Source organism: Thalia democratica, chromosome 2 (genome assembly GCF_965202585.1).
Source record: "Thalia democratica chromosome 2, ktThaDemo2.hap1.1, whole genome shotgun sequence".
Taxonomy (NCBI): domain Eukaryota; kingdom Metazoa; phylum Chordata; class Thaliacea; order Salpida; family Salpidae; genus Thalia; species Thalia democratica.
The window spans coordinates 45151805-45209812 of NC_139166.1; the positions used below are offsets into that span (position 1 = coordinate 45151805).

At 25.1% G+C, this 58008-nt stretch overlaps 1 protein-coding gene across 1 annotated transcript; it reads left to right on the forward strand.

Moving 5' to 3' along the window:
* The first annotated feature begins 14535 nt into the window (after positions 1–14535).
* Positions 14536–53982, forward strand: LOC145830279 (uncharacterized). Its single transcript, XM_082938233.1, has 43 exons — positions 14536–14751; positions 14945–15042; positions 15247–15374; positions 15777–15907; positions 17040–17181; positions 18039–18225; positions 20351–20544; positions 21034–21138; positions 21686–21799; positions 21997–22072; positions 24405–24580; positions 24925–25053; positions 29211–29364; positions 30558–30781; positions 32561–32694; positions 32753–32906; positions 33428–33641; positions 33930–34018; positions 34974–35105; positions 35396–35502; positions 36045–36189; positions 38017–38148; positions 38620–38736; positions 38962–39163; positions 39473–39615; positions 39994–40241; positions 40802–40994; positions 41250–41456; positions 41612–41758; positions 41827–41949; positions 42094–42329; positions 44701–44899; positions 45213–45359; positions 45710–45838; positions 46180–46281; positions 46526–46714; positions 47470–47639; positions 48802–49003; positions 50367–50518; positions 50680–50875; positions 52816–52932; positions 53273–53368; positions 53642–53982. Exons 1-43 carry the CDS (start codon positions 14588–14590, stop codon positions 53690–53692), a joined length of 6495 nt encoding a protein of 2164 aa, XP_082794359.1. The 5' UTR covers positions 14536–14587; the 3' UTR covers positions 53693–53982.
* The last annotated feature ends 4026 nt before the right edge of the window (positions 53983–58008 follow it).

Below are 58008 nucleotides of genomic sequence, written 5' to 3' on the forward strand. Positions count from 1 at the left end.
GTTAAAACTAACAAAGTAATAAACGCAATAAATAATCAGTGTTAAGAAATAAATATTTAAATTTAAATAGTACTAACGGATAAAAAATGGATAATATAACTAAATAAAGACTACTTAATAGTGCAGTCAAATTCCTTTTGTTTGCACAGTTCTGGTTTCTCCAAAAATATGGAGTTAGTCTCCAACTTCACGAGATCAAATACACTATTGCAATGATGGATTATTTTAAATCTGGATATGTCGTATTTCCTAGCACAATCTCTATTATTTATTAGATTTTCTGTAACTGAAGATCTTTTTGCTGCGTTTTTTGTTGCCGTTATCTTAATTTCAGGTTTTTTTTTCAATGAATTTCAAAACACAAGCAGGTAGATTTTCTTTTATCCTGGTCTTTAAGTGCCTTGAAGTCTGACCGATATAGCTCTTTTCGCAAAAGCAATTAAACTTGTACACTATACAACTTTTGTCTCGGTCTGGTATCGGGTCCTTCAACTGCACTTTTAACAAAGGTTTTGAAAGAAATATAACTCTTGGACACACTTGATTGTAAGACGTTTTTGTTAAGTCTTTTACTTTGCTCTCAAATACACGTGATATTTCTCCAATATAAGGTAGTTTTAAAATTGCTTGGTACTTCTCCGGTCCGTATATCCTAGGTTGATTTATTTTATTGTGGTGTGATTTTATCTTCCTCTTAATCAGATCTGTTGGGTAGCCATTTTTTTTTTTAATTTCTTTTATTTTCTCAACCTCTAAAGTCTAAACGAAGTAATTCTTTCGTACAGATTTTGTATGCTCTATAGTAAAGTGTTTTGATGAGCTTTTCTTCTGTTTCTTACTAGAAAAAGATTGGTAGTGCAAGTATTGCCCAGTGAAAGTTGTTTTTCTATAGACATTCATAAAGAACTTATTTTGTCTCTTATTATCAATATATCTAAAAATGGCAGCTGGTTGTTCTCTTCTACTTCTCTAGTGAATGACTAAAAAAGACTATTTTTGTGAAAAAAATTTCTTCTTTAACTATTCGCTTAATTTCTATGTCTTTTAAGACTTAGCTAAATTGTATGAATGCTAAACAAACTATTCGTATAATTGTTTATAAAACGCAAAAAAAAACCCTCAAATGTTTGGTCATAGGACCTAGTGAACGAAGAATCTTTTGGTTATCAATTTGCACACCACGGATACCTTTTTACGTCTAGTCCAGGACAATTTGTTAGTGATATGATTATTTTGCAGTAAGATATTTTGTATAAGTGTTTAGTTATAAATAAAGATTCTTCAACAACAATACTTTAAAAAACCAATGGTCGGCACGCTATTTCGAATCCGTGAACCCTAAATTACAAAATTAAAATTCTGTGCACCCCAGTTTGCATTCTTTAGCGTCACTAGTTTTTAAGTATATGAAAAGACTTTTAATCGATTTTTTTTACTAATAATTCGGTAACACCTAGTTAATTTTTGCACACTAACTTTAAATTTACCAGTTTACCCTATCCATTTCAATAAACTTTTAATATCGATGATCTAATTTTTACAACAACCAGAGTTTTAGTATTTAAAATTTAACAAGTAAGTTTGACACCATTACATCTTAACCACTTTTTGAGTCAGAAAATAAGCCTGAGTGACTAAAGACTAGACTTAGTACACAAGCTAATCTTAAAAAGTGATATATATATATATATATTAGCAAAAAAATAATTAAGATTACAAAGAAAATTAGACATCTATAGATCTTGAATTATTTAATTATTATAAACTGATTACAAATTAAAAAATTTCAAGTAATGCAACATTTGAAGATTTTTAAAAGATATCAAAATAAACCCAATATTTTTTTTTAATTTTAACTAGTCTCAGTCAAGCTGAGTTTTTGTAAATATATTAAACATAGCCTCAGTTGGTCTAGGTTTTTCATGATTTAAAACTAGACTTAATTATTCTTAGAGAGCTAAGTATGTGACAGCCATAGTTGCCAGAATTTTTCTGCTATTTTTGCCCTCATTCAACTTCTATAGGAAAATTGACATATATAAATTTTAAACCGTTAAGTATCGCCCAAGAGCTAAGTTTGGTTTTCTTTGAATTTTAGTAAATGAATTAGTCTACAAATAAAACACTATACTATAGTGCTATTCTTATTAACTTTCAGTTTACTGAAATTAACTTCTTTATACTAAAATACTAAAAGAATAATTCTTGCCAACTAAAAGTACAAGTTCCGGTATCATTTTTTTCCTGATTTAAAAGTTGCTTGCAGTTTTTTGTTCATACTTAAAATTTTCAAATGCAGAAGTCTATCAATTAGGATTGCGTTTTTTGAGTTCGCACAGTCGGTTTAATTTGCAAATATTGAGTTCGCACTGCTGTTTAAGTTTGGATTTAAAATAAAAAAAATTGCTTAGTATTTAACTTTCCAATTTTAAGTTAAGTGAATTTAAGTTTAATATTTGCTTCAAAATTTTATTATTAAATTAGTATTTTTTATAATTTATTTAAATAAATATATAAAAACATTAGAAAATTAAAGAAAAACGAAACTTAAAACTTTTAAATGTACTAAATGTTCTAATCAAAGATATCATTTCTTAATTGAGAACTTTAATTTTATATTTCTGTAAATTCAGTCTCAAAATAGCAGTAATAAACACTTTTTTTTTGAAAAAAAAGTAAATTATAAGATTTTTTTTCTATTTTTATTAAAAAACGATTCTTTTAAAAATCTGTAAATGAAATTCTACCTAATGTTTAGACTATGATTTTTTTTATAATTTACAGTAACTTCAAAGTATGTAACCTTTTTGTAATAAAAGTTGGTTTGAATTTAAATGATAATATTGGATAACAGCTTTTTTTTTATTAATAGAGTAATTTATAAAATACATTAATTTAGTATTGAACTGTAATATTCATATAGTTTTAGACTTTTATTTTGAATACAAAGTGAAGTTTAGTAAGTGTATTTAATGAATAGGTTATTTATCAGTTTTTTAATAAATTTTATAAACAAAAAACTCTTTAGTTTATTTAGTTTGTACATATTTCTACAGTGAATATAATTTTTAAATAAACTTAAAAAAAAAAGTTATTTTTTCCAATAATTGGACGTATACAAATTCAGTACATTTACCTTTAGGATACAGAAAACTTTTAAATGTAAAAAATTCATTAGCTCAAAGTTTAATTTTTGTAGCTAATTTAAGTATTTTTTCCAATACTTAAAATATATTAAGTAACTTGTTGAAAAGATTTGCGATAAATTAACTAAAAAGAATATATTAAAAACTAAAGCTTTATCATAGTCAACATATAAAAAATACAAATAATAAAAACAACTCAAAGTAATTGCAGAAATATTAATTGCATAAATTGTAATAATTCACTGTCTAAAAGCCTGCAAAACTATTTACATAACTAAAAAACACATCTTATAAACAGTAAAACTTATTTTACAATATAAAACACCTAGAAGAATTTATTTTAAATTTTAAGCTGGTCTTTTAATCTTTTTTGTTCATCATAATAATGAAAAACAAATGGATTAAAGCTATTAGAATTAAATTGCTTCTATTGGTACTCCTTAAAACTAAACCATAAAAATAATAGGTAATACTATTTAAGCTTCATAACTAAATGTTTTATGTCATTATTTTAGGTATTAATTTGAAAAATTAATAAGAAAAAGGTCAAAAAACATCAAAAAATCTACTGTGAAATTAAAAAGACTAATCAAATAGATTTTAAAAAATTTCTACACTATTTTTTTCTAAAAGGTAGTTTTCACATAAAAAGTAGAGCTTACATTTGTAGTTTCAAATTTCATTTCTATAAAAGCTTTTGTGGTAAAAAAATTATGAAAAACTTTAAATTAAGTATCAAGAAAATTGATAGAAAGATACAGCTTAAAGTGCATTTTAAGATAAAAACTACTAAATATCAAAATGTTCTATTAAAAACAAAACTTCCAAGGTACGAGGTAAAAATTTAACTTAGTTTTAAGCATACAATTATTTTTAAACATCTGAACGAAAATAGAGGTTTAATAAAAATAAAATATGATTTTTTAAAATATTTTAAAATGTTACATAAGTTTGGTTTATACAACTGATTTGTTTAAGCATTTCTAAAAAACTAGTAAATCAGAAATCAACAAGAAAAATAAGTTTTAACAAAACCAACAATTCATAAGTTGAAACACTGAATAAAAAACTGTTTACTATTTCTAAAATTTAAAAAAAAGTTTGTATACTAAGTTAGTAAAATTTTACATTTAATGTAAACAATAGTTAAAATAGAGTAAAACTAAATAAACTCTTAACTAATAAAAATAAGTAGAAAAAACATCAGTAATAACATTGTAGATTTTAAAGTTGGCTTAAAACATAAAGAAACTCCAAAGCAATTAAAACAAATTGCTTTAAACAGTAACTGTTTTTTATTTTTAAGCCACTTAATTAATTTTTCTGTTTAAAAAATAACACCAAAATTAAAAAAAAAACATACAAGGAGGAATTTTTTATTGAAACTATAAATCTTTGAACATACATCACTTTAAAAAGTTAACTGCTACAGTATATAATTTTATTTTATTTATAATGTTTGATCTTTTAATAAACATGACTATAAATAATAACCAGAAATTTATTTTTTGTTCAAAACTAAATAAATCTAAAAGATCTAACAAAACAAAAAAGGATTTTTTTGAATAAACTTTAATTAAAAAAGAAGTAGTTTATATAACTACTTAAGTTGTTTTACAAAACAGTTAGTGATAAAACTATTAGTTCTATAACTTCAAAAAACACAAGAACAACATTTTAAAAACAACTAAATTTACTTAAGTGCAAAATTTGTTACACAAAACTGTTAGTAATAAAATAATAAATATGTACTGAACTAATTAAAAATTAAAAAGGTTAAAAATTTTTTTTTTAAGTTTATCAGAAAAAACATTTAGAACAAATTACTTCAAGTAACCCTAGCAGTGAAGTATGTTATTTTTAGTGTAATATAATTAAAATTGCAAACAATTAGGAAATGAAATACTTGGTATATAACAAATATTCATTTATTTATTATTACGAAACATAATAAAACCAATTTAAATTTTTTATTTATAGTTCAAAAAATTATCTAAATCATCTTATTGTCTATAATTGTAAATTTAAAATTTGTTAAATATTTTAAAAATTAAATGTGCTCTCAACTTTAAACAACTATATTTCAAAATTTGTTAAACAATCATGAAGTGGAAAAATTGGAATCGTACTTTTATTTAAGTTGTAAAATTAAAAAAAACGTTTTGAAAGGTAAAAAACTTTTTTTTAACTAACTTAAAAACCAAAGTATCTATTTATTTAGGAAAGATGGTCTAAAAATAAATAAATAGATAACTTACAAACATTGCTGAATTACTTAGAATAACTGAAATATTAAAACAAAAACTAACTAGAAGAGATGAGTGCTCCTGGGACAATAAAATCCTATTTGTTTTGCAACTTTGACAGGCACTATCAAATTGGAACATTATCTCGAAATCTTAACTAACTTTTTGCGGTTGGCTTAACTGAAATCAGAGCTTTAAGTGATATGAACTCCTGTTAATTCAAAAAGGTTTTTAAAATAGATTAAGTTGAACTAGAACAAATAAATTTTGTGAAAAAACATTTGTGGTCAAAATGATTTTAAAAGTGAAAATAATTGACAACTTTTTAGGGATTTAAAAAAAATTAATCTTTTCTGTTTCACTGTTTACTTACAGGTTAATTTATTTAAACTTAGTTAACTGATTTTAATAAATTTTTACATATAATTTTTCTTTAATATATATATTTCTTTAACTTAAATTTTTCTGGTAATGCCAATCTTATTAGAAAACATCAACTCTTCATATTTATGTCTTTTTTTATGTTGTAAAATCATTACAATTTTAATACTATTTTTAGAATTATAAAGAAATTCAGCCCATGGGCTGGCAAATGGCTATTGAACATTTTAGTAACTTTAAAATTAAACCCAGAAATTTAGTTAGTTATTTATAGCTAGGCTTCCTTTTTTTAAATTGGCTTTGATTTTATTCTGCTTGAAGTTTAATAAAAGTTTTGTAAGCTTAAATGTAGCAAATTTTTACTTTTTTGAAATAGAAAATAAGTTTAAAAAACCTCAAATTTATGTCAAAATTAAGGCCAACGGCAACTACTAAAAAATACTTTAGAAGCTTTTATAAAGAATTTTTTTTTTAGACTTTTTGTTTTCTTCCGTTTAGTGTTAAAAAATGCCTGAATTCTTTGAAAATTTGAAAAAAAAGGTATATTTTCTCATTAGAAAATTGATACTCTTTTGAAAATTTCATTGATGTATTTATGGTAATAAACTACAAAGTATTTCTAAAAGAGAATATTTTGACTGCTTGGTGCTGAAATATCTTCATTTTTTTTATGTTTTAGCATATATGATAAGAATTCTATATACAATTTTACAAAATAAAACAATCAATAGGAAATTAACTAATTTTAGGTTTATACAAGCAACATCCTGATGCCTATTTGCACTTTTTCTTTCTAAATATCAAATAAAAAAATTAAATAAAAAATTTTAAGTTTTTAAATAACTTATTGTATTTACCAATACCATTTCAACAAAGTTTAAGAAAAATGCTAAAAAAGTTTCTCTAAATTAGTCTTACAGAAACTTTTCTCTAACATTCTGCAAGAAAATTTTGTCAAAACTATGAAGAATTTGGAGTGGTTTTCAAACTGTATAGGCAAAAACTAGTTGGATTTAAACTTACGTAATTTCTTAAATACTTAGAGCAGAAAAACAACAAAACTAATTTTAAAACAAAGAAATCAAACTTTGTTAAACTATGTTTAACTCTTTGTACAAATTTTTTTCAGCGAGACTATTTTATCATACTTAATGGACGACTGTGTTCAGGTAAAGTTTATACAAAATGATAATATTTTAGAAAACAAGCATGCTTAATTAAGCCCATTTATGAAAAAAATTAATGAATTAACCTGTTACTGAAGTTTTAATCATGAATATCTATAAAAACTACATGCAAATAGAGCAGTATGAAAATTAACTTAGTTATCTTTAAAACCAAGAAATGCTAACAAATTTTAATAAAAGTATCAAAGGCATGGGGGGGTTAAACACTTTTTTCACATTTTGATCTTATCTTATTGAGTTTTTAAGCTACAAGATGGTTTTTACTGATTATAATAATAGAAAACAATTTTTGAGATATATCAGGTCAAAGTGGGAGGCAACAATAGGTTCCTTTTGGAAGGGGCAAACTAAAACAGCAAAAAAAGACTACTTCACTAAAAATCTATATTCTCTTACGTTTTTTGAGATAAATACCTCAAACTTTCAGGATATGTTGTCTAAAGTACTTTAAAACTTTGTCAGAAAGAATGTTTTTAAAATTAAAAAAATAAAATTATAAAAAATAAACAAAAAACTAACAGTTTTTTTTTTGTTTTTTTGTCACAAATTATTTACTTTTATTTGTTTAAAATCTCTTTCAACACAATTTTTTAAAAATTGCAAGGAGCATATTCTGAAAGTTTGTGGCATTTATCTCGAAAAACGTAGAAGAAGATAGATTTTTAGTGAAGTAGTCTTTTTTTGCTGTTTTAGTTTGCCCCTCCCCAAAGGAACCTATTGTTGTCGTCCAATTTGACCTGCTATATCTCAAAAAGTATTTTGTTTTTTTTTATTTGTAAAAAGCAACTTGTAGCTTACTTAAAATTCAATATTATAAGACTAAATTGTAAAAATGGTGATCTACATCCCTATGCCCTTAACATGTTTTTAATTGTTATTCAAACTTTTTGGTAGGATGATTAGTTAAAAGTAAGTTTTTAATTGTTATTCAAAATTTTTGGTAGGATGATTAGTTAAAAGTAACTTTTTTCAAATGTTGGCTAGTATTAGCTTGGTATTTAAGACTTGAGCATTTCGCTTGTAATCTCTTCTTACAATGTTTACATATTACGTGGTATGAACTAGATACATCAGGCATAATCCAGTCTATTAGTAAAATCATATTCTGTATATAATAGATAAGTCTTATTTATGTAAAGCAATAATCAACTACTTTACCTTTAAACTCAGGAACAGATTTCCATTTAGAAGTGTATTTTTGTTTATTCTTCCTAGTAGATGCTTTAACTTTGACTGTTATCATTTTTAACCAGCTGTTACAAATAAATGTTTTAATGCTTTATATTAAATATGCTGTTATAAAGTTAACTATCATAAAATAACAAATAATATTTTCTTAGTATTTTGGATTAAATAAATCTTGGGAATTATAATTGTACATATTTTTTACTAGTATTGTTACTTTTTTTAAATTAATCAATTTACAGTTCTTGAATTAAATGCCTATTTCAATATTTTGTTTTTAATTTCATTTTACTTCCATTTATTTGTTCAAATTTTTTTCAGATTTGTTAACAACAACTGAGCATCTCCTATATGCAAATATAGGAGTAAAACATTGTTTTGTTAGTAATAAGGTATTAAAATAAATATTAAATTGTTTTTTTACTTAATACTTAATAAAAATTCATTAGTTAGTTAGATAGATGTTTTTCCTACTTTTTAAACAACTTACAAATGTATACTTTGATTTTAACTATTCTAACTACTAAGTTGAAATAATCATAATTTAGCTGAGTTAATAATAATCAGAATTGCCACTCTTTGAGGCAAAATAGTCAGCTAGTCAGCCTGTGTTACCTGAGACTAGTTAGAGTTTATAATGAAATAGAAACAAAACGTTTTTGTTAGCAAATTTTTGAATAAAAATAATACTAATAAAGTATAAATACTAAAAGATACCTAAATAATTACAGAAGAACTTTAAAAATCAATATTTGTAAGAAATAAAAAATAATTAAAGCATAAAAACTAGTATGAGATACTTAAAAATCAACACTAGCATGAGATTTCAAAAAAAGTTCATACTAGCCTAAGAGTGCCACACACAGTATGTATCTGAAACTTTTTTTAACTGAATATATCTTAAAAGTTAATTGAAACTGTTTTTGGTTGTATAAAAAATCTTACTATAGACGTTATAGATGATACTATAAAAAAACTTGTCTAATGAGGTTAAATTTCTACATTATACAAACAAATTTTAAAACTGAAACATTAATTTTTAGCACAATCATTTTATCTAACGTCCACCACAAAAATTAATGTACATTTTCATTGACTACTTGAATGCTTTAAAAGACAAAATTTTATTTTTTGCTCATATATTGTAGGATATGGGAAATGTGAGCTGAAAACTTTTTTAATGAAGCAAATCCATCAAGTTTTTTTAATGAATATTTTATTAAAACTGTTTTTAATGATTCCTTTTTGTAACAATTAGATGATTAAGATCAATTATTTAACTACCATTTTAATATACTTAATACACAAAACTTATTTTTAAATTTTTTAGGATTGCTTTACATAAAACTTTGTTAAATTTTTTTAGTGAATAAAAGACATTGTTTAGATTTTGATTTAAACACAGCTGTTTTTAGAAAAATTTGTACACTTCTAAACTTAAGCTATAAAATCATAACTTCTAGAATTCTTGAAAAACATGATTTATCAAAACCAAAATTGAAACAAAAATATTTATTAAATAACAGAAGAACTTATTTAAGAAATCAAAGAAGAGCTAAATAGAGTAAATAAAGTGTTGAATATTAAAAAGAAATCATTATATAACTGTTAAGTTCTAAAATATTTTGAAAATTTTTTTTACTAGTCTAAAGTCATTTAGCTAATTCTTGAATAATTAATAAGTATACAGTTAAAATATTTAGTTGTTACAGAAGGAGAGTCTTTAAAGATATTTTTAATAAGAGTTAGCTTATAAAACTGGACTAACTTAATAACACATGTTAATCAACTTTATTATTTTAATGGTTAACACAGTTATGCACATTTGTAGGCTACTTTGTATATGGCTACTATACAAACAGTCCTAGACTTTAAAAATGTGTGGCATAATTGAATTAAATTTTGCAGATAGGATGTTTCAAGAAATCTTATTTACCCATTTAATTAAGACTCAATCTATTGTTTTTTTTTTTAGGTAAATAGTGACCAGCAAAAATGTGCAAAAATTAAGTCCAAGAGACATTTCTAATAATTAAAAAAAAATTTAAACAATATTTTTGTTTTTGAAAAAATGATAAACTTATGTTTGAATAAATAGTAACTTGAAATTTAATCAAGTCATTTAGAAATTCATTATAACATTCATATACATAAAATAGAATACAAAAATTAAACTAAAAAGAAAAATTTTTGATAAAAATCTTTAAGTATTTTAAGACTTTAATCACAATTTATTATTTTATTTCTAAGATTTTTTAGTTTTTTATGGTAGAAAACCATCAGATTTACTTCACCCTCTATTTTGCTTCTTAACATTAAATTGAACACTTTGTAAATTAAAAAATTTGTATTTTCAGTGTAATTAAGGATTTGTCAATGTTTCATAAATAACTTACTAAGCTTAATATTTTGCTGAATATATTTCGTCTTATTTTTGTTAAACAATATAAAAAAGTTTAAATAAGTATAAATTAACATTTAAATACATTATTTAATTTTCTACCTGAAAAAATGAAAAATATATATAACTAATTGAAATTTTAAAACATACTAAAAATTGGCTTTTTAATACTGATGATTTTTTTATTAAAGTTATGAGCATGAGCATTTTTTAAATATTTCCAAACTTAATTTATTTTAAGAGCAGTGTTCCTTTAGAAACTTTTATAATGTTTTAACTTGTCACAGTTTAAATTTATTATTTTAAACCTTACAATACAACTTGTAGTTACAAGCATTGTTACTACAGTTTATAAAATTTGATAAATTATTTTTCAAAATGTTTTTTTTACAAGGGGACTCCCCTTTACGTTTATGTGACGCCCCTTGAGGCCGTTCTGCTATAAAAGTCAAAATTTAGGTTAAAAGAGGTTTATGCTAAGCTAACAGCTATTGTGGAAAATAGCTCATTTTTTATCAAATTTTCCGCGTTTCAGCTACATTTGGCTTCTCTGGTGACAGCCCTAATATTATTGACCCTTCCTATACTTTAATTTTATCATAAGTAAAACATAATTGAATTTTTTTTGGCCTAACTAATTTTTTGTCAAATATCAGTTGATTAAGCTGATTAATATAGTAATTTTTAATGTAGCAAAATGCTTTTAAACAGTAACGGTCAATAAAATTAAACATTAATAGAATAAATATGTTTTATTTTGTTTTAATAGTCTATGATATTTGCTCACTTCGGTTTTTCTTTGGGCGGCTAAGGGTGGAAGAATTTTAATATAAGGTAACAGAATAGAACTAGGAGAGTACAAAAATGGTCGTTTTATTAACAACAAAATGGTCAATTAGATTTCAAGGTTGAATATGTCTTACGTGTAGAAAGATTAAAAAAAATACTTTAGTTTAGTTTCTGCGCGAAAAAAAAATCATGTTCCCCAAAATAAGTTTCATGTACCCCAAAAGTCTCGTGCACCTTAAAATAAATTTCATGTACACTAGTGTGCACCAGTGTACACCGTGCCGACCACTGCTTTAAAAAACGAAATATCATAATATAGTATTTAAGGTATTAAAAAAAACCTTTCAAAGATTTTAAAAACAATGCATTGTAAAGGTTAACTTTTTTTTTAAACACATAGGTATACAACTAAATAATTTATTTTTTTATTGTCTTTATTTTTATTAATAATCTTTTATCTTTGTAAAAAAATATAAAATTATAATATTTTTTTATGTAAATTGTCTTTTAACTAATTTTGTTATTTAAAAAGACATTTTTGTAGTAAAAATATTAATGTATTTAAATTAATGTTTGAAAAAAGAAAAAAAAGAATGACCTGAACTGAATAATAAAAAATCTTAAAAATATTTATTTACTCAATATTCAATAAAAAACTGTTAAAAAATGACACAAAACTAATAATCAGTTGTTGAGAAAAACAACTCTTGTTTATTTCTATTAGATAATATTCTACTCAAAGACCTCAAAAAAAAGGTTGTTGAAAAAAAAATTATAACTTGATAAATGATTAAAATAATAGTTAAAATTTTAACTTTAACAATGAAGTTTAGATAAAAATATTTATAGCAAAAACATACACTTTTTTGACTAAGTGTATTGTTTTGTTATAGAATTCGATTAAATAATTTGGACTAAACTTTTTGAAATAAAAAAACGTTTATGATGTTTAATTTAAGGTAATTTTAACACCTAGATATACCTATCTGAAACTTAAGCCTAGAACAACTAAATTAGATACTATTTAAATATTTAAAATTAAAAAAAAAGAGAAGTTATGTATTGAACAATGAACATACTACGAGTACTACGCGAATATTTCTTGAATACTTGGCGAGCACTGAACAAAATGCTGCATCGTTATAATTCTAAACCATTTTATTCAAACGATAGAGACGGTTAGGACGCTAAACTACTCGAGCGTATCGTATACAAGCTATCCCGCTAGGTTTAAAAGCACAGAAGTTTATACACAATCTAATTATGTTTATTAATATATAGCGGTATAAAAAAGACATAACAAAACTTTAAATTTACTCAAGGAAAGTCTTAATGAAAGCAATTTTATAAATAAAAGCTGAAAAATTTCATTAAACTTTAAATATTTTTTGTTTTAATACATAAGTATAATAGAAGATTAGTAGATTATTAATTAAAAATTTGATGAAAAAATATTTAAGATAAAATTTATATTTTATTGAAGTACATTTACTAAATTCTAGATTTTATTTTGTTCCAAAGAAAGTGAAATAGTTATACTGCTTAAAGTTACTTGTTTAATATGACATTAGTATGATTTTTGTAATTACCTGATGATGATGTTGCACCAATATTAAGCTGTAATTATATAACATTCAATGTCTTTTTTAACCATAATTTTAGGCTAAAAATTAATGTTTTAAGGCTAATATGTTTAAATATATTTATTATAAACTAAAATATTTGATCAATTTCATTTTACAATATTGCAATCAATATGAATTATTGTATAAATTATTATCAATATAATCGCTTTATATTGTAAAAAAATTGTGATTAAATGTTAAGTTTTATTAGTTTATGATAAATAAGTTTTATGTTTTTTAATGTTTTTATAAAATATAAATTTTTAGCCTAAAACTATGGTTAAAAAAGACATCAAATATAAAATAATTTCAGTTTGATATTAGTGCAACATCATCCTAAGTAATTACCTTATTTTTTATAAAAATGATATATTTCTTTTTAAACTACACTCTAAATATATTCTTAGATTTGTTTGTATAGTTGTAAAAATTTTATAATTGAAAAGTAAAGTAATTTTGAAATCACATAGTTTTATTTTTTTGGATTTTTTTTCAGATTTTATAACAAGTTAGTTTGTCACAGTTTATATTTTATGATGATTTATAAATCCAATTTTTTTTCTATAAATTATTTTTAAGTAACTATTAGATTTTTTTGATATTTTTGAGTTATCTGTTGTTTATTTATTCAAATGATTATATAGTTAATCTTTTTTATAGCTAAAAACTTTTAATTTAAGTGAATAATGTTTAGCTTCGTGACCTAAAAATCTTTCTTTACATCAAGTTAAACATACTTATGAGCATTCAAATTTATTTTTTATTGTTTTTTAACATAGAATGTTTTTGTTTAATTTTCAATAAACTTTTAATGCTATTACTTTGATTTTGATTACTTTCATATAACTGTTTTTAAAATATAAGTTTTAGCTTTAGTAGTTAGTTTCATGCTTAACAGTTATTTTCAATAGTTATTCATAGTGTAAATATTTTATAAATAGTTTTTATTATTTAGTTCCATTTAAAATATTAACACTCTTAAAAGTTTTTAATTATAACTATTTTTTTCATATGGTCTACTTACAAATTGAAAAGATAGAAAATTATCTTTTAATGTAAAATTTTTTTTTTATTTATTCAAAATATTTAGTGCAATAAAACATGACTTTTGGTTTATTATTTGATCTGGTGTTTGTATGAGGCTAAATTGATAAAAACTTATTTTACTCTTAAATATTTTTAATATTAATATTTTTAACTTAGTTATTTAAACTACACAAAATAAAATGATTATTTTTAACTTAAAATGTTTTATAATTTAATGTTTCAAATTCACGATTTAAAAAACTTATATAAATACTATTATTATAAATCTTTTAATACTTATTTATGAATACTTGACCTTAAATGTTTTATTTAAATTACATAAGCTGCAAGTGATATTTGAAATTTTTCTTATCATATTATTATACATTTTTTACTAAATTAGTTTGTTTGTTTTAAAAAATGGTTTGTTAAGTGACATTTTAATTTTAAGTATGATGTGCTTTTAAGATTGCTATTAAGTTATTAAAAATACCTATAATGTTACAAAATAAAACAAATTCTTTGAAGTAAACATTTTTATCAGAAATGTTAACAAACCAGTCAATTAGTTTTTAAAGGATTTCTGATTTGTTCTCAAAAGATGAACAGACCACCATCTGGTAGGAGACAAACGCCTTCACCCTCTTCCAAAGGTTCAAGAATTCCATCACCTTCTCCCTCAAGAGGATCAACTTCAAGAATTCCTTCTCCTCCAAGAAAACTTGGAGCCAGCATTAGAAGCAGCAGAACTTCTACTCCTAACAGGTAGGTATATAAATAATTGTCTAAAGATTTTTTTGTGATAGCTTACCTACTTTAAAGCCAATGTAACTATTTAAAGTAGATGTTTAGAAGAGAAAGAAATACAAATTAAAGAAAAGTCCATCATCAAAAATAAATTTGTTGCTTGAATAAATTACATTAGTTCGATTACTTTAGACAGTTTATTTTTACTTAGATCTAGATCAGCTTCAGTGTCACCTAGTGTTGAAAACATAAGTCCAATTAGAAAAACTAATAAAGATTCTCCAGGTCGAAGAACAATCACTACACCTGGTATGTATTTTTTTGTTTAAATATTTAGATTAAATAGACAAATTTTAAACAATTGCTTCAGTAAGTTAATTTGATATTTTTATTAAATTTTAAATTTTAAATTAACAGTAAATTATTTTTTTAAACTTTATACTAATATAAATAACATATGATTAGAAAAAAAAATGCTTGTTTTACAAATTACTGTAATATATAATTTCACAGAATATGGATCTGGAAAAAATCTTGTAAGATACATTACACATGATCTAATTAAAAGACTTTCAAAACAAGATGATTTTGATCTTATTAAGTCACTTACTTTTAATTTATCTGGAGAAAAGAAAATTAGAGTGAGTATGCACATTTATAATATAAGATTTTTTTGAGTCTTTATTGTTTTGTGTCTCAATAAAACTTGAGTTAAAAATTATTAGTATAAAGAAGTTCTTTTTACTTTTGAAAAGTAGAGCTTATCAGGTTTAAAAATCTTACATTAAGTAATATAAAATGTTCTGAGAATAATTCTCTTTTTTTTTGCTATTATCTAATGGTTTTTATTTAAGCTAATTATAACTATATTTTACTTATATTTTATACTCTAAGTTATTAAAATTAATTACACTGATAGAAAATTAACAAAGTTTGTTTTATCAAAGCTTAAAGTTTAGAGTATGAACTGTAAGTTTAATTTTGTAAAAAACATAATGTTATAAAGATACAAAATAAAGCTAACATATAAAATTTTGTTACAGTTTATTGAAAACTTAGACGGGCTGAGGTCACTTTCATCTCTGAACTTGAATGGAAATGTGATTCAAAAAATGGAAAAACTCGACCACTTGACTCAGCTTAAAAGTCTTAACCTAGCCAATAATCAAATTATGTTAGTATTTTCTCTTATCTTTAGTCATGATACTTGAAACATATACTTGGTTAAGTGTTAATAGACTAAGTATTTTAAAATCTTTGTAATTGTCCAACCTTGTGAAATTTTAATTTTTGAGGTTTTTTTTAACAAATATCTATAATAAACTAAGACTATATATAAATGTATCGTGTCTTTTTTAATTGTTTTAATAATATTTAAATGACAAATAATAAGTATATTTTAATAATAAGTACATGATTTGTAAAAGTACAAATATTTCATAACAAATGTTATAAATAAATTTTATAATTTAAACAGTTTGTTTTTGAAGTATAGTTAAAGTATAATAATTTTATAGTGTTAATAGAAGTTTAGTCATTTGTTTATTTAGTTTCTAACTCTTAAAAACTTTAAATTAGTTCAAGTTAAATTAAGAAAATCAAATTTAATGTTAATATTTCGGGCTGTAACATTGTTTTAGCTTAAATAACTCTTTAAGGTATCATGTTTGGTATATTTTAATTTTAAATTTGAGTCGAACTACAACAAAAATATTTGTGTTGACAAACAAAATTGCTTTCTATTTTTATCTGAATAAGTTAAAAATAAGTTCACAAAAAATTATTGCTGTACATGATTTGTTGATTAAAACTTAAAGTTATTTACAAGTATTTTATCATACAGCTATCAAAACTTTATAATGCATATAATCAACTTTAAAATTTTGTTTATTGATTTTTGTAATTAAATAAATTAAATAAATTTTTCATATTTCCAAAACATTATTTAAAAACAATATTGAACTAAAAGACTTATAAAGTACAAAAAAATTGTATCCTAGGAAAATAAGTTGCTTAGGCATTAGTGTTTTTCAGCTGTATTAAGCTATATTACAGATTATTAATTGAGTAAACGTGAGTTGAGTAAATTTGTGAGTTTTAAATTAATCTAAATTTTTGAAAGAGGGGTACAATTTTAAACAACCTAGGGTAAAAAAACAAACTATTACTTATACATATATATAAAACTATATTTGATAAATAGTAAAACTTTTAGTTTTAGTTAGTTTTAAATTTTGATATTTTTACTTTGAAACTCTTATCAACTGATTAATAACTCTTTTTAATTATGCTATAATTTTTCATAGTAAAATCGAAGGAATAGAATCGATGACAAGCTTACAAACGCTTAACTTAGAACAAAATTTAATTGATAAAATTCCTGCCTGGCTTCCCAAAAAGCTTCGAAGTTTGCGAACACTAAAACTTGCTAACAATGAAATATCTTCCGTAAGTTTTATTCCATGTTTGTTAGCTATGGTAGAAAATTATATAAATGTTTGCTAGTACAGTTAGTTGAGCTTTTAAAATTAATCTAGTAAAATATTATGTAGTAAAATAATATTCATTTTGACAAAAACATTTAAAGTTTTAAATACAAGCTAATCTATTTATGTTAGGAATTTTTTAAAAGTATTTCAAGTTTTGTTAAATTAAATCTTATTGAGTAGTTTTTATTTCTAAAAACTTGAAACTTATTTGTATTAATTTAAACTCTACTAAAAGTTTTAATTATTACAAAATATATTTCAGGACAAATATCTACAAAAACCAATTTGCCTAATCTTCTTAATAAATATTTTGGTTTAAAAATGTTACATTTATTTGTAAAACAAGCATGTTTAAGAATAACAAAACATAAGTAGTTAATTTATTCTAAACTATTTATATGTGCTTTTACGAATTTTAAAGAATTACTGATGACCACTTTTTTATTCATTAATTTTTATTATAAAGTAAAATAAGCTTAGTCAATATTTAGAGAAATAGAATAAACCTATTTCCTGAAACATAGGATTAATCAAGTTTCAATTATTTTTTTCTTTGCAAACGAAAGAAGTTCTAAACAAATTCACTTATTCATAGACTGTATATACTTCAATTTAATCTTTTGTTTACAAACAAAAGCATAGCAAAATAGTAACTTTCTAGTTTTTTATTTTAGTCAAACAAAACTTGAAAACAATTTATTAAATATATTTAAACTAAAACTTTATTTAAGGTAAGATTAGGTGTATGTATACTTAATAAAACATCTGTTTACACTCAAATATAAAATATTTCACAAAACTTTAACAAACTAACAGCTGAGTGAAATAGTGAGGTTGCGGGGCTTGCACGATCTGACCACACTTACGATAAGCGGGAATCCCCTTTGCGTGCTGCACCACCACCGCAGCTACGTCATATTCCAATTGAAGGTTCTGCAGCAGGTTGATCACGTGACTGTCACCAGCAAGGAGAGATCCGACTCCAACAATAGATTCGCTCAAGGTTGACATTTTTTTGTTTTGTACTTGATACTGTTGGTTGAGCCTTAGAAGTCAATTGTAAATAACAGCTGTCACAATTTGCATTCAGAAAGTTTTAGATTTAAATGTATGAGTTTGCACTTTTTGCTTTCATTATTCAGAGTTGCCAAAAAACCTGGAAACCTTGAAAAATCTTGAATTACCTGGAAAAATCTTGAATTACCTGGAATTTGACAGTTTAGGAAAAAAAAACCTGGAATTTCGAACAAAAAACAGTAAAAACTGTTAAGTTTTAAACAATTTTCACATGTGTAATTATGAAGTTTAGATTAAGTACAAAAATATATCAGTAAAATATTTTTTATTTGTTATTTAAAATTTTTTTATTCAAAAACACGTTTGAAGTAGCTTTTTTTTACAGTATCTTTTTAATATTTTTGAACTTTTAAAGAAAATTTCTCACCTTAAGTTTGATTCTAAACTAAAAGTAGACTGACAAACTTGTATTTTTAAAAACCTGGAAAAAAATTAGAAAAAATCTTGGCTACTCTGGTTATTAAAAAAAATCGTTTACAGACGAACAGTTCGATTTACTACATATAAACACATGAGGCTTAAGATACATCATAAAACAATGATAAAGTATTAGACTTTACACTTTTTGTTGCAAGTACTAAATATTTTATTATTATTTTTAAAGTAAAATATATAGTTGTTTGTCTTAACTAAAGAAGATTGCTCAATTTACTGAAATGTAAAGAGTTTATTTAAGTACATCTTTATTTAAATTTTCAATTTATACATCTTTGTTTAAACTAAACTATAAATAAGAAATTTTTGTTTTTCTATAATAATTTTAAATTTGCTAAAATTTATTTTTTACAACTATTATTTAACCCCTATTAACTTTTATCGAATCTGTTTTAGAACCATAAAGTTGAGATATATCTTTTCACTATTGTTTAATGATTAATTAGAAGCTGAAAAAATTAAAAAGCTTTGTTTTCAAGTACTGAGATAAAAAAAAAATTGATGACGTTTATCTAACAAATTAAAATTAAAATTTCTTTATTCAAACAATTAAAAATAAAGTTTTCGATACTTTAAGGATATTTAACTTAATTTTTATTGATTGTTTAGATAGTGTTTTAATTTTATTATTATTATTGATATATATGCATAACTAGTTTACTTAAAAAAAAAAAGTCGGTTAGAAACAAGTTTTTACATCAATAATGAATTTGGGTTTTAACTTTACATGGAGATTATAAAATTTAAAGAGAAAAACCTTCTTTGTGTTTTCAACGTTTTTTTAAATGTTAGGTGCTTTTTTACTTTATTTGTATGCTGACCAAAAGGCTAGTTAACTCACGAGTTTTGTTTTGACTTTTCTGTAAGTTTAGGTATCTTTAGAAATAGTTATTTATTTGTAGTTAGAGTTTCACTTGAAATAAGATTTTATTGTTATTCAGACTGTTGTGCATAATTTAGATATATTTCTTATTTATTTTTATACTTTACATATACATACTTATCAATAACCTGTTTAATTTTCAATTTAACGCAAAAAAAAACATTGCACGACCATTTTTATAATATTTAAATTTTAAAAGCTATTTATTACTTTAGGCTAAGCAAGCTCTTTATTCCCAAAAAGTTATAGACGTTAGTTGAATATATTTTAAATATTCATAATTATTTAACATTTTCATTACTTTTAATCAAAACAAAATACAGTTGTATAATTTAAAATAGGAAAAATAAAAACTTTATATATAGATATAAATGATTATTACTATAAAAAAAAATTTAATATGACTGAATTTTAACGAAAAGCTATTAAATTAAAGTTTCAAATATCCATGCTTAAGAGCAACTAAGCTTACAGAAATTAAAAATTAACTTTAACTTGTAGAAAGTTATTTTAGTAGTGTTTAAGTCAAGATTAAAAAATATTAACTTTAGTTAGTAGTGTAGCTTAAAAAACAACTAGTATGTTTATGTAGTTAAGTGTTTACCTTTTGCGCTTGAGTTTATAAAAAAGTTTATTAGGTGTTTAAATAAGTAAAATTCTGAAAGGTCTAAAAAAACAATACTTTATAATATCTGCATGTTGTAAAATTTTCCAAACTTTTTTTTTTTTACAGATGAACTCGAGCGAGTTACGAAGGAACTGAACGAGACGGTGCAGGAACTGGAAAGTACGAGGGAGGTACACAACAAGTCAGTGGAAGAAGTGGAGATGTACGTGGCCAAGGAGAGGGAGTTCAACGATCATTACGAGAAGCTGGCCGAGGAAAGAAGCCAGATGGAGAAAGAAATCGCAGCCAAAGATGACCTTGTAATTTTACTAAATTTAATTCTGTTATGTTTTCCTATATCATGTTATTGAGTTTATTTTTGTTTTTGAGCTGCAAGCATGTCAAAACTAAAAGTGCGGTCATTGAAAAGTAAGTTTCTAAAAAATAGTTTGTCAGTATTTTCTATGTCAAAATGAACTAAAAGGTTGTTTTTAAATAGCGAATAAATTTTAAACTTTACAGTGAGTTAGTATTTTAGCTAAAGGTTTAATTTTAAATTTTTCAATATTTTTTCATATTTATACTGATAAATAAAAATCTTGTTGATTAATACTATTTAAGCAACGTATTGGTACATTTCTATTGTAGTACTTTAAAAACGATATCTTAATCTTTGATATTTTAATAAACTAAATTTATTAGTTTGTCGTTTTGTGTTTATGACTAAATGATTTTGAGTTTAGGTATTTTCCAGAGTTGTTTATTAGAAATATCATCTACCTATATATAGTTGTGTTTTAACTTTTCAGTTAAGAAAAAAGAACAAAGAGCTTCAAAGGGCGCAAGCAAAAAATCAAGATTTAGAGCAAGAGTTGGCGTTTATGAAAATTGACAACAAATTTGAACCGCTTAATGTTAGATTTTATGATTATAAAACTTCTTTGCTTATAATTATTACTTTTATAGTTTGAAAATTAAAATTAAGATGTATTAATAAACTACACTTAAAATTAGTATTGTATTATAGATATTTAAAACTTAATATCTCTAATTTTTAATCAGCTTTTATATTATATTGTAAAAGTATACACCTACGTCGCGCATTAGGATAATAAAAGTTTTGAATAAATGTGAACTTCATTTTAATTTATTCTGTATAAAACATATTAAACTTTATTTAAATTGTACACAATCTAGTGAAATGTAAACTAGAATGAATAGATTATTTTGTAGAATATCTCTGTTAAATACGATTAAAGTTTTTGTTAAAAATTAAAATTTTTGGTCGACATTTCAAAAACTAACTTTTTAAATATTAAATTTATTTTAACTTTGTATTCTTAAACTTTTACCAAACAAAGCCTTTTCATTCCAATTGGAATAAAACATTTGTATTGTTATTCTATGCTTTGTTCTACATAAGTTAAACCTTAAGTCTGTAATGTCTTCATAAAACAACAGTACGGTCACGTTGAAGAGGAGGAAGACGAAAACGATATTCCTTACATCGGCAAGTCAAGATACAAGAAAAATCAGTTTGCACACGAAATAAATTTACCCGCTACACTGCATCAAGTAAAATAAATTTATTGATCTGCATCATTTTAAGTTTAAAAATTGTTAATTTTTTTTTTGTTTTTTAGTTATTTGTAATTAGAACTCTTCTAGTTTAAACAAAGCGGTTTTAGTAGCTAAATTTGCTCGATTTTGCTTTGATATAGTGCTATTTAAATGACTTAAGTGAAAAATAACAAATTGTTTCTATTTTACAGCAAAGACTCAGAGAAGAGGCAGCTAGGAGAGAATTGGATAAAAATTTGGCTGACAAACAGCAGCAACTAAATGATGGTAAACTATTTTGATATGAATTTTCTGGTAAATTTCTTGCTATTGAATATGTTTATTATGTATTAAAGGTTATTTTATATATCAGCTAAAAATAAAATATTATGATTTTAGTGCAATTAACCTTTTAAAGTAATTAAATATAGAATATGCTAAAATTTTATACTGTTATTTAAAAGTTTCAAGTATGTAAATATATCTATTAAAGTCAACATTTTCTAATACTTGTGTACCAACTTTCGTTTGAGACACTCAAATTTCAAGTGTTATTGTGTTGACTTTTTAACATACCAGTCAGTTTAAAGCTTGTTTACAAAGAATTCTTATCTAATATACACAAAAATAAACGTTTTAGTTGTAATATACTATAAAATTATAGAACTAATATTTAAAATTGGATTAATTCGACTACGAGTAATATATTAAAAAAAAAAGGTTGATGAAGCATAAATTTAACTAAATTATATTATAGAGTAAAGTAAATAAAATAAAATATATTGATTTAGAAAGCTTATGTTTGCAATGATAAAGTTGAAAAAAAACATGCAAAAAAAAACTAAACAATTTAAAAAAATACTATAATTTATATGAAATTTATAATACAAAATATACTTTCTATTTAGTTTTTATTTTATAAGTTTATAAATTTAATCCCTTAAAAAGTACAAAATAAATAATAATCTAATAAGAATTTATATTTTAAAAGATTAAGTAAATTTTTATTGATAGAATTAAGCGTTATAATCAAAGATGATACCAGACGGTAGTATTACATAAAATATAACTTAATTATTTTATTTACAATATATATTTTGATTTCTCTAAAACTCTAAAATAATCTTGCACGTTAATAGAATAAACAAAATTATTTTTTAGGTTGTTTCTGTTCTACACTAGCGTCTCCCCCTAGTTCAATTTTTTTTTTAATAATAATACTTTTCGACTGAAAGTAGAAGTTAAATGTTTTAGTTACACTTTTTTAGAAAATTGAGCTTAAAATTTTAAGAACTTTAGGTCAAAAGCCATAAAAAAAAACTTACCTCACAAAAGTTAACCAGAGATTTTTACTTGTTAGGTCTACCTTGAAATTGTGCAAATTCATAATTTCTTGGTGTTAAGAAAAAATAAGTATTTAGAAAATTTAATGATAACAAATTATACAGTATCCTTCTTTTATTACACTGGTATATGTTTCTGTGTGTTAAACAAGTCAACAAGCTTCAACTGAGCTCTGTAAAAAAATAAATACTGTAAGGAAAGAATAGAAGCTAAAGTAGGTATATACATGATGCGTTCTTTAAAAATATAAATAATTGCTATATGTTTTAATAGGTTAATAATAGATAAAATACTTAATGTTAAATCCGACTGTTATAAAACTATATAATATTTATAATTATTAAGTCTAAATTAAATAAGTTAAAGTAAAAATAAAAAATAAGATAACAAATCATAATATAAACTACTTACATGAAAATGATGGAAGAACTAATTCTAAAATATTTACTGGTTGCTATTTATTGAAAAAAAATGTATCTAATAATTATGTCACAATATATATGAACATTAGGACTAGCTAGTTAATTTATTCTACAAAGTTAGATAGTATATTCCTATAAATATAAAGTAAAACAACAAACATTAATTATTGAATTAATAAAGTAAACAATAGTAAAGGCAATAAAAGCCACTGAAACTTGGTATAGTGTTTATTTTATTTATCGAATGCTTATAATGGTTAAATCTAAATTATAACAAAATTAAAGTTAGATACAATTAAAAAGCCGATTGAATTTAAATTAAAACAAAGCACAAAAATCAAACAACTTGTTATTAAGCTTTCAAAGTCCTGACCAATAAATAAGTTACAGCGCCATAAATAAAACCACCGTGACTTAAACTACATGCATATTATACAATAAGTAAAATTTTTAATTGATTATTGTTTTAGAAAGGGGCAGTCGGGTATCTAAATTAAAGATCTTAAACAGATGTTTTAAATATTTAATAATTAAACTATGTTATAAATTACGGGTTTGTGTTTAATATGAAAGTTAAAATGTAAAAAATAAAACAACATATGCTAAGTATAAACCTGCAGTAAAAAGATCTCTAGCCGTTCTATTGGGCGTAGTAGGTAAAAGAGCATAATTTATCTGTGGTTTGAATACAGGCTTCCAATTAAACTTGGAACTTAACACATAAAGATATGAAAAATTATAGTCGAAGAATAAAATGAATATGTAAAATGTCGGAGAATAGAAAGTGACATGTGTGAAATAAATATAAATAAAGCTATATTTTACTTATATTTAAAATGTTTATTAATTTACAGCCGCAGAAAGGTTGGCGCAGCTTCAGGAGATGCTGAGAGAAACGCAGAAGCAAATCAGGGACGCTCAAAAGGAGCTTGCCGAACTTGAGCGGAAGTCAGAGGAGCGAAGGATGACGGAGGAGGAGAAGCAAAAGATGAGGGACAACATGAAAAAGAAGATGGATAAAGTTGATAAGGTATTTAACAGTTGATTAATTAATATATGCGACATAAAGTTTTAAATATACTTGGTAAAAGTTTTTTTTTCAGTTGGTTATTGTCATAATTAAACATATAATAAACAACGAACACTTCGATAAAACGTTAGTAGGATATGTTTTGTGAGAAGTAAAGAATATTAATTGGTAGTAGATGTACAACCTATCAGTCTTAGAGATTACAGAAATGAGTTAAAAGTTATTTGCGTTGAAGGTGGTATTATTACTAACACTCATCAGTTCAGACATATAGTTTGCTCTTATCGTGTCAACAACTGTATGGTGAAAAATAATAAAATGCATTAGTGATTTTGTAAATACAGGCAAACAAAGATGTAGAGGAAATAGAAGATGCGGTGAGACAAGCAAGAAGAGTTTTGCAACAATCGCGTCAGGAGAGCGAACAAATCAAGAGGCAGATGGGAAATATGGACCAATCTACTGATGATTATGTTAGTTTCACATAAAAAATATTTTTCAATGGGTTATTCAAAATTTTTGTTTATGTATGTAAGTTTTTATATATTGTAATTAAATAAATATATCTTTCTTGGTTGAGTTTATTCACAAACTAATTACAAGAATGATAAAGTCTGTAATGCAAAACATAATGAAAGCTAGGTAAATACTTATACATCTCCCCCAGATTTTATCTACGAAGGAGATAAAGCGATACATTAAACTAGCGAAATAAAATAATTTCAAAACAATTTGTAACAACTTAAACACAGACTTTAACTTTAAAAATCAACGAAATTGAACTCAAAATGACAATAATATTTAAAAGTTACGATTAACCTAGTTTACTGTTAAATAAAAATGTTAAAAAAGACTACAATTTAAACGAACAAACTGTAACAAACAATTTGAAACTTAATGTTTACTTTTCTTCACTCAATTGCTGAATACAGGCATTCAAAAACTTATTTTCTTCACCGATTTGAATTTATCGAACGAAACTACACGCCATTCATCTAATCTTGAAACCGCACTTAGTTCGCTGATAAACATCCCTATTATTATTTTAGCTTCAAACTGAGTAGAAGGTGCATTACTGATTTCGGTAAACACTGAAAAAATACTGCTACACACGTTTTCCAAATACTCGATACTAACCAACAGTTCGACATTTTGAAAGTCAATCTCTGCGTCCTCATCCAAAATCACTTTAACAGACGGCTGTTAGACAAGCCTGCTGCAAAGTCAACTACAAACTTTATGACGTCAAGATAGAACTGAAATCCATCAATTAGACCACAAAACATTATTTGACACGAATTTTTTGAAAAGCATCTTAAAGTTATACACAGAAAAGATGCGAATAATCCGATAATTTCACACACCAATCCCGGACACATTGTTGTTCGCAAGTAAACTTTGGCGGTCTATTTGCTTTTCTGTAGAAAATATAAGTCAAGAAAATTAAGTCATAACACTCTTCCTGACGTAAGGTAATGACTTCTTTAAATTTCTTGGCGATCTAGTGTGTAAAAGTACGTTTTTCTGTCCCTATACCTCCATTTTTTTCTTCGCGTTTTCCCGCTCGAACATATTTTTTCTACGACCTCGGCTGCAAAAGCCATCAAAGTTTTGTGTATACAATCCACCAACTAGAAGTGAATTTGACTCATCAGCATAATTTTGATGACTTTGATAAACTTTTTTACGGGACTTTATCCAGCATTGTTTACAGGCAAAACATTCAACAAACTTCATATTTTTACTGCTCCAAACAAACTTATCAGTTGATTTATTACATATGCTACAAGTTGTTTTACCACTTGGTTTTTGTGTTGTTTTCTTTAAGGATTTGTATACATTTGGTGTATACAATCCATCAACTAGAAGTGCATTTGACTCATCAGCATAATTTTGGTGACTTTGATAAACTTTTTTACATGATTTTAACCAGCAATTTTTACAGGTAGAACACTCAATATACCTCATATTTTACTGCTCCAAACAAATTTATCAGTTGATTTATTACATATGCCACAAGTTATTTTACCACTTGGTTTTTTTGTTGTTTTCTTTGAGGATTTGTATGAGAAAACTGATGCCGTAACAGCGGGTTTTGACATTGCATCACGTGCCATCTCTTTTCCTTCAATAAAACCGATTGTCTCATTGACATTTTTCTCATCTAGATTTTCCCATCCTAGCACCTATTTACGGATATCCTCATCGGCTAAACCTGTTACCATGACATCTTTTAGGATTATGTCTGTAAAATCTATCATATGATTACAGCCATCCTTTGGGCATTTACATGTGTACGAGCATGTACTGGCTTTTCCTTTTAAACGGGCAGCAACTTTTAAACTTATTTATGATAAAGTCAAGCTGAATTGAATCAACAATGCCTGTGATTAAATGCCTTCTTGAGAGTTGCGCATATGAAACACCAGACGTCGATGCTTCTGTAGTTGCCTCTTTGCTTATCATTCACAACAATGTACACATTAATGCAAAGCTTTCAAAGATGGACCGTCCTCGAATAGGGACAGACTGCAGTGAATAGGGTTGGAACATATTTTTACAAAAGTGGACTATTTTTAAAGATAGTATGGAGATGACAGATGTAGAAAAACGCCGTCAATTGTACCAGTGCTGTGAGGAAGATTTAGGCGATGCTATTCTTAAGGAACATAAAGATGTAGTAAATTTAAGTGAGCAAGAGCTTTTAAGGATGATCAAGCAGCTTGCAGTTATTCCTGTTTCAGTTGTTGTACGACGTTCAGACTTTCTTAGTGCAAGACAGGATTTGACTGAAAACACTAGATCATAAATAAATATATCTTTCTTGGTTGAGTTTATTCACAAACTAATTACAAGAATGATAAAGTCTGTAATGCAAAACATAATGAAAGCTAGGTAAATACTTATACAGTAATAGTATATTTGTATTCTGTATATATTTTTCGCTTATATATGATTTTATTATTAGAATAAAGTTTATACTGGGATCTAAGAAATAATGAATGTAGTTTGTACTAAAACATTTTATAAATCAGCATAATTAAATTTTGATAATTTTTTGGTTAAAAAGAATAATTTAGTCTTTACGGAACTTAAAAGTTACATATTTTTGTCAATAAAAATTTGTAGTAAATTTATGATATAGAATTTATTAAAATTTTTATTGAGAATAAATAGATAGACATAAAATAGTAATAAAACTAGTTATATAATAGCAGGGTTCGTGCGCGTCAGGCTAAATCAGGCTAAGTCAGGCTAAATCAGTTTTTTTTTTTTAAGTTGAAAAACGTCAGGCTAAATCAGTTTTTTATTTAAAAAGTTGAAAATCTCAGTTTTTCTCAGTTCAAATTCTTGAAAATTTTTGAATAAAAAAAAAGAGAAATATTTTTAAGATCAAATTGAGATGTGAATTTATTTCTAGATAAAGATTTATTTATTAAAGACAAAATCAGTCATTATTTGTAAAAATAAATGCTTAAAACCTTTTGTTGTATCTCTAAAAAAAAATTTAACAAATTTTGTTATTTTGTTTTGAATAGGTTATATAGGTCATAATTATGAAAGTTCATAAAAAAATACAGTTTAGTTCAACAACTTAGCTGTTTGTTTGATTTTGTTTACATCAGCTATGTTTTTCAGAGCTTAGTTGGTTGAACTGTTTTAATTTCTAATTTAAAGGCTTTAAACCAAATACTTTTTAGATTAAAACTCGTTGCAATTTATTCATATACTTTACTGTTTGTTTAAAGTTATTAGAGATATTATTAACACTAAAACTTTGCTTCAAGATATAAGTACTAAGTTTTGTGGGAGTATAAATTTTAGGTTTAATTCATTTTTCTTTACAAGAACAAAATATTAAAGTTTTATTTTAATTTAAGTGTAACCTTTTTAAATCTGATAGACATCAACAATCACTGTATTTATTTAGAGTTTAGGATTTATAATTATGTTTCTATTTTAAGTATTAGTCAAAATACTAAATTAAACATTTTTTAATTATTTTAATACTCGTGTAAGCGTTTCATTTTAAATTTTAATAAAACACAACAATGCTCGTCGTTTTATGATAAATCTTTCGGTTATAATGTTATTACTTATTGCTTAATTAAATTGAGCAATTGAGTTTAATAATATATGTTAAATTTTTACACTAGTAATAGATTAGATATAACTTTTATTTTAAAATTTATCACTGAATTTGTTATGTTAAGGGCATATGGGGTCAATCACCTTCTTCACAATTTAGTCTTTTTTAATAAGTTGTAACTAAGCTATGAGTTGCTTTTTGCAGTTTTTCAAAGCTCAAAATATTTTTGAGATAAAGCTGGTTGAAGTCAGAGACTACAATGGTACTAATCAAGACCCCCCAATACCTAAAATGACTTCTAAAGGGGATTTTCTTTACTTTGAAAAGATGTCAGGCTAAATTGGTATCAGTCAGGCTAAATGAAAAAAATTTCGCGCACGAACCCTGTAATAGTTAGAATCTAGCAGAATAGTTATAATTTAATGATTTTTTAATGAAGTTTTTAAAGATTAGTGTCCTCTTGCGTACGTATACGAAACTGTTTTAATAAAGTTTTAAAAGGTGTTAGACCAACCAGATGAAAATTAAATTTCATTGTAGAAAGACTTGAAATCATCGATGGGCATAAAAGAGGAAGGCATGAAGGAGTTAGCTGATACAATTGGTGAAAATGAGAGGAAACTGGACAAACTTCTGAAAGCTACAGCAATTGACACAGAACATATAAAGAAACTAGAAAACCAACTTGAAAGAGGTTTAATTTGTTGTAGCGTTAGTTTTATAACTTGGAATAATATGATTGTAATGTATATATATATTTAAAGACTTTCGAGAACAAGAAATTGGATTTATATTTATTTTTTTTTAATTTTAAACTTGTTAAAAAACTCTTTTATTTTTCTAAGTGCTTGTAAAGGTTTATTCGGTACCCATATATCTGAATTTTTCATTGCTTAAAATGGGGTTTCTTAAAAGTTGTTTTATTTATAAGGAGCATGTAAGGTTGTGAAAATGTAGGTATAAATTTGACTAATAACGAATTTAATAACTACTTACGAAAAATAGACATACTGACAGAAAATAAGTAACTTTGCACCACATACTAAGAAGTTTTACTAACTAATTAAAAGTATCTAATGTTACATTTGAAGTTATATACGTTTTCAAAATATGTTGTTTTTATACAAAAATGATAAAATATATTTCACCTCTTTTTAGTTAAAGTGTATAAAGAAGATTTTATGGTATTTATGTTATTTTATTTTTAAATCTAAAAGTTTTCTTTAAATCCAAAAATGAATTTAATACTTCAAATGAAAAACTTCAATGTGTTTTTTATGCGGTGTGCCTTAGAGCCAAACAAGATTAAACTTTTTCCTGAAAATAAGTTTCTTATTTGTGACAAAACAAACACTACAATTGTAGCTTATTTTTTCATTATGTTGAGCTTTTGTTGTTGTTGAATTTTGCAGTTCTATGGTTCTAAAATTTCTTTATTTTAGCGTTTTTTAACAAATTTGTTTGTATTTTTATATTTAATATAGTTTGTTCTTACACAAAATAAATAAATTTTATTTTATAGTCGTTCTTTTTTTTGCTGAAGTTTATATTTTTACTGAGTGATACATAGGTATTACTTTTAATCTTAAAACTTTGATAATACGTCTAATACAAGTATAAATTAAATTTAGTTATTAAATAAAAAATAAAGCTTACCTTAACCTAAACTAGTTTTAAATAATAAGATGTTTATACATTTTAAGACTTTACGTTGAAAGCTTATACGGTATTTTGATTTTATACTATATCATCTTGACTAAGTAAGTACTCAAAAAATCCAAAAGTCAATTTTTCTCATGTTTTAACGCTTTTAAAATAAACTAAAACACGTTTGAAGTTTCGTTATAAAAGTTATTTTCAATATAAACAATGACGTCACAACTGCAGGCATGACGTCACAGGACGACGCGCTGAGGAACGAGTTGGAAGGAGTGATCGCCGGTCTCCATGACTACCTGCGCAACGTGCGCAAGAAGGCCGACGATCAGCGGCAGCAGTTCGATCAGCTCCTCCAGGACAAGGAGGGGTTGATCAGGAGGCTGGCGCGATTGGAGGAGGAAAAAGCGAGGTTGGAAGCCGACATTGACGACTACAATAACCTGCAACAACAGGTGAAAATTTACTAGTAACTTGTTTAGAGTATAAATTTCTTTATGTTTCTAAATTTCAACAACGTTCTGTTTTACTACAGTTCTACTGTAAACTATCAAAAGTTGGCCAAACTTATCTGTAGCTTCCTTTAAGGTATAACATTTATTCGTCTTACAAATGGTTATCGTACGAAATCAGATTTGAAACTTAAAGTTAAGCTGGAACTTAGTTTATTAATTCATAAAATTGATATCTCATACCCAGCCTAATAGTTATACTGTTAAACAAATTGTTACTTTTACTTTTTTAACGTCCAATAAACTATTTGAACAAATTTAACAAAAAAAGGATATTACAATTAAGTATTATTATGAGTGAAACATCAACCGTTAGGTGTCGTACTTAAGCGACTTAAATTTGCTGTTGGAACGAACGGAAGACTTGAACGACAGCATGCGGACCCAGCAGGGTTTTCCGCCCAGCAACCGCAAACGGGGTCCTGTGTGGCCTCGCGCCCTCAAGGTCGCATTGGACGAGGGTGGGGCCAGCGCCGACCAAGTTGACCTGGCAACCAAGTTAATTGTAAGCATCTGTGACGCAATAATTTGTGACAAAATTTCACAGCTTTTAATTTGGAACTTTTAATTGAAGTGAAAACTTGTTTAGTTTCAAATTTTTATAGAAAATAATTTGCACAAATTTATGTCATGTCTTGTTGTTTTAATTGCTATAAAAAAACTACACCTTAAGTTAAAAGCTGTTTAGTTTATTAAGTATGTACTTTTTTGTTACAAAAATAATATTAAACTATTTATAGCACCCCTTGTAAATATAGACTTAATTAAACGTTGTTATAATATATTTTTGTTTAGTTTTTTCAAATATTACAAAAAAATATTAAGTTAATACATATTTTGTTAGAAAAGTTCTAATAAAGAATTCTAAATTCAAAAGCTATCCGTTTAATTTTAAAAACCTTGTTTTTTTTTTTTGGAAAGTTTATCAGGTAATAAATTTGTTTAGATTTGATAATTTATTATACAAACACAATAATTTAATGAAATTCAATGTTTTAAATACAAAAAATTGTTAGATTTATTAACATCAATAATTTTTGAAACTTTCATACTGTTTTTCTTAAAATCTTAAATTAATTAAAATTAATGCTGTTTCAAAATAAATTAATTTGATAATTGTTTTTCGTTCAAATTACAAAAAATCTGCTGATGAAAAATAGTATTACAACTAGTACTACTACATGATTCAAATATATGTTTTAGATTTTTAATTCACAGTCGTATATATAAGTTTATTGTAGTTTTATGAATTAGTTTTATGTGTTGTAATATCTTTACTAATTTTATTCAAAGTAGTAGCGACTGACTAAGTAATATAATATGGTAATCGAACCCCAATTAAGTGAATGAATGCTCAGTTCAATAATTTTAATAATTTTTTCAGTTTTATGCACCTAAGCTTCAGTTTTTTATTTTATAACTAAAGTAATAAAGTAGACTTGAAAATGAGTAATACCAGATTTTGCTCGACATTTTTCCTTATATAGTTACTCAAAATACTTTTTTTTTTGCTTTTTTCTTGAATGACCATTATATTTTTGTCATGTTTTTTTAAATAAAAAGTTTTACTAACTTTTCATATATTTTCATTAAGTTTTTCTTTACAAATGTACATAAATTAAAAATATTCTGAAAGATACTTGTAACAAAGCTAAAGTTTATATTATCAGTTATATAGTGTAGGAATCAATTTAAAATCAAAACATGACTGTTATGTTGCAGCTGAGTGCTCTTAACGAGTCAATGAACGAGATGCAAGATATGAACAATTCGCTACAGAGGCAAACCAATGACAAGTCTGTACAAAAGGAACAAATTAACAAGCAACTAGATGATGCTAAAAATAAAATCAATCAGTGAGTGTAACGATTTATTTATTTGTTTGTTATTAAGTTAATCTGTGAAATATTGAAGGTTGAACAAATCGATTCAGCAAGCAGAAAAAGACGGAAACTCGAAGAAGTCGGCTCTTGACAAGCAAACAGAAGAACTTGCGAGATTGAAGCAGCTTCTTGATGACAAAAATGAACAGTTTTTGGACTATGAAGATGAAATAAAACGGCTCAATGTCAGTAGAAAAACTGTTTTAATATTATTTTAGTACATAATGTGTTTTAATAAAAAATAAATTGTTTTCTGCTGAGTCAAAGTAATATATTTTAGTCAAAAAAAAGAGAGTTATAACCAAACAGATAAAAAAATAAAAAACATAATTACAACTTAAATATTTTTAATTTAAGAACTAATTTAGTATTTTTTCCTTACAAATAATAATATGGCTGTTGTTTTTGTTTTGATTTAAATGTAGTTTCTAAAAAATATAATATATATTTTATTTCTACTTACAACAAGAAGTTGATTCAGAAAGCATTACAAAGCTATAAAGACTTTCATTTTAAATATTACTACGCGCAAAATTTTGATTATTGCACTAATAAAAAAAGTTGAATACAAATAACTTTTTTCTAATCATACCAAATTCTTTTTAAAGCACATACCCTTAAGTCTTTTGATATAGTGCGAAAATTTATATAAAATACTTTTACGTTTAAAGTTTTTCTAAAAAGTATAAGTACATTGTCACCACAGGCTAACAACTTGGATATGCAGCAAGAGATGGAACTGCGCGAAGATGGGTTTAACGAGACACTGGGTGAGATGCTCCGTCCCCGCGACATCGTCAAACGAATCAACAAGTTGAGAGGCAACGTTGCTCGTGGGGAAAACCCTGTTTTGAAAGAAGACGGTGATGAAGTCGACGGAGCGCTCAAGAATTTGTTGGAACTACTCAACCAAGTTATAGGTTTAAAAAACAAACTTGTTTATATTGTACGTATTATTACTTAAACAAGGTTGTAATTGTTACAGCAAACAATTTCAATCTGTCATTTTTGAAAAACGATAGTTTTTTTGACAATTTTTGTTTATTTAAAACTTTTTAATTCAAAGCTAGATAAGTAAAATTTTCAAAAGATGATTGCTTGAAGTTTAGATATAATACTTAAGCATACCAAGAAGTATCTTTTATTATTTAATTTTTAATATGTTTTCTTTTAAGTGTTTTTTTTTGTTTAAATTTGTTTGCGTTTAGACAGAGAAAGTAAAGAAAAAGGAAATGTAGAAAGAAAGCTAAAAGATGTTGAGACAAATGCTGAAAATATGAAAAATAAACTCTTAGATGTAAGTCTTGGTATTTATAAAAAGTACTGTTATTTTTACCATTTACATTTATAGTTTCAAAAGCTAAATGATAAAATAACTCAATTTAAAACTAACGAAATTAGAAGCATCATGTTTTGATTTTTTGTTAAAAAAATAAACAAATCAGTTATGTTTCTATTTTTCCTTTATATTCACATTCATTTGTCGGAAAAAAACAAAATATAGCAGGAAAATCAACTATGTTGAGATTACACTACTTAAAGTTTTCTAACTAGATCTTTTATAAACTTTGTTGTTTACAGTTACTATCCAACTGTCTTGATCAGATGAAAAAGCTATGTCCAAACTATAAGGTTTCATTCATAGGTATTTTATGATACCCCTCACAACTTCTAATAATTTTTGTCACAAAATGTTAATTTGATTTTACACAACTAGTTAGGCTAATTATTTTGATAGTCAACTAAAATACTTTAATTAATAAAAATAGCTACAGTATTATCAGTTTATTTAAATACATATTCTTTGTTTTAATCAATATACATGAATATTAAATATTATGATACTTGTAACCCTTCACAAAATTACAATGTCGCAAATTTTTCTAAAAGTTGTAAGAAGTTTTTATAATCCTTAGAAATAATTGTGGTAATTTTTTAAACAATGTTTTATATCTTATAGAGTTTTACTTTGAAATTTAAATGTTACTTTGCTGGTTTAAATTATTACATGTTAAATATTCACTTATGTTTTTAATGGTTATGTTTTTTATGAAATTTTTATGAGCTTTGAATTCAAAGCCTATTTGTACCAGTACAGTTTTGTGTTATAATGCTTTATGTTTTGTGCTATAATGCTTTATGTTTTGTGCTACAACCATACTTATTTTTTCAATACTTATAATTTACTTACTTTGCTGTAGTGACAGTATTTATTTTATTATGTATCTTAATCAAATTAAAACAAACTTCAGGCACAAAAAGAATACAGAGACGCGTTAAATGCGGCAACTCAGGCGAAATTAGATGAAGCGAAAACTCAGCACGAGCTAGATCTCAGTCGGAGATTGCAAGAAGTAAAATCACTGAAAGAAAAATTAAAAGAGGTTTTATAGGTTTTTATATTAAAAGATAATATCGTAATTGTTTTACCACAAAATTGGCACAGTAAAGTTACAAGACATTGTAGAATCTATTTGCTGAGTAGTTTTAATCCTGTAAAAGTCAAATGCAAAAGCCTTCAATGTTAAAACGTATTTGATATTTAAAGGACTTACTATTAATTAATTAACACAAGTGTGTTTTGTTCTATGTGATTAAACATGTACTTACATCACTTTGGTAAATAAGCTATACTTACATTTTAATTAAACTTTTAAACACACTTTTATTCTAGGCGGAAGAAGGCGGTAGGGAATTGCGTAAAAAGTTAGAAAAAGACAAAAGAAATAAGGAAAACGAGGAAAAGTTGAGGAAGGAACGTGACCAATTGCTAGCTGATAAGTTAGCATTAAATGTTTTTTAGAATTTTTTCTAATAGAATATAGAATATTATTTTACCATATCGAAGAAAATAATTTGATGAGTGACTTTCTAATTATTTAGTGCGCAGTCAGAAAATTTTAATGAACGGTAGCTTTTATTTATTATTATGTTTGTTACAAACCTAAAAAAAAATACTTTTTGGTAACCTTAAATTACATAAAATCTCATCTTTTTTTCTATATATTTAAATAGTTAAATTCTTGTCACAAGCTATCAATATATGAAAACTTTAATTTTACGATTTCAAAACACAATATTTAAAATATACCATATCACGTTTACTTACTTTCGTGTGTTTTAAATATTCGCAATACTTTGTAATTTTTAAGTAGACGCGTTTACCGAACAACATTACGTAATTTTCTTTACATACATTTTGTAAAACTATAATTGCAACATAGTAATTTTTCTAAATAATACATTTATACGTCTAATCTTTCAAAAACGCCTACTACATTTATAAAACATTTATTACTATTATACGAAACATTAACGGATAGAACTGATGCAAACCTGAGAAGTTTGCGGCGAGAATTGGAAAAAGCCAAACGAAAAGCAAAAGATAGAAAGAACGAAGACGAAAGAAAAATGAGTCAAAACAGCAAAACTATCAAAAATCTGAAGAAAAAACTTGAACAATTAGAAGTAAGTAAACAATATATAAATATTATTTGTTTATATGAGTCAATCTTTAAACGTACTTTGATGTTACAATTATTTTATTATTTAAGTACTGAAGCATTAAAAGTTATAACAAACTGTTTTAAAGGTTTCATATAACTTTTTTTTTTAAGTCTAAACATTTTTTTAGTAAAATTTCAAATTTTATAGGTTAAATTACTTGAAAAAAATATTTTAATTTTAATTAGATATACGAATGTAAAGAGTTTAAAATTTAAAAGAAAAAATTGTAAGAACTCCATCTATTTAACATTTAAACCAAAATTTAAATTCTCTTTATAAAAAATTATTCTAGTTTTAATTATTTTATAATATTGTTTCCTGATAAAAAAGTTAATTATTTATAGAGTAAGTTAGTTATGTCTGTAACAGTTGAAGAAATAAAAAACATTTGACATAAATTTAAAACATAATAACAGCACAGCACTTAGGTTTATATTTTACTAAAAAATAAAATTAATAATTTAATATCAAGATTTTACATTCTGTTTTACTGGTATTTTTAGATTGTTAATTTATCTAAAATTAACATAGTATAAAAAATAAATAAAAAATAATATTCTTCTATTACTACTTATATGTTTTTTTATTATTTCTTAGCAGAAAAAAAAATTTAAACACAGAGTTATTCGGCTAAATATTGCGTAGTACGCACAATGCGTACTTAACTGGTAGCGCATATCTAAGAAATGCGTACTTAAGCGGCAAATTAGAACAAAAAAAAATTGTGAACCCCCTTTGAAAAATTTCTAGACACGCCCCTGGCACAAACTACGACAGAAGATTAAACTATAAAAGGATTTTCTATTTAAAACATAGAATAGTATAGTAACTCACAATTTAATTTATGAAGTAATATACTATCCAAGAAAGTATTATAGTTTGTATTTTTAACTTTGCAGTTTGAAATAATTCAGCCTTTTTTTTTTTTAATGTAATTAAAATAATCTTAAAATATAGTTCTTAAATTTATATATATATTTTTTGACTACTTAAATCCACTGTTTTTTCGTTTTTATCTTAAAGTTTTTAATAAATAAGAATTTTTAAACTCAATAAAAAAAGTTAAAAACATTATGTTTGTGTTTTTTTCTCTTAAAGTTTAGTGTCATTTTTACGTTGTATTTATAGCAACCAACTTGTTTAAAACAATTAAGTTGTGTTTTTATTTGTGTTTACTAAGCGTTTAAGTTTGTTTGTATTTACACTTGGAATTTATGACTTCTTTTATTACTCAAAAGTTTTGATTTAAGTTTATAGAATTTGTTATCTACCTTTGTAGTTACCATTAGCTTATAAAATACTTTATGAAGTTCAGAAAAAAAAAGAATACGCTTTGTGCTACAGAATATTGATTATACATTTAGTTAAAAGTTAAAAGTGTTATTTTTTTTAAACTTTCGTTTAGTTATCATAAAAATAAAATTTTGTTTTTTTATTTAACTTATGTGTTAAGTTTTTAGATTTATTCCTATAAATTAGTTTGATGTACAATAGTAAAATAGAATGAGCTTAATAAATGAATCAAAAAAGAGTTTTTCTCAAACAAAAAATGAAAATAATAACAAAAAGGTGTTTAACTATTTTAATCTATCTTTTTGTTATTCTTTCAAGTTATTGAATAGTTTTATAAAAAAACATTATCCAGAAATTTAAAATTATATAATACTATTTGCAAAAAATAATATTTATAAAGTCTAAAAAAATGATTTAATATATGTATATGTTTGAATAGTTTCAAGGTAAAAAATTTAATTTTTATATAATTCAAAATACTTTACAAACTTTTAGGAAGACAAGCAGAGAGAGATAGAGGAGGGAGAGTCGGCAGAAGAGGCAGCGAAGAGAGCTATGAAGGATCTGCAGAGAGCAGAAGACGAAATTGAAGCTCTGTACGATCTCTTGCAAGCCTATGAGAACGATGTTAGTTTTGTATTTATTTTTTATAGGTATGTTAGTATAGTAATTACCAATAATAATTTAAAATAAGAATGTTCAAAAAATTTACAGTTTGTTAAATAGTTTTTATTTAATAAAAGTAGTTAAAATAATTAATTAAACTTATTTATTTAAATAATTCAGATAATCATACTAACAGTTGTTTCAATTCACATGGTTAACTTGAGTTTAAGATTTTTTTTATTCAGTGTGATTAACTTATAATACCTAAAAATTGAAAAAGTCAAACCAACAAATTCAAAGTAGTTATGAAAAATATAAGCATATTTTCATATACATTTAACTCAAAGTATTGGTTTTTACTCTGTAAAAGAAGTTACAAACTTGATTTTTGCTGATTAGTATTTTGTTAATATTATTTAAATTAGTTTTTTGAATTTATAAGCCAATTAATAGTTTAAATAGATTATAAAATACTAAAATATGTTATTTAAGGGTGGTGCAGAACGCAGAAAAATAAGGAAGTTAAGAAATTCATTGGGAAAACAACACAGGAGTGTAGACAGGCTGAGAAATAATTTGCGGAGGTGCAAATATGACAATGAGAACGAAGTTAGTTGATATATAAACTTTTTTTACGACTCTGTAGGTAAGAAGAGTAAAATCTGTTTGATCGGTATTTTGAAAAAAAAATAACTATCTTTATTTTCAAGTTTTTTCTTTTGAGTCCTCGTATAATGATGTTGTATTTGTTTAAATGAGTTTTTATAGTTAATAGTGTGCACAATTTTTGAGATGAAATAACTGTCTAGCTAATTATTATATATAAATCTGCAGGTAAGTGACTTGTTGAAGGAGATCGACTACCTTCGTCACAAGCTATCTGCTTTCAATTCAAACGCGCGAGCACTGTGGCCCTCAGCTATTTGCTACACAACTCCGAACATATCTCCTATAAAATATGTCCCTCAAGTCTACTCTTCTCCACTGCACAGGGAAAGTTCTCGGAAAAGATTACAGTTTGAGGACACAGAAGAAGGTTATTTATTTTTCATTATAAAAGTTTTATAGTTTCTAGCAAGCTAAAAAGCTTATACCTACAAGTAATATTTCCATACATATTTATAATTTTAATATTGTAAAAAAATTTTTCTTATTGAAGTATTCGAATTTATTTTTTCTGTTAGTGTTTTTTAAAGTTATTTTTGCAATTTTAACTAAATCAGAGCAAAACATTTTTTTGAAAGGTTTTGTAAGTTTACTTATCAAGTATTGTATTCTATTTGCTTCGATTACTTACTTCAAAAAAAATCTTTATCATAATTACATTAATTTTAAAAATAAACAGATAGTATACGCACAATTAGTGTAGGCCAACCGGGAATTATCAATATTGATGAGTATGGAAACCCATTCATAGCTCCGTTTAATGGACTCTTCTGCAACGTAGCTGAACATCACAAACTAGAAGATGACATTTCAACTCTACAAGTATGTTTGCTTAGTTTTTAGCTTTCAAAATAGTTAAAAAAATATTTTAGCTGTGTAAATTTTATGAACATGAAGCATTAAAAAATGCTTGTGTTTACAGAACAAATTTTTTATTAACTTTATAAAATTGCTTAATTAACTTTAATACAAATACAACATTAATTGTTAACTTCTTTTGTAATACTTATACAAAATTCAATAAGTTTTCTTTTTTTTTTGCGTAAATATCTTGTATTTAATATAAGTTGTTAGTCATCAGTTAGCTGCTTATACTATAAACAAATATTTTACAAACCTGTTTGCTTTAAAACTTTTCAGCCTTTGTAGTTTAGCTATGTTGATTGAATTTCATCAAAATTTTGTCAACACTTACAACAGGAAGAGCTAAAAAAGAAAGACGAGTTGATAAACTCGTGCCACTTGAAGATCGCTTCTTTGGAGCAGATAGTCGGTCCCGCGGAAGAGGCTCGCGTGAAAATGGAGCACCTGAAGAGCCTGATCTCGGATCACGAGCTCCACGTGCACAAGTTGAGGAGAGAGGAAGAGAAAGCCTCTCTCGACAAGATGCAAGTTGAAAATCAGCTGGTCGACCTGAGAGCTTCGCTTGGAAACAAAATGAAGAAAAAGTTAGCGAGCTTGCTTAAGCTTTTATAGAACAGCAATTCTTAATATTTTTTCCATATTTTACCCTTTTATGGAAGATTATCACCAAGTTTATCCCAAATATACAGATTTTATTATTTTTGGGGTAATTATTTTTTTTATGATACTTATGCTTATTAATTATAAAAAAAAACTAAAAAAACTAAAGAGCTTATTTACCTAAAAAATATTACAATTGAATACTAGCTTTTAAATTAAAAAGACAATTTATAAACTTTCATTTACATTATTCTAATCAAGAAAATTTACCCCCTAAATCAACGGAATTTACCCCCAAGGGTAAATTTACCTAGGTTAAGAATCGCTGCTCTAGAATTTAGTGACCGCCTTATGAACTAATAAAAATTTTCATTTCCAAACTTAATCAAAATATTCAAAAAAGAAATACTTAAGATTGAAGAGAGTTGGTACAATCAAAGGAATACTACCGTTTGGTGATATTAAATCATGTGTTATTCTTAGGTATTAAAAAAGTTATAACTTTTTATTATAATTATTTCGGAAAAATGTATTTTTTTTGTAGAAATCAACTGGAAAACAAAGTAAACCAGCTGATCGGTGAACTGCACACCGAACAGCAGCTGATTGAACACGAGCAATTGCAGGAAGAACTCGATAATTTAGAAAGGTGCATTGCGAAGAAGAAGAAAGAACTGCGCAAGATTGAAGCGCTCGTTCGGCAACAAACAGCAGAAGCAACCCAGCTCGAGAAAGAAGTTTGCAAATTTTCTTTTTTGTAATATGTTTTACGGTGGTGCGAAATAGATCAGTTTAATTTAATATGAAATTTTTTCTATCAGTTTTTAAATTATGCTGCTTGAATTCAAAATAATAGTTCTCAATCTAGATGCTCAGTTTCATATAAAATCCATCAGCGCATAGACTATTGATTTTATTTTGTGTTTTATTAAATAATAAAGGTGCAATTTAAATCAATAAGTTTTAAATTAAAACATGATATTTTTACGTAGGCCGCAGTTTTGAAAAAGAATAACGAAGATTCTTATGCAAAGTTGACGGAAACAGAGCAAGACTTTGAAGAGTTGGAACGGCAGAGTAAAGAAGCGGCTGGTAAGTTGCTACGAGCAAGAAATGACGTACGTCAACTAGAGGAAGAAATAAAAACTTTCGAAAGCAGTAAAATAAAGTTAGATGATCAGTGCAAGCAACTAGCGAGAGTAAGTTAATTTTTTTTTATGATTTACAGTTATTTACTTAGTTTTGAGGTAGCATACTTTTTTTCTTCATCTTGATGATTTCTATTTTATTATTATTTCGAAATAATGATGTTTTTATTTTAAAATAGAATATTAAATGTTATTATTGTTTTTAGGTTGTTAGCAGCAAAGAAGCTGAGTATACAGCTTTAGAAGGTAAAACTGAGCAAATGACTGAAAATCTTGAAAAACTGCAAACTGAGCTAATTGTGACCGAAGAAAAAGAGTCGGAGAGATTTAATGCACTCAAAGAAAGCGAGAAAGTTTGTAACTAATGATTAAATTAAATTTCAATGTTAAAAGTATAAACCTATAAATGTTTATTTTCCAGATCTTAAACGACAGAAAACTTGAAATAAACAGTTTTGAAGATCAAGTTGGCTTACTCAACGACCAAGTTAAAAACATTGAAAGATCAATAGGAAAAAAATCGACCGAGCTTCAGCTTGTACAAGTAATCAATATATATTTAAACAAAGATATTAAACTATTAAATTACCTTTGTTAGTTAATACTTCCTAAGCTTCAAACTCCAAAAATTTTTTGCTCCTAGCTCAGACAAAAGTAATCGAATATTATTGAAACTGAAATTTTTCAGGACAATTTGGAGCAAAATCAAAACGAGCTGGCTTCTGTTTTGAGCCGAGGCAGAGTTGAAGTGGCCGACAAGCAGAAGAAGATCAAGGAGCTGCGGAGGAGGGTGGAGGAATTGGAGGAGAGCAAGGAAAACGTGGGCAGGGAAGTTGGAGAAGGGAGGAAGGAGCTGTGCGCGGTGAAGGAAGATGTCGATGAAGAAAACAGAAAGCTCCATCAGATCGTGTCGGACGTGATGAGGTTGGCTGCTGTTTTGAGTCTTTGTTCGGTGCGAAACGTAGTTTTGCATTTTGATTTTTTCACATGTAGCAAAATTTGTGCAGTTTTTTAATGAATGTTTTAGTAGTTATCAGACGATTTTTTACTTTAAAAACATGATTTTTTAAAACGTTATAACAAAAGTTCATTTCAGATTTAATTTAAACAAGCTGCCTCTGTCGTATGCTATAAGAGTAATAAAAAGTTTAAATATAAAATTATATGAAATATAATACTTAAAAGGTCGTTAAGAGTTTATAGTTTTTAGAAAGGAATTGTGTTTTAAAAGATAAAAAAAATGTTAATCAATAACCATCGCAATTGCTAATCATACCCTGTAATTGACATAATGTATATCTAAATGTATTTTAAACAAAGAAATAATCGTAATTAAAATTTATAATTTTTTCACTTTATTTGTTAAAACACAGTAAGTATACAAAAATAAATCATGTATTGTCAAGTATAAAAATTAAAAAAAATTAAAAAGTTAAAAAAAAAAAAACTAATAATTTATTTTTTGTGCAATTTATTACAAAGTACAACTGCTAAACTCTAACTTAATTTTTATCAGTTTAAATTAATGATTATAATTATATTTCTATTACTTACGATTTAGTTGTTTGTTTTTACTACGTTTACCTAGGCTTAAATCAAAGCAGTGTTATTTTTACTGTATGCTTATAGTTGTGCTTTAAATTAAAAAAAAAAGTTCGTAGTATATTCTCATCAGGTACTTAAAATGTATACATGAATTGGTTTAACTTTTTTTTCAAATTTCAACCTTAAGCTGTTAAAAATGTATGTTAAGTTTTTACTATTTACACATTATTTCAGAGAATGTAAATGCTTATTCACATGTTGTGTTAAAGGTAATTCTTTTTAAAAGAGATTAAAAATAAGTAAGTATAAGTTTTTAGCTTGAAATACTTTACTAAAATCAAGTTTAATCAATCAAAAATTAATGTATTTTGTATACCACGCAATTTTAAGCGGCTGCATGAAATACAAAAGTTCTTTTACGTATATATATGTTTAGTAATTAAAACTGTCAAAGAGTTGTTTATGTTCTTTGCTGTGCATTTAAATTAAAGGTACTATTTTTTCAGTCAATGCCTTCATTGTATCAAAGTATAAGTTTTAATACTTATATAAGTTGTGAAAATTTATCCAATTATTTTTCGCCCACAAGTTTTTTAAGGAATTTATGGGGCAAAAAAGTCATGATCTAGTTTAAACATCTAAGTAGATAATATTAATCTAAAAATAAACTAGTTTAACCTTTGATTTTGTTTTGGTTAAATAAAATAGTTTTTAATTTAATATATACAAAGTTTTTCTACATGCACTTTATAAAAATATTTCTATATACACTTTATTAAATGCCATAAAACTTGGAGTCTTTGAAAAACTTGGAGTTTGACAACTAAGGCAAAAAAAACTAGAATTTTGAATAAAAATTATAAAAAACCTGGAAAAAACCTGGAATTTCAAGCACTTTTAAATGTAAAATGACAAAATTTTTATTAGATACTATAATCTATCGTGTACATTCATCTTTTCTTTTGTGTGTAAAAAAAAATATTTTTATAAAATACATTTGAAATAGCATTAGCGTATTAAAAAAAGATTTTTAAACTATGTAAAAAATTTTTTAAACTTAAATTTAGTTTTTTACAGAAAAAAAACTGAAAAAAATTCAAAAAACTTGGAAAAAAAAATCAATAAACCTAAGGCAACACTGAAAAGTATTAGTAATAGTCAGCTAATATAAACAAGATTTTGGTTTAAAAAGTTATTACATTTGGAAAAAGTTTGCAATATACTTAATATTTTTTAATAGGCGTTATACACAATAAAAAGTAATAATGTTTATATATACTCAACTGACAACGTTTCAGTTGAACAAACCATTTAAACTTCAAACGTTGTTAGTTATATTAAAATATAAGTTTATTTATTTGTCGTCTTAATAAGTAAAACAGCTCCAAATACGTCTAAGTATATTTTTCATCTTTAGGACTAATATTTTTAGATGTTATATTTAAGTTTACTTTTAAACTAAATTTTCTATAAAGTTGCTTATTTACGTTTTGTTGGGATTTCGAAAGTATAAATATAGATCTCAATGTTTTTTGTGTTTGGAATATGTTCCAATTTTTTATTATCTTTAAAAATAAATAACTTCTAGTTTTTACCAGAAATAAGTTAACTTTATTTTCAATGATAAAGTTAGGCGAAAGTTTGTTAATCTTTTTTACATCTATATATGCTCAAAGTTCTAGCATTTGTAAAACACTAAAAATTAAATTACACAATTTGCTTAATATAATCTATTTATCAACTGAAACAGGCAGAAATCGGAAATGAAGCATCTTGTGGAAATGGTGGAATTGGAAAATGAGGAGCTTGCGAGTGTGAGGAAGCAGCACGAGGCGAAAGTTGAGGAAGTGAAGCATCTGCAGCAGCAAGCTTTCGAGGGCAGAGACGAAGTCGAACGGGTGAAAAGTGAAGCGGACAGAAAGAAAACCGAAGTTGATAGATACAAGCAGGTAAAAATAGTTAAAAAGATAGATAGATTCAATACATTTAAATTGTATACTTTTATTTAAAAATTGAAAACAAAGTTTTTTGTGCGCATTTGTACAGTTTTTCTATTGAAATAAGAGTTAAATATTTTTTTACATTAAATTTTATTACTTCACTTATACTACCCGTTTATAGGTTTATATGTATATGTTGATGTAAACAGTTGTGATATATGTTTTTAAACTATACCTATTAATAACAAAACATTTTTTATGACGATTAGCTAGGTACAATTATTATTAAAGGTTCAAAGCTAACAAAAAATAACTAACATAGACATTAGAAAAAGTACGAAATAACTTGGCGTGTTCTGAAAAAGAAGCAGACACTTTAGAAAGCACTGTTAACACATTGACCAAAGAAAAGGAATTATTAGAACAGCAAAACTTCTCACTGGATGAAAAGATTGAAAACGGAAAAGCTGTTAGACTTTAATAAACTGCTATAAATAAAATCTCACATACAATAAAAATTTTACGTCGTTTTTGTTTGTATGACTTTGATACATTTCAAAGATAAACTGATAGATTTTAGTTAAAAATAGTTAAAGAAACAATGAATGTGTGTTATTGATAAAATCTTTATATATTTTTTAAGTTTAGAGAAGTTTATTATTTAAGAAGTTAAGTTTATATAATTTTTATTATTTAAATTTTAACATGAAAAACACAGTATTAACTTTATAAAATATTTAATATTGAGAATAAAAAGAGTTTTATAAAAACAACTATCAAAGGTTTAAGATTAGACAAAAATCGACAGTGTTTTATTAGGATTTGTCAGAAATCAAAGATAACGTGGACAAAGTTCGTAAGCAATTTAAAGAAGTTGAAACTGAGCTAAACGAAACAAAACAAGAATTGTCAAAAATAAAAGATGTAAAGCACGGCTGCTTAAAAGAAGTGAGAAAATAATTTTACCTTGGCTTATACTCGCCTAACTTAAATAATAAGAAAAATTTCATCAAAACTTTTTAATACCTTTATTTGAACTATTTTATTCATAAGTCCCTGCCAAGTTCTCATGTTTTTAAATCTAAAAAGTATGACTAAATCATGAATAAGCCTTAACAACTCATTGTCTTATTATAGTTATAAAGTATGAATATTGTATTTCAAATTTATCTGTAAAACAATAACAATATAGTTTTACCAAATATATTAACAATAAAGCTCTAGTTTTGTTTAATTAAACACCATATTTTACAAGTTTTGTTTATCCTCTTAATAGTAAACATTTTAAGGTTTCAGCACTAAAACAACAATCGTCTGACTACAAATCCGAATTAGATTCTTACGCCCTGGAACTACAAGAAACTAAGGACCAACTAAAACTAGTCGAGCAGGTTCTATACTTTATATAATCCAAAGTTTATTTTAACTTTATTTTGCTTTGAAAGTTAAACAAAAACTAGTACAGTGTGAATTTTTAAACATTTTGCAGATTTTTAATAAATTTTTTAGTTTTTTGTTTTCCAAACGTTGTAGAACCGTGTTTCAAATCAAGTTTTCCGTAATTTGGTGTAATTTAAACATTAAATAATTTTATGATAGTTCGACTGAAACTAGTTTCATACTTGCATGTTTTAGGAAAATCGAAATCATATTCGTTGTCGTGATGACGTGTTATTGGAAATTGTGCGCTTGAATGAACAAATTACGTCATTGCGTCAGAAAATTGAGTTGCTTCAGAAAAATGAAGCAGCAAACGCTGTTGAAGTTGAAAAATTAGGAGAAAAATTAATTAAGATGAAAGAGGAAGTAATTAAAAAAGAAAACGTTAATTGTGTTTACTTAATTTTTTAGTTTATGATTTTACTAGTTTTATAATTGAATACAGGTACTAACGTAAATCTTGTTTTAAAGTAAAATCAAAACTTGTTAATTTAAATTTCTAAAAGTGAAACTGCTCACTTAGCTTAAAAAATTAATTTTTAGATGATAAAATATTGGTTAAAAAACACGTTATAACTTTATTTAATTGGTGAATTAATTCTATATAGCTGTTTATATGTTTTGATTATAAGAGAAGTGATGTAAGTTTAACAAAAAATTTAAAAATAGTCAAACAACAAGTAATTATAAACATGTGTTTAGCATTTTCGTATGAAACAAACTGTATATGGATATAAAACAAACTGTATTTAAAATTTTAATAAAACTTGTATTTAATTTACAATCAATATTTAGAGACAGATCGTCTAAAAAATACTTTTAATTAAATTTTTTAAGTTTTAAATTCTATCTTAAATTTTTGATAACTTAAAATTTCGTAACAAGTTCAAAATATTTAACCTATTTATCTATTTATTAAAAGACGTAGACAATTTTCTTTAAACCATTTTTCATCAAAACATTTCTTCAAAACGGTGTAATCAGATACTAAAAGTATGCGTATTAAAATCTTACAAAGTGAAATGAGGCATTGAATATCAACTAGCTCAAAACGTTTGTATATTAATTTCAAGTTTTAAGCTTTAAAGACTTTTTATGTTCTCCTAGATATTTTTCACCTAGTATTCTAAATAATCTAGGAAATGGAGATGATTCAACAAAACATTGACCTAGAAAACAACAAGTATTTGAACAATATTAACAAACTGAAGGAGCAAGTTTCTAATTTAAAGTTTGAAGTTCACGAAAACAAAATCGAAGTTGAACAGCTACAATCAAAAAGAGATAGTATGGTGCATGATATGGAAAGGTAAATAATAAGTATAAAAGTTGGTGCACCACAATTCAAGTTCTGAACTTTTCGCACTTCGCTCACCCCTGATTTAGAACGTTATCTTTAATATTTTTAATTATTACTCTACTATATGTTTATTTTTATATCAATCCGTTTTTTCTGTAACAACTTATTTTTATCTGTTAGTTTTGTCAACAGTATCACTTAGGCATTAAAATCAATGCGTTTAAACAGCAGACAAGCAATAAAAAAACGAATATTTTTTTTTCGAATTTACAAAACCATAAATATTTTTTTGATTAAAAATACAAATTTATACAACAGTAATAGCTAATTATTAAAAAAACTTACGTAAAAAAATTTACACTACTACATATTAAACTTAAACTTGTACTGTAGTACAACAGATCAAAGGCTTTTCTTAAAGTTTTAGTTAAGAAAAATTAAGCATTCAAAAATCCATTGAAAAATCTGGAGCACATAAAAAACAAAAAAAATTCTCAATAACATCGTCGAGGGACTTATTATTTTAAGAGAGAAGATTATAGATTTAAATTTCTTAAAACTATCGTGCCCACTTGTAAAGTTTATAAGCATCATTCCATATTGTTGCAACCATTAAAAAAACTCTAGTGGCCACTGGCCATATACATTAAAGATTATTTTGAGTTTGGTTTTAAAGTGTTAAAAACTGCACTAAATAGTTTAGGTTTTACATTTTTACATATTCACAAAATTACAAAAGTTGTCATTGTTTTAAATAGCAAAAAATGAAAAATTTCCTTTTTTTGTGGTTTAAAAGCTGCAAATCTTTTTAATTTTTTAATTTGCTAAACACACAAATAGTTCTAAGTTCGCCATAAGTATATTGAAATTTACATTTAATTTCAAATATTTAACTTTTTTTATTATTTATTTGTTTCTCATTTTTGATTCTCGTTTGTAAAACATTATTTTTGTTTAATTTTTATAAGATAAAAACTTAAAAACTTGTACTTAAAAAACTAACTGTGTAATATAAAAATAAATGCTGTAAAAACTTACATTTCATTCTGAACTTACTTGAAGTTTTTATAATATTAGTTTACTTTTTCTTTGCAAGTCACAAATTATACAAAAACCTAAAAAGTTATAACCACAAAATTAAAAAACAAATCGACCTAAAATAAATCAACAGACTAGGAAGAGTGAATGATAAATTTATTGATTTAGAATCTAAATGTTCCAAAATTAGACAAGAGCTTGAAAAAAGCGAACGAGAAAATTTAACATTATCCAGAAACAGTGAAGCTATGCAAACTACAATAAACAATCTTGAAGATGATTTGCGATCAGCTAAGAGTAAATTAGTTGCGGAAATTCAAAATTTAAATGAAAAGGTATATATGTTAAAAATAAAAATGTACATTTTGTAATATTTCTCTATTTCTGGTTTATATAGGTATTTTAAGAAAATGTATTATATTTCTTTTTATCAAATGATTGAGTGTTAATAAAAAAAGTTAAACGTATTATTTTTTCACAAAAAAATTCTTTATACTCTAATATCTTAAAAATTTATCTTAAAACTATTGTTTAATAAAAAAACACTTTAAATTTTTTTTGTAACGCTAAAGTAATCAGTTGGTTATGCGTTTTGTTTCAACTGAATTCAATAAATTTACTATGTACATAACTAAGTTTGTAATACTAAATTTATAGTATTTTAAAATTTTGACTATGTTTAAGTTTTTTTGTACAACTCCAAAGTTAAAGTTGTGTAGAATAACACAAGTAGTTTTTAAAATAGCTTAATTAATTACTACTAAAAGTACAAATTCCATTACTTAAGAAACATTTATCTAGCTTTATACTAAAGCAGGGCTGCCACAAGGTCAGGAAAATCAGGAAAAGTCAGGAAAAACTAAAAAAATTACAAAAGTCAGGAAAAAATGGGGTTTTTTGAAAATAAGTCAGGAAATTTGAAAAAAATTGAAAAAATGTCAGATTTTGTCAGTTCAAATTTTCAAAATTACTTATTTTCGAAAGCCTTTAAATGGTAAAAAATCGATTAAAAATCCTTTAAAGTCAGACTAAAACTGCAAAATTTTTCTAGAAATTTACAAAATTACTTAATTTCCAATGCCTTCATCTCGTAAAAATTGATAAAATATCCTTTATAAAAATGCAAAATTTTTCTATTAACATAATGATCGAATTCAGCAAAAAAATATGTTGCTTTAACCTGTCTAAAATTAAGGTTGAAATCTTTATAAAGTTTCAAGTATTCAATTATGTATTTTAAAATAAGTTTAAATTAAAGTTTGAGTGAGAAACGTCAGGAAATTTTTCTCAGCTTGATCGGTGGCAACCCTGCTAAAGTAACTGTGTCCTCAAAGTTATGCTAAACTTTTTAATTAGCTTTGCTTTTTCTTATATATTTCAAAAGTAACTTCAAAGTATTTATAAAACTGTATATGAATAAATTGATATTAATTAATTTTGTAATGGGATACGCTGAAACTATTTTAATGCTAATTGTTTGCAACATTTTAATATGTAGGTTTTAAAAACAAAGCTATAAATCATTGAGTTATGTGCCTTGATCTTTATATTTACAACATACCTTTAGTGAATAAGTCAGTTAGTTTTCTTACCGCAGTTTCTCAGATTTTGTATAACTGTAACATAAGTTTTAGTCATATTTTACTAGTAAATTACATTGTTTTCGCACAACAACATAATTTATAAAATTTTACGAAGATTGCTTTGTTAGAAGATCACTCTACCAGAGATTCAAAAGAAATCAAATCGTTGGAAGGAACAGCCCAGGAACATTGCGACAGAGCTAATCGCTTGTCCAAAGAGCTGAACAACATTAGACTGGAACTAATTCATCAAAAACAACAGCTTCGGTAATTTGACGTTTTATTTAAAAAAGTATATTACATTCAACTGTTTTACTTGAGTTATTTGAATAAGTAAAAACAAAAAAAAAAACCATCAGTTTTTACATCTAAAATCCATCGAAAGTTTTAAAGATCCTAAATAAGTTTTAGAAAGTTTGAATTATCAGGTATAAGGAGGAAGAGTTCCTGAAGCAGGTGCGTGAAAGCGGTCAAGTGGAACGAAGCTTGCGTGAGGAGGTCAGATCGGCCCATGACCAACTCGCTTTGATCATTTCGTCCAATAGAAAGTTGCCTGTAGATGATTTGGGAGAACTGTACAAGAAGCAGCGGGATATGCAGAAGAAGGCAAACAAACTGAAACAAGTCAGCTGAGTTATTATTATTTTAAACAGCTGAGTTGTTGTTTTAAATTTTTTTGGTGAAATACCTGTTGTGGGAACGTGTCAAAAATGTACGAAGACAAAATTGCACGAGGTTACTAAATTGTTTGAGGGGAATAAATTGCACGAGGGCAAAAAACTGCACGAAGATACTTTTGCACGAAAAAAAAATTGCACGAGGGAACAAAATTGCACAAAGACAATTTTGCACCAAGGATCAATTTTGCACGATTTGAAATTTTGCACGGAGGGTCATTTTTGCACGAGAGTAAAAAAAAGAAAAAAGTTACTGACCGAGGGTAAGGGTTAGGGGTAACAGTGATAGTAAAATAAAAAATAACTAATAAAATTATTATTATAAAAAAGAATAAATAAAAATAAATTAATTAAAAAGAAAAAAAAATCTATAGACCGTGGGTAAGGGTTAGGGGTAACAGTGATAGTAAAAAAAAAAGAAAAAAAGAAAAAAAATAAAAATAATAATAATAATAATAGTAATAATAATAATAGTAATGATAATAATAATAATAATAATAATAATAATAATAATAAAAAGTTACTGACCGAGGGTTAGCAGTAACAGTGATAAAAAAAAACTAAAAAAACTAAAAATCAATCTGTGAAAAAATGTCTCCGTGCAAAAGGGTCTTTGTGCAAAAGTATCTTTGTGCAATTTTGTGCCCTCGTGAAATTTTGCACGCTCGTGAAAATTTGACAGCTACCCACCTGTTATACCTGTAAAAGGTTTAAAATTACGTATTTTTTACTAGCTTATCTAGTTTTCCTTAATTCCAGTCCGAGAAACTTAATGATTTAATGTTGAAGATTTGTTTGGCGTTTACTAATTATTTAAATTTTTATTTATTTAAAAAGTCATTATACAATACGTACATGATTTTAAATGTATATGCAGTTATATACGCTGTATAATGTATATATGGCTTTTAAATTATATGATAAGACTTTAGTAATAGAACTAATTGCTTAAATTCGCTGTAGGCTTGAAAAAGTCTTGCAAAAACTGATCGGCTTATTTAATACACACTGAGTGTACAAAATATTTTGTTTAAAAAACTGCATGACATATAAATCAGTATCAAATCTAAGAAAGTATTAAAAGTATTACTTTTTTGAGTCATTTCCTACTTCTACTATATTAAGCACTCAGACTTCAAGTATTTAGTTACTATATTTATACAGTTTTGCATTCAAGTAATAAACTATTTGGTAATAAAAAATAATTTTCTTACATTTAATTTTATAAATGTTTGATAATAAAGTTTGTGTTTAAATGTATTGCATACTTGTTATAGTATATTTATTTAAATGAAGGAAATATTATTTGTAATTTTACAAATTTGTAAGGTTTTACAATACATATTTTTCAAAATAAATACTTTACACACTTTTTGCAGCGATAGTACTACCGAATAACTTATGTTGACTCTAATAACACTGGCTGATAACATTTTACCTAAAAATACTTTTAAAGCTGTTTAAAATATTAACAATTTTGTCTTAATGATAGTTCGAAAATAAACACAAATTGACATAGTTAATTATGAAACTTTATTTAGTACAAAAAATTAGTTCAAAAATTTGAAGATATAGTATGAAGCTTTGTTTTAACCTTTACTCCTTTTTAAAAAATGATGTCAAACTCGTAGTAGTAAATGTTTATTTTCCAAAGTTAGTTGTTAAAGGTTTATGTTAGACCTATTAAAATAAGTAAATAAACACTAAAAAGTTAAACTGTGTGTCAGATGTTTGTTTTCTAAATATACAAATAACTAAACTTTTCTTTCAACTAGTTTGTTTCAGTAGAAGCAAGTCCTTAAGTTTTTATGCGAAAAAAGACATTTTTATTGTAAGTTAAACTTCAAAAAATACTTAAAAATATTTTTTTTTTTACAAACCACACAGATTGATAGAAAGAAAAACCCAGATACAAGTTCAAATAAAAAAGATTACGACTTACAAAAATTGCAAGATGATTTGCAAAAGCGGCAAGAAGAAATAGCTTACCAAATTAAACAAAGAGTGTGTTTTTAATGAACATTTTTACTAAACGATTTGATTGCATAGAATATAGTTTCAAGGAAAGCAAAACAACTTTAAACTTATTTAATACGCTATCTTACTAGGCTTTTAGATTACATTTTTTGTAACTATCAAAACTGTTATCTTATATGTATAGTAAGTAATAAAAGCTCATGTAAAAATTAAATTTTAGTATTTCCAGATTACTTTAGATAATATTATATTAAAATAAAGTTTCAAATAGTTAGTATTAATGAGTCAAATAGTAATAATATTTAACTTTTTATCTTATAACCATTGGAAACTATTTAAATAAGTTTGTGAATTGCATAATTATTAGGTCAACAGGCAAAAGGAACAAATAGAAGCAAGACAAAAACAATCAGAAGGAAAACTATTATCACTTAAGAAAAAGCTTGATAATTTAGATGAAATTGTTAGTTTTTTTTTGAAAGTTAAAATTGTAAAACTTTTTTTTTTATAGTTTTTTTATCAACATAGTTGTCTTTAAGCAAATGAATAGATATCAATGTGGTTTGACTCCATAGGAACCAAAATTTACGTCTTGATTATTTAACTAAATTAGCTTTTTTTTACCACACAAAAATTACTACAAAACTTTGTGAACAAACTAAATTTGTACTTTTTAAAACATTATTCTCTCCATATGTTTTATTTACTAATTAGTTTGTTTTAAATTTAATTTCAGGTTAACACAAACACATCAGTGACTAGAGACGATAATTTATCGGACTTGTAAAACCATAGTTCAATTTTAAGAACAATATTTTTGTACTTGGCTTCTAAATAATTTACTTGTATTTTTACCTTTAAGCAAAACCGTATTTTCCAATTTAAAAATCTGTTTATTTGTATTTTCTTGAAATCTTGTATGATTTATTACACTGTGAAAAGTAATTATGTGGATCAAAGTGCCTAATATACTTTCTTTGTTATTTCGAATTTTTATCCATCCTTTTGTTGCTAATGAATTTATTATTTTGTTTATGAATTAAGTTTTTTAACTTTTGTGTTTAATTTTATGTTGTAAGGTGCTTCTTCATTTGTTATTTAAAATACTTCTATAACAATAAAGTAACTGTGTTAAAAAAGAATTATAGAATTGTTATTACTTTGTACAACATAGTAAAAAGTAGGTGTTTGGACAATATAAATCTAAAAATGCTTATTGATGGTTCACAAAAGTATTATTTTTAAGTATAAACAAAAACAGCAGGTTATATAAATTTAGTTTAATCAAAAATTTATTTTTACCGCATATGCTACTTTGAAGCAACGTAGATTACTTTAATATGCTTTAAATTTAATGCGATTACTTTTATGATTAATGGTTATGATTTTTACAAAAAATATCTATTTAAAAGTTTTAAATTCTGCCTCTACGACTAAAAATAAAAATTTAAAACTTATTTTTTTTAAAGACTAACTTGAAAATCAACTAGCTGTATATGCTTTTGACGTACTAGATCAGCGGTTCTTAACTTTTTTTTTCATATTTCACCCTTTTATGGAAGGTAATTACCAAGTTTGTCTCCAAATATACAAGGTAGTGTTTAATTTTGAAGAAAAAAATAGACTCTTTAAATATATAAGAATGTAAAAAACTAATTCAAGATTACAGTTAAAAACTAACTTATAAATGAAAAACAAAATTAATTTACATAACTTGTACTAAAGAAAATTAACCCCCTAAAACAAGGAAATTTACCCCAGGGGTAAGTTTACCTCAGGTTAAGAATCGCTGTACTAAATCAAGCTAATAAATTTTTATAAAAATCCTTGAGACAATTAAAATGTTTAAGTAAACTTTTAATTTGAACTCTTTGTCTTTTTAGACATATCTTTTAAATAACGAAATCCAATATACATATTTTGTATGTCCAAAAACTTTAAACATAATACAAATAATGTTGTTAAACACTTAAAACCTAGCTTCTTACTACTATAGTTGTAAATTTTAATTTTCTATAGTTATAAAACAAGATAAACTTAGCAATTAGTTTTTTTTTATATTCATACAAATTAGCTTTTAAAAATTATTAAGTTTCATTTATAACAATTGCAGTGTAAAAGTAACTTGATGAAGTTGTTAAAAAATTTATAGTTCGACTTAAGTAATGAATTTCGTTAACAATGTATACAAACTATTTTTCATTAAAAATGTTGTGCGATTTAACGCATCTGTAGAGATATGAAATACTAAATAAACTGTTACAAGAACTTTAGGTATCTAACTTAGTTTTTTAATTACACAATTTTTGTTTTTCTCTGCTTTTTAATGAAACTGATATAAATTTTCAATTGAAATGTTGTTAACCTTATTTAAAACTACAAACGTAGAACTTTAAAAAGTTGAAAATTTAAATTTTAGAGATTAATATACTCTTTTTAATACTTTTTTTAGTCGGTATCTGTTTAAAAACAAAAAGTTCTCACTTGTACTTAACTTGTTCTAAACTTTGTAAAAAGAAATTCAATTAAAAAACAGCAAGTCAAAAACCTAAGTCTTTTAATACAAGGTAGAATTTTTTAAATAAAACGTGTAATTTGCTCTCAAAAATACTAAAAAATGTATATTTAGAAAATAAAAGATCGTTTATAATCATAAAAACTTTATATTTTAAACATTAATATTCGACGACACTTTTCATATTATATTAATAAAATAGTTTAGTTATATAACTTACCCATCACTATTATATATTTAAAACTGTTTTAAGTAACGATTTTAAGTATGTACTTATTTTTTTTATCTTGATATTTGAAGTAGTTGATAGTAATGAATCTTAATCTTCACAGACTTTCAATAATTTTGTCATACGTCCGTTTAAACATATACGAGTTTGAATTATGTTTACTCTTAGACAAGGTTTATTCTTCTAAAACATTTGTTAGGTTGAAATAGTTTTTATGTTTATGAGGCGAAAAATTGTTTAAGCAACTGAATCTTACTAAAAGTGCACCAATAGTTTAAGTTAACAGCATACAGTACTATATTTAAACGTTTTTATAAATAAAAAACTGATAAATATACAAGTTGTATACGTTTTTGTTTTTTAAATGTAAGCAATAAAAAAAATTAACTTCGAATTTAGCTCAGCTGTAAATGATATTAAAAAGGAAAACAATAACAATTGATTATCAACTAATAAACAATTTATGGTTTTAACGAGTTTTGTGCTTAAGGACATATTAAACTATAAAATAACAATATTTTAAAAACATTTGAAGTTCACTTTTTCAATACAAAAAGTTTAAAAATAAACCTGTAACTAGATAAAGTAGTGTGTTATCACATGTCCAGTAGGAGAGAAACAAAATAGAAAAAACACATTCTTGTCCTTTTTCTCGTTTTCTACTTTAAAACTTATATTAACTCAAAAAATTTAAAATGTCCAGGTACTTTAAAAATTTTCTAATTAAGGACAAGTGCAATTATGAATTTTTTAGCGGTATTTTTTTTTTTGGATGTATGATCCCTACGGGTGTTCATCATCGTAAAAAACTTTTTTTTTGTACTATAAACTATACCTAAAGTTTTTATTTGGTGATACTTTTGCATTATATGATCCTTTTAATGTATTTCCTAAAAATACTAAAGAAGGGAAGAATCTTATTTGTTGTGTAACTTAGATATGAAATTAGTCAAAATAAAAATAAAATACTTAAATATTACCAAAAACTTAAAATCTTGGCAACTCTAACAAAATAAAAAGAATAATGTCCGAAAACTTAATTTTTTACTAAATACTTTTAAATTAAAGCTGTCACAATGTGTAAAATATGAAAAGTTTAAGTTAATTATACGCATTAAGAGTATTTTTACAACACTTATAAGTTTTATAAATGTAAATATTTGTTTATTTTTATTTATTAAGTATTGGTTATTTCTATTAGCTTAGATAAAAGCTTTTCTTGATTTTTTATTTAAGTATAACTTTATTTAATTAAAAAAAAATGACAATCTTAAATGCATATGTTTTTAGTATAAAACTAGTTGTATTAGCTATTATTTTATGAAACTTTATTTAATACTTGGTTTGGTTGCGAAAGTATCTTAACTCGTAAGTATTAAAGACTTATGTAGCGTGATATAATGTTTCGTGTCACTTTATTACAAATGGACTAATGAAGTCATGTTTAGTATTGCAACACGCTTATCGGAGTATCTGCTTTCGTTTTATGTTCGTGTAGCTTTTAATTCAGTAATAGTCGGTGTCTTGTTAAATTTCAAACGTTGTTACGTTTTATTGTTTGTTAATCTCGTAACTTTTTACTTTTAAGTTTTTGCTCTTAATGATATGACACTTTGGTTTAAAAAGTGTTACGTATTAAAACTTTTTTAAACTAAAGCTTAAGATATAACTAATAGTGATAAAACTATAATTTATATTAATTTAAATCAAAAAAAAACTAAAGTATGTGCGTATAATTATGTAATTAAGTAAGTAAAGAAATCAAAACTCGAAAAAAAGGTCAAATGACTTGGTGCAAAGAATCATCTATCGGTCATAGAGCTATACACCAATTTTAGAGCTAAAACTTCAACCCAACTTAATATAAACCTCTATAGTTGTTTGTATTAAAGGTAAATTTTAACAACTATTATAGGATTTTGCAGACTTAAAAACACACATATATGTATATCTTTAAAAAAAACTTTGGTTTAAATGAACACTAGTAAAAGTAACAATTGAAAAAAAATAAAATAAAAAGGGAAATTATTTCAAGTCACAGAACAGTCATTTGAAAAACAAATAAGTTCATAAATAAAATTTTTAGTTAAGTGCTTTGAATTTAACAGTCATTAAATACTATTAGTTAGTAACCTTTTGAAAACTTGATATATTATGCAGACTATTTCAAAACTTGTACAGTAATTCTAAATGGTTAAACTCGAATATGCAGTTATTAAATGAAAATTTGAGTTTGTAAAACAAGATTAAAATCTTAAATTCCGTGCTTTTCGAAAAATTAAAATGAGATTATTATTAAAAAAATATTTTGTGTTTAATCTCTAGACCTTGAACATCTAAAAAAGTTTTAAATGGTAAT

Excerpts from the sequence above, each read along its gene's own strand:
- LOC145830279 (XM_082938233.1), top strand. The coding sequence starts at position 14,588 with ATGAACAGACCACCATCTGGTAGGAGACAAACGCCTTCACCCTCTTCC. Across the intron at positions 22,073-24,404 it reads ACAGCAGCAACTAAATGATG|CCGCAGAAAGGTTGGCGCAG; the intron begins GTAAACTATTTT and ends ATTAATTTACAG. Across the intron at positions 41,950-42,093 it reads CCGAGCTTCAGCTTGTACAA|GACAATTTGGAGCAAAATCA; the intron begins GTAATCAATATA and ends GAAATTTTTCAG.